Source organism: Mustela erminea, chromosome 6, assembly GCF_009829155.1.
Source record: "Mustela erminea isolate mMusErm1 chromosome 6, mMusErm1.Pri, whole genome shotgun sequence".
Lineage (NCBI taxonomy): Eukaryota > Metazoa > Chordata > Mammalia > Carnivora > Mustelidae > Mustela > Mustela erminea.
In genome coordinates this window covers 87,301,797-87,371,637 of record NC_045619.1, presented here as the reverse complement: position 1 = coordinate 87,371,637, position 69,841 = coordinate 87,301,797, and the positions used below count along the sequence as shown (strand labels likewise).

Here is a 69,841-nt window from a genome sequence, read left to right as displayed (position 1 = left end):
GGGAAGAGCAGTCACTCGTCTATGGGAGCTGGTGCAGGTCAGGCTTCTGGGTTCCAGGGCACTTTGCGGGAGGGGCAGCAGGGCGGCACCCTGCCCCGCCGGAGACGGAGACAGAGGGCAGGGCCCAGAGCTGGAGCTGCCCGCCCAGGAATGCCATCCACCAGCCACCATTCCCGGCCCACACCGGGCACCCCTAGGGCTGCGGGGGAGGGTGGGATCTGGGCTCCTCCCCACCCCCATCGACACCCAGTGGGAAATGTGTTGAGCTCGTCAACATCTCTCTGGCCACAGGCTGAGGGCTCCCGTGACTCCTAAATGATGGGGCAGAAGCCAGGTCATTAGACGGCGGAGACTGTCATTAGCACGGGTGATGCCACCGCCACACAGACAATGGCAAACAGTCATTAGCGGCTGTGTCACAGGGCTAAGGCAACATTGGCAGGGCACAGGGAGCTGGGCTGGGGGAGCACACGCTTGCACACGCACATGTTCACACACAGAGGAGAAGGGAGGCACACATACTCCACTCACAAACAGAAGAATGAGGAGATGTGAGTGGACACACAGGCACACACCTGCATAGTCACACACTCAAACGTTTACACACCCACGGAGGGGCACACATAGATACACTGGCATGATCACACACTGACATGTGCTTGCACACCTATGTGTTCATATGGGGACAATTGGTGCAACTGCACACTTACATTCTCCCTTGTTTATGCGGGGGTGCAAACAAACACACACTCTTATGTGTTCACACTCACACGTGGGAACATGAGCAGACACACTTGCACACTGACATGCTCACACCAAGGTGTGAGTAGGCACTTACTTACACATGTTCACACACTCACATAGATGTGATACACTCACACGTTTTTACACTCACATGGGGGCACAAGGGACACATGTTCACACACCTACAGAGCCATACAATCATAGGTGTGAGATGAGCACACCTATAGGGACATGAGCAGGCATACTCACACACACAGGGGTATGCGTGGACACACATTCACACATTTGCACCCTCAAATATTCACACACACACAGGCTGAACAGACACACATCCCAGAGGGGCCCACAGGATCAGAGATGTTCCCCCACACACCAGATGCCCCCCTCACACAGCCCTAGATCCTCCCACCATCAGGTACTCAGACCCCCAGATATCTCCCCACTGCCTTGAGAGGGACACACAGACCATCAGGGACCCCAGAAGAGACTCTCAGACACCCCTCCAATCCCCCCACCCTCCACTTCAAAGGACCAACACCCAGGATGGAGAAACCGCTCAAAGCACACAAGCAGAGAGGCTACGCGTGCCCTAAGGGAGGGGCCAGGATTGTTTTAACACAGTAGCCCCCCCACACCTCAGCCCTAATGCCTTACTTGAACCCTCCAGGAAAGGGGCTACGTTAGGCATGTTTCTAAGAGCTCCTGAGCCCCGTGGTGGGGGAGACGCAGGAAGGGGAGCCTGGGATCCGAGGAAGAGCAGAGTGCCCCTAGGAGAACCTCCAGAGGAGACTCTTCCCTCCCACCTTCCTCATCAGTAGATTTTCGTGTGCAAGCCGTGGGCCCAGCTTCCAGCTCAGAACCTGAGGGCACGATGGGAGGGAAAGAAGACAGCCTAGAATAGGGCAGAGCTTACTCATCAGACGTGGACGGTGGAAGGGAACCGAGGGGAGGCTGAATCCTGGGTTCAAATCCTAGCTCTGCCCCCTAGCTGGGCTTGTGGGTTTCCCATCACCACCATAACTGACAGCCATGAACTTAATGGTTCCAACCAACAGAATTTCATTATCTTACCGTTCAAAGATCAGAATTCCAAAATGGGTTTCAATGGGCCTAAAATCAAGGCTGGTGCCCCTTTGGAATGTATTAAACAAAGAGTCATTTCCTCATTTTTTTCCAGTGTTTCCAGGCCACCAGCTTCCTCGGCCCTCTATTTCAAAAGCAGTAACCAGACAAGGCTGTCCAATAGTGTCGCTTTTCTGCTCCCTCCTTCACATTTAAAGGACTCTTGTGAGGACACGTGGCCCACCGAGATAATTCTGGATCATCTCCCCACCTCAAGATCCTTAACTTAATCACATCAGCCAAGTCCTTACAAGCTTAGGGATTAGGACAATGACCTTTGGGAGTGTGCACTATGCTGCCTACTACACTGGTGGGTCTTGGACAAGCCATTTAACCTCCCAGAGCCCCAGCATCTTCAACAGCAATCTGGAAATTACTCCTACTACATGGGTGGTTGTGGGGACTTAGAAGGTCACACAACCAGGAAACACTGTGCCTCACTGGGGACAGAGAGGGCAAGGTTGACAATACCACCTTCTCCCTTTCTGGCTTTTTGGCTTCCTGAGGACAAAGGAGAAAGGTGGCCAAGGGGCCGCAGAGGCCAGTGAGTGGGGGTGTCTGTGGGCTTGGGCTTGGGCAGGGGCTAAAAACTGGAGCGAGGACCGGGAGGGGCTGCAGGGGTCTGTGAGGGTCCCCGGATCTGGGAGGCCGTGGGGCCCCACCATGAGGGGAGCTACCCCATGAGGCTGGGGGCACACGCGCCAGCAGTGACCTGAACTAGGGAAACAGGGCGGGGCTGGGCCTGCTGCACCTGCTTGTTCCTGCCTTCCTGTCCCTCATCTGCTGCCATCTGTTCGCAGGGCCCCCAGGCCAGCGGGTGGGCAGGAGCCCCAGCCCAGGCTGCTATTACCCTGTTAAGTGCAGACAACAGAACGATGACCCAGGAAGATACACCCCACATAGAGGAATTGCCCACTGGAAAACACTCATTAGTCCCCAGATTTGCCCAGTGCTGTTGGCCCGCTTGGGAGGGAGGCAACAATGGCATCTCAGATAGGAGCTGAGGTCCTCAGATTCCCACTGGCCACCGCGCTCCAACCAGAGGCCCAGGCTGGGGGTCCTGTCCAGGATTACCCCACCTCCACCTAACCCTACCCCACTCCCCCAGCACCACGGGCACCTCGCCGGCTCAGCCCTGCACACTGCTCCCTTGGCTCATCCACCCACCCTCCCCTCCCCTCTCGAACCACACAGGACCCCAGCTCTTCTCCTACCCTCCCAGCCCCCGGCCCCTCTCAGCTCCCCGCCACAACCTCTGGGTTTCACCCAAAGACTCCCATCGGTGGGAGGAAGCCTGGGCTGGGGGCTGCGTTCAGAGGCAGAAGATCTGCAGGCATATCCCACAGCCCAGCACACCGGCAGTTTAGGGACCGCCAGCCCGCTGAGTAGCATCAGGGGGACAAAATCGAGTCACCTGTGTGAGTGCGTTCCGTAAGCCAGCATACTGTTGGAGTTACGGGGACATCTCAAAGGATTTTGTCCTCGTTTTCTCCCTGAGACACAGCAGCCAGGGCTGGCCCCGGATCAGCTTTTCACGGACGGTTGCTTTGGAGACTCCCCACATCTACCTGCATCAGACGATCCCCAAGTAGTGCCAGAGACAGATGCAGAAGGACGGGGAGGGAGAGCACATAGCTGCGGGCTCATGGTAGGTCCTGATAAATGGGTGCTGAGTACATAAAGGGCACCCGTGAAGCTCCCACTGGATGCCAGGCACCGTGCTCAGTGCAGGCAATACAAGGATGGATGGCAGAACCACTGAAGCAGCTCAAGCTTCAGTTCTCAAGAACCATCCCGAGAGCCCCGTGGCCCTGAGGACCCCTGGATGACAGGACATCCCTGTTGCAGGGCGGCGTGCAGGCAGGTGGCTAGCCGCCCGGCCACAGCTGCCCAAGGCTGGCAGGCCTCAGGCAGCTGGCGCAGTGCCCAGCGCCACCGCGGGCCACAACCGTCCTGGCAGGCTCACAGAGGCCGGGCACTGACAGCTCGACAGAGAGCAGAATATGGTTTCGGTCTATTATCAGAGCAGATAAAGGCAGCCGCTGACGCTTGGGGAGCAGTCTGGGCTTACAAAGGAGCGTCTACAGATGTCCTACCACTCCCCCATCCTGCCTTTGTCAGCCGCCCCAGCCTTCCCATCCCTCTTTGCTCCTCTCTGAAAGCAGCCCCAGGGAGGGGGACATCCCTTAAATAGCTGTATGCGGGGTGCCAGGAATGGCAGGCCGAGGAGGCTGGAACCAGCTGGGCGGCAGGCCTGGAGGCAGGGGCTAAACGGGAAGATTCCAGAGTTCACCAAGCACTGGCCCGGGATGGGGAGCAGCAGCCCTGATCAGGGGAGAACAGCCAAGTCACCACCTTGCTTCATTCGTCTTTGTATTGGCCCCACGGCTCAGCACAGGGACAGGTGACAGGCAGGAGAGACACAGAATGAGAAAGTGAAGGCCAGTGAGTGGCAGGGGCAGATGGGGTCACCAGGACTGGGGTGGCAGTGGGGGTGGGAGGCACTCAAAGGAGAGGAACTAGGGCCCCAGACCCTGTCTAGTGGGGGAGGGAAGAAACCTTTGCTGAAGTGAGCCAGAGAAACAAGGAAATAATAGAGGGTCCTGTGCGTTTAAGAGCTATTTCCTGCACACCTACTATGTGCCACGGATGCCAGAGCAGCAAACAGAACAAAGCCTGCTTTTGAGAGGTCTCCGGCTCAGAGGGCAAGTGAGGGGGCTATTTGGGAAGACTTCCCATGGGGAGGGAGCAGACAGAGGGCTGTTGGAAGGAACTGTCCTCAGGGGTGGAAGGGTCCAGGCACACCGGGTGGCATGAGGAGTGAGGGGAGGCCGCCACAACCCCTGTTGCTGGGGACAGCGGACAGCAGACAGCAGGTAACAGGGTGTGGTTCCTCCCAGGGAACGGAGGGGCCCCTTGGCCCTCCCTGGAAGGCAGGGAGCCACGGAAGCAGCAGGGCCCTCCCACCAGCTTCCCTTTGTGCAAGTCTCCTTCCTGCTCCTCTCCACCCAGAAGCAGGCCTGGCAACCATGCAGAAATGCCACTGGCATGAACCCAGCACCCACACAGGCAGACATGGGCTGGGGTTCCCCAGGCAGGCTGGGCCTCCTCTACCTCAGGAATGGCGGAACCTCCCACCAAGCGTCCCACCCTCAGGTCCGACAGCGAGGGAAGGACTGGGGAGCTTATGGTTTGGTCCCTGCTCTGCCCCAAGCACATGCCTGACCCAACCCGAGACATAACAGGGCTTCTGCCAGTTTCGGCAGCCTTCTTTCTGCCTCTTTCTTTTGCAGGGAGGGCTGTCGATCTTCTTGCCTCCCTAAGGCATTTGGCCAGAGCAGGAGGGCATCAGAATTCCTACCCCATGCTGAGTGGAAGCCAGGCCTCTGGGAGTCAACCTACAGTAAGATGTGGGACACCCCGGTCAGAGAACCCAACATGAACCCATGAATCCGTGGGCCCATCCCAGTCAACCCAGCTCAGCCTGGCAAGGAGGCACCCAGGTCCTGAAAGGCAGGGTCTCCAGAGCCAGCTTCCAGAAATGGGGCTGTTTCCCCATCTTGACTGTCCTCCACAACCCATCTGGCGTCTGTCACTGTACACCAGCTAAAGCTCTTTCTGCTGTCTCCTGTGTGGCCACACAGGATAACAAGTGCCCTGTACAGAAGGGTGGCCTTTTACTCATTCTGGAAATGGTCACTGAGCACCTACTCTGTGCCGGGCACCGAGGGGACAAAACCACCACACACTTCCTGTGCTCACAGAACTTGGCAGGGGAGGCAGGCACAAATAAACAACCAACAACAAATAATTACAAATTGGGTTAAGTGCTGTGAAGACAGGAAAGTGTAATTAGCCTATGCTCACCTCTCCCTGGCCCCCGAGGCCTGCCCTCATTATAGGATACCCACAACTCCGCCTGCCCTCCCCAACATACTTCCAGGCCAAGAACCTCAGTTCACTGGGCAAAGCAAAGGAGTCCACAACAGTCTGAGGAACATGTTGAACCAAACGGGAGGGGAAAAAAACTTTTAATTAAAAAAAAACAGCAATCATTCCCGTAGCTTATACAACTGAATTTGAGAGCCACAGAGGCCCAAACATGTGACTCCAAACCACACAGCTGGTGAGTGGCGGAGCCCAGACCAGAAACCAGGTCTCCCATGCCCAGGTCCAGGGCTCTGCCACCAGCATGCAGCCCTGCCAGCGTCCCTTGAACCCCTTCACAGCCTGAAGGCATCTCTAGATTCCTGGCCCGTTCGGGTGCCTGCTCCACAGGGCAGCGCCGTCCAGTGGAATCCTGTGTGAGAATGCAAACATTCCACACCTGCGCTCTCCAGCAGACTCATGACATCACTCCAAAGGTTTCGGGGATATGGGGCCAGTGCGGTGGGGTGGAGCTTGGCAGGGGCCGTGGGGAGAAGGAAGGTAGCAAGATGAGACACAAAGAAGGGCAGTAGGGGTAAAGGATCCTGTCGGACGTCCCAAAGAATCTTCTAGACTTTCATCCCATCATCCACTGATAGACTTCATGCAAAGTAATGAAATGCCTTAAAGGCAGCCTCCCTGGGCCCCCAAGGGGCCCTCTGAGCTTCGTGGCACCTCCGGAATTCTGAATAGTGGCTATTTGTCGTGGCCACCACCCCTCACCCCCACAGCCCTTGCTGCTGTCTCAGCCTGGAGCAGCCTTCTCCTCTCCTGGACAGCTCTTCCCCCTCCCTTCAAGCTTTCACTGCCCCCCCCCCCAAGGTATCCCAGATACCCTCACGACCTCTCCCAGGTCTCCACATGGACTGCCTGGCATGTGGAGGAGGCATAACAGGCATTGTTTGAATCTCCCCATCTTTGCTATTACTTCCCCTTTCTTGGCCCTTGGCCCTCCCAAATCTACTCGCAGCTCCCCATCCCCCAGCTCTGGAGCCCTCAGAAATTCTTTGTGCGTAGACAAGGTCATCCCATTCCCAAAACTTGGCCCCTGGGCCGGGCCTCCCTCCAGCAGCCTCAGAACAGACCTGCTCAAAAGGACAGTCCAGAGAAAGGAGGTCGGAGTTTTTAGCCTCGCCAGGCAAGAGGGCCCTGACTCAGTGAGCCCAAATGTGGATATGCCTTTGGGAGAGAGGAAGAAACGCCTACAGGAAACTGAGCAGGCTCATCTGGGAAGTCTTCCTGGAGGAGTAGCCTCACCTTTCCATCAGGCCCTGGAATGAGAGGAAGAGTCTTCCCTGCACAGAGTCCCTATTTCCCCAAGAGCCACGTCCCGCCCCAGAGCCCCAGCTGAGCTGAGATGTGTTCATTGGAACATTCATCCAGCAACCATGTGTTGCTGCTCTGAGTTATCCAAGGCCTGCTGGCTCCAAGGGCAGGCCTCGGGCCAAATAGGGAGCAGAGCACAGAGCAGAAACTGAAACTGTGACACCAGGATGCCATTCCCATAAGGCCACCTAGCCAGACTGTGTGGGCCAAGTCGGACACCTCTCCTCCCCAGGGCTGAGAGGAGGGGAATCCCTGCCCCTGGACCCTGAGTGGGCAGGGAGGCAAGAGAGAAGAGGCGGATGACAAAGACAGGGACAGCTCCAAAGTTGGGAGGAAGTGCCATGGAGAAATGGAAGAAAGGAAGAAGCAGAGAACATGAAGGAAAACAAAAACAAAAACAAAAAACCCTTTCCTTCTTGGAGGACCCATTCCAGGGGCCTGTGGGACAGCCTGGCCCTAGCCACCCCCACGCCCACCTGTGCCCTAACTCCCACCAGCCCTTTACCTCATAGAGGATCAGAATTACATCCTGTCCCCAGTTCCGGGAGACCAGGGGCACAGGAGGAAGGCTCAAAGCAGAGGGAGGGGGACTGAGATTTCTGTCCCTGGACCATGTAAGGACCAACCGGGACAGGCTTCCAGAACCCCAGAGGGGCCCAGGACGTCCAGATGCCGTCTCCAGCTGGGGTCACCCAAGCTTGTGCCCCACCTGAAACCCAAAACAGGTTTGCTTGTGAGTACATCTAGGAGGGGTGTGGAGACTGCCCAGGTACTTAAACATCCCCACAGAGACTGAAAATGCCGCCCACCTTCCATTTCCTCTCTCCCCATCCCTCCCTGCAGGGCTTCCTGATCCCAGGGAGGCCAGAAACCCTAGGTGGTTCAGCTCTGAACCAAGGCCAGGAGAGGGTCATGTCCGGTCCTCAGTGAGGCTGGAAAGGCAGCGGCCTGTACACTTGACCCTCTGCTGCCCCTCACCACCATGTGGGGCTAGAGTCTGGTGTGGGTGGAGCTTAGCAAGGAAGGGGGAGGGGCAGGGAAGGAGGAGGGACTGGATGCTTCAAGCAGTTTTGTTTGCAGCTTTGTCGCTGCCCTTCCTGTTTGGCAGCCAGAGCTTTGACAGCTAAAGACACCTCTAGGACTGCACCCAAGAGACACTGCGGGGCCAGAGGGAAGACAGCAGGACCCATGCCCCACCCCAGCCAGAGCCCCAGGTCAGCATGCCCTCCATGCCTCCAAGAGGCCCAGCCACCCCAAGGAAGGCCAGTCCTGCCATGCCAGCCGCCAAGCCAGGGACTTGGCCATTAACTGTGACTTGTTACAACTCAGAGGCTGACAGACGTCAGCACAAGTCAGCAAGAAGTGGCAGGCTTCAGCGACGCGGAGGCACATTCGAGAATTGGGGCATCCCGCTCACAGAAAATAAGGCGGTAGAACTAAGCCCCGGACAGTGAGAAGACAGTTCTTGTATCCTCCCTGCCCTTTCCAGGGGTCCCGAGGCTTAAAGGCTAAGATAAGGGGGGCTCATAATATGACAGTGTGCCTTCAGATCTCTGTGACCTGAGACAGGCACTTAACCCTCTCTGAGCCTCAGTTTCCTCCTTTGTAAACTGGAGCTAATGAGAACAAACTTGTCTACCTCAAGTGCCATGAGGACTAAGGGAGCTAATCCAGGTAAAGCATCTGGGACATACCTGACATGTTAGCTGTTGTTTTGGCTCCAGCACAGCCCGGAGGCCATTGCCCGCCTCCCCTGTCCCCACAGAGCACACAGGGGTGACCACGGTGGGGAGGTAAAGCCGCTGAGGTGAACCACATGCCATCCAGATACCAGGTCAGGGAGGCTGGGGTGGGCCAGGCAATGGGTGCTGAGTGGGGAATGGGGCACCATGTGTGAGAAGTGGGGATGCAGACACCATCACAGTGACCAGGTCACACATCAAAAGTACCTGATCCTGAGTACTCAGCCTCAGGACACAGTGGTGGCCTTGGGACAGCTTGCTGTACCCTAGGGAGCCAGAAGGGCCCACTATGTGGGAAAGAAGGCCAGCCTGGGAGGCGGGACGCAGAAGGCCTGGAATGGGCCATGTGATCAGGACAGTGGCTCCCGTCTCCAGCCTGTCCCTTCCAACCCTAACCACCTGAGCCTCTCCCAGACAAGCCCTCTCCCCGCTGTGGCCCCACCACTCCAGAGTGGCACACCAGACCCAGGTAGGGCACACAGGGCCAGCCAGTCAGGGCAAGAGTATTCAGGGACAACAGGCCAGGGAGGAAGGAAGAGCAGGCCCAGAGAGTCAGCGACAGCAGAAGTGAGAGAAGAGAGCGGGAAGCAGTGATGGAGGGGGCCTATGCGTTCATAGAACCTTCTGCTGCCCCACCTGAGGCTCTGTGGGAACCACATGGCATCTTTTCTGTGATACTTCATTCTTAAGATGAAACAGAGGACAGAAAAAAGGCGAGGAGGGGAAAGGTGGGGGCCAGGGACACATTCCCATAGCCCTCGATGAAGAGCTGCCCTCGAGCCCACCATCTCCCCACAGGCAGGCCCCAGGTCTTAGCCACCCTTTATTGAGGGCTTCGTGCCCTGCCCTCCACTAAGTTCTGTGCTACACTGGCTCCCCTGGCAGGGGCGGTGGGCATTTCCATCCTTGACACAGAAATCAACTAACCTGCCTGAGGTCACACCAGCAGTGAACGGCCAGGCTGAGTCTGGAGCTCAAGTCTCACCTGTCCAAAGCCAAGGGCTCTTGGACTTGGCCTTCATTTTCCTCTCCAGCTTCTAAGACAGTGGGATGTGCTAGTATGTGCTCAATAAACCCTAGGTCAAAGGAAGGAAGGATGGAGAGAGGGAGGAAGACAGGAAGAGAAGATAAGCCCGGGAGACTCTCAGGCAGCTAGAAGATAAATAAAAAGGTGTTGTTTCCTAGTGCCAGGATGGCATGCTGCCAGGGATGGCTGCCCTGCACTCCGGGAGCGCACGGCCCGCGCTTGCCTCATCTTTTCCAGAAGTATGTAAGCCCAGCTACGTCAGCCCTCAGGTATGCAGTGAGGTCTGTGGTGAGAGGTGCTCTCTGCACCTCTCTCTCCTTCGTCCTCCGGTCTGCCCTTCCTCGGCCACCACTGCACCCCCACCCAGCCCACCTGCCAGCCAGGCCTCACCCCCCCCTCCCCTGGAGCCAGACCCAGCTCCATGGGGTGGGGGGGAAGCTGTGAAGAGCCCCCTCAAGCAGGCAGATCTCAGGCTCTGGGGAGGAGATGCATGCGTGGTGCGGGGGGAGGGGCAGGAACATGGCATCATCTAACAGGTTGGTCGGGCTGGGAGGCGTCCCGCCCTCCTGGAGCTAATGAGCACTGTAGGACAGGTGTTTGCTCCTCAGTCCCCAGCCTGCCCTGCCTGAGACCAGAGCCAGCTGCCTGCCACCCCTCAAAGGCTCATTCACACACACACACACACCCGTGCTCGCCCGCGTCCCGGGCCCGGGGGCCGCGATGGCCTGCCGCTCCTGCGTCGTTGGCTTCAGCAGCCTTAGCAGCTGTGAGGTGACCCCTGCGGGCGGCCCCCGGCCTGGGACCTCGGGATGGGGCATCTGCGGGACCCCCGGGCCAGGCTTCAGCTCCCGCAGCCTCACAGGCTGTGAAGCGGCTGGCACCATTGCCAAGGTAACCGTGAACCCCAGCCTGCTAGTACCCCTGGACCTCAAAGTGGACCCAGCCATCCAGCAGCAGAAGAACCAAGAGAAGGAGGAGATGAAGGTCCTCAATGATAAGTTTGCCTCCCTGATTGGCAAGGTGAGCAGAAGTAGGGGGGTGGGTCCTGAAACCTAAGGACCTTCAGACCTGGGCAGGTGGCTGAGCTCTGTGTTTCGGGACGATTGCCCCACCCCTGATCCCAGCCAATGAGAAGCCGGCAGGCTGGCTCTGAACAGAGAGATGGCAAGGGCAGTCGCTGAGCCATCCGGGCAGACGCTGGGGAGAAAGAGGCCCCGGGATGGCCCTGAGGGATGTCTGGGTAATAACGTGCTTCGTGGCTTGGGGTCACTGTCCCTCTCAGCGGACACTAGGGAGGAGCCCCAAATGTGGCCAGGAGGATACCCTCTCATGGGAATGGCTGATGGGGACATGGTTTGCCATATGACTCCAAGGCAGGTGGACAAAGGAGATGAGCCCCCAAGAGTCCGCCCTTCTTTCCAGGCCTTGACCCTGCTCAGCTTCTGGAGGTCAAAAGGGTCAGCTGAGCCAAAGGGGTACCCAGGGCCTCCAGAAGGAGGCTTTGGATTAGCTATGCGGAGGTAGCCTGTCAGGAGATAGGAATGTGGAGAATTGAGGTTTCGAGTCAGAAGCAGACGGGCAGCCAGGCCTCCCCGGTGCCCACATGAGAGAGGGAGTGAGTCCCCAGCACCCAGACCTCCTAGACCCCACTGCCCTGGCTGGCATGCTGGTGTGAGGCACTCCTGTCCATCTGCACCCCAGGGCATGGTCTTCAAGAGCACTGAGAAAGTCCTATTCACCTCCAGAACCCCTTCCTCATTCTCCTCCTCCAGGAGACCTCTCCAGATTGACCCTCCCAGCTCTGCACCCCCTGCCCTGCCCAGAAACAAGGATCATAAATAGTAACAGCAGCATCAGCTACTAACTACATGTCAGACACCATGCTGGAAGCTTTACATGTTTCCCTCAACAACCTTATGAAAGAAGTCCTTTTGTGCCCATTTTACAGATGAGGAAAACTCAACTTCTCCCTCCTACTCAGTATGCCAGAGCCCCATCCTTCTGCCCTCGCTTCAGTCCTCTCCTGCGCATGTCTCCCTGTCTTGTGTTCCTCTGCATGTTGCTAGGGTCCCCCGTTAGGCAGGCATCCGTGGAGAAGGGCAGGGGAAAAAGGTTAACACGTATGGAGCATCTGTTTGCACCGAGCTCTCTGCAGGAACTGTGCAAACATGTGTCATTAGCCCCCTCGGCCGCACTCCGCAGTGGCCATTTCCCCTACTATAGAGATGAGGAAACAGCATCCCAGAGGTTAAGTGCCTTGCCCAAGGTCACACTACCACCAGGAGTACAGTCGGGACTTGAACTCAGGTCTGCAGGTTTGTTTTCCTCTCCCCCGACCCACACCCAGGGCGACCAGGGTGGGGGGATGAGGAGGGAAAGTGACAGCTGGAGAAGGATGACTGTCCACTGTGGAAGAGCGTTCCCTCCCCCGGCCCCAGCCGGCTGTGCAGAGCCCAGCACTGCTGGGCTGTGTGCCCTAGGAAAACAGCCCGCTCACCTGGGAGGCAGGTCCCTGCAAAGCCACCTCCTCTCGAAACCGCTTTAATCCCTTAAAAGGAATGCTTCATGAGCTATGTAATTTGGCTCGGATGGGTGGCTTTTCTCTCTGAATGCCAGCGCTGATATCACCCTATGCCTGGGCCATGGGGATAAGACACGTATATAAGCACAGGGAGGGGGCTCAAGGGGCTGGGGTCCAGTGCCCAGGGGCCAGTCCGACGCCCTCTGAGGTCTTTAGCAGAACTGGAGCCTCCCAACCCTAGAGCCTTGGCCTTGAGACAGGTGCTCTTCAGGGTAGGACGCCAGGAGCCATGGATGCCAGCCTCTTGGGGACCCTGATCGCTGGGGCCAAAGAGCCCCAGCTGGTCCACCAGCTCTACAGAGGGGGCTGTTAGCTCAGACTGTTAAGTCATGCCCCTCCCTGTCTCCCTATAAAGGCCTCAAGGGCCTGAGGTGAAACCCCATTCCTGGATTTGAATCCTGGTTCCGCCTCTGGCCAGCTGTTTAACCTCAGGCAAATTATCTAACCTCTCTGCTTCTCAGTACGCATCCGTGTCATGGGCTGGTCAAGATCAAATGGGATCATTTTTGAAAAGCATTTATGAAGCACTTACCATGTACCAAGTGGGTTCTGTTTGCTAAATAAAAAATATTGTCAATGGGCCCAGCCTGGGGAGCTCTTGAACCTAGTTGGCCCCTTCCAGGCAGGAGCCTGAGAAGAGGGAGGGAGGGTGGGAGAGCCTCGTGGGTAGGAGCGGCTCATGGGGCAAGATGCCACAACCACGCAGGCCTGGGGGCTCTAGGCAGAGAAGAAACAGACAGGGGCCCTTCAACTCCTCATCCCCTCTGGGCCCTCTGAGGCACCAAGAGAAATCAGAGAGCACCAAGAAGGAGAAGGAGGAAGAGAAGGCAGAGAAAGAGGTTTGGGGCGTTGATCCCCAGGAGTTGGCCGAGGGTCCCTGGAGCGGGGCTGGTTCTTTCCTTTGCAGGCTGTGTTTCCTTAAGCAAGCCACTTACCCTTTCTGAGCGTCACATTCCACCTTCCTGCTCTGCTCCTGCTCTGTACATGACCCCAATTTCATGCCAGGACAGGGAGGAATACAGTCCTGAGAGGAGGAAGATTGAGCAGCAGCAATAGGAGGGGAGGCTGAGGCAGGCAGGGAGAAGGCTGCTGGCTGGACCCTCTCTCCTGCATGTCCAGACCACAGACGAGATGGAGACGGGACAAGAGAAAGGACCACCAGCAGCCCACCTGAGGAGGCTATAAAAAGGGGACCTAAGAGGGGCAGTGAAAGGCCCAGAGATAGCGGGACAGGCACAATGTCTTCCCATGGGCCTGTGTGGCTTCTGGAAGTCACTGGAGCCATTGTGCAGCTGGCGTCTGCTTGCAGAAGGGCACAAACAAGCCCTTCCTGGTGGGCTGAGAGTTTGACAACTGATAACCACCCAAATGGGAAGAGAAGGACCTACACACCCTGGGGTCACCACTCAGGTCGCCACTCCGGGGACTGTGGGCCAGGGATCGGAAGCCGCCCTCCGCGGGGACCCCCCAGCCAGGAACTCCAGGCCACTGGGGCTGCTCAGTTCCCAATACAAAAAGCATATCTCCCCCAACCCTGGGGGTGGGCCTGCTTTTCAGCCTGACGGTGGCGCTGGGTCATACGGAGCTCTGTGTTTCTGGGCTTCAGTTTCTTCCCCTGTAAAATGGGAGGCAAGTAGACTTGCCTCTCTGAGGCCCCTCCTGGAATGCTGCCTATGATCTCAGGGGTGTGGGGGTCAGCCAGAACGGGAAGGAAGGGGACCAAGAGGTGAGTGATCAGCAGCCTTGACAGGTTAGAGCAATTAACTGCTTACCCAGCCCTCCCTAGGCCTTTGTTCCAGAGAGGGAGGAGCCTTGGGCTGGGAAGGTCCTGGATGGGGGTGAGTTTCCATCCCCACCCACTGAGACAAGACACTGCCCCCCCACACACACACACATACACACACACATGGCAGCAGGGGACAGGGGACAAAAGTGCCCTGTGACTGGACTGGCTGGCCAAACGCACACCTTCTCCCAGCGGCTAGTACGGAAGCATAGGAAATTGAGGTTAGACTAAGGGAAGAACTTCCTGGTGTCAAGGGTGTTTTTTTGCTTATGAGTGGAGGAAGGAGCCTCACATCTCTCCTCTCACCTCACCCTCAGTGTAAACACAGGGCTCCAGCTTGTCAAAACAAAAGGAAGGTGGAGTGAGCAAGTGTCTCCCCCTACTAGAGATCCTTCTCGAACACCCCAGGAGGACAGAAACCCTCCTGATTGCCATCCCTACGGAACCTGTTTGGCTCTGACAACAGCAGACTGCAGGCTTAGGTTGGCTGTGAGCAGAACGTCCCAGTACAGATGGGATCTAAGCAGGGGAACGACAGCCCACGAAGGCCCTAGCCCAGGATTCCAGCCAGTATTGTCTAATGCATTGTCAAAGGGGACTTCACAAGAATGCTCAGGTGTCACAGGAAAACCCCAAGAGTGTGGACAGGACAGGAAGAAAGAGAAGGGGCCCCCAGCCCCTAAATTCAAAAGAAACAGAGAGTCCCTGAAAATCCAGAGTGGGCAGCAGCTATCAGATGCTCCTGCCTGGGAAGCTTGGCCTCCAAGTCTCCGTGGGATCCTGGACAAGTCCCTTGACCACCCTGGGCCCTCACCTCCCCCTCTGTAGATGAAGAGTACAAGCCAGGTGATCTGGCTAGGATTCTGGCTCTTTGAGCTGTGATCCCGGGAGCTAGTGCCAGCAGTGGGCAAGGCACAGCCAGCGGCTTGCTTGTGGTCATAGGGAACATGACTGGGCTGGACGTCACAACACCCTAGTGCACACAGCCTGCCCAGGAGCCAGGCCCCAGCTGACTCTCCCAGCTGCCCCTGGCGTGGGCGCCAAATGGTAGGGGTCTCAAGAAGAGAGCAGGTGGGGGTGCCTGGGTGGCTCAGTGGGTTAAGCTGCTGCCTTCGGCTCAGATCATGATCTCAGGGTCCTGGGATCGAGTCCTCTTTGCTCAGCGCGGAGCCTGCTTCCCTCTCTCTTTCTCTGCCTGCCTCTCTCTCCATCTACTTGTGATCTCTCTCTGTCAAATAAATAAATAAAATTTTTTTTAAAAAATATAGTCTTTAAAGAAGAGAGCAGGCGGCTCCCAGTCTGACGGGAAGAGTGGGAGGTCCAGACAAATGAGGAGCAGATAAACTGAGAACCTCGTAAGAAAAGCCAGGGGGCTGGGGACTTCTTCTGAGCTGCAATTCTTTCCTTTTTCCTTTCCTTTTCTTTTTTAAAAAAAATTTTTTTTTATTTCAGTAATCTCTACACCCAAACCCACAACCCCAAGATCAAGAGTCGTATCCTCTTCCGACTAAGCCAGCCTGGCGCCCTTTGAGCTCTGATTCTTGGAGGCTTCCTGCAGGAGGGGAGCTGGGAGCACAAATTGGGAGGGACAGAAAGGACGGGAACGGTGGAAAAGCCAGTGAGAGGAAGGCTAGAGCCTGGAGAGGACAGGCAGCCTGGGCAGAGGCAGGGGATGCCCCCACCCCCACCCCAGGCTGCCCCAGGTTGGACTGGGTAGAAGGCAGGAAAGGATTCAAGAGTGATCCTGACGGCATGCGCTGGCTGAGCTGGGAGCCTTGGGGGTCCCTGCAGCCTTGTGAGCAGGAGAGCGGGAAGGAGGCAGTTTGAGAGAAACAGCTGTGCCCAGAGCTCTCGAAGTCATCACCCTCAAGGCAACACTGGCCTCCAACTAGAGGCAGAAGCCAGTCCAGGAAGGGCAGGTGGGTCCCAGCACCCACGGAGACTGCAGCCAGACAGGAGGCCCCAGTTCTGAGGGTTGAAAGAATCTAAACTCCCACCACCCTGGATTCCACACCTACCTCTGCCACTTGCTAATTTAGTGACACTGGGCAAGTTATTTGGCCTCTCTGTAAAATGCAGCCACAACTACCCCTAGCCCATCAGGTTGTGGGGCGCTAATGAGGCAAAGATGTCCAGCCAGCCTCTAGAACAAGGCCTGGCCCACAGTAGGGAATGCATAAATGTTTGCTGGTATTATTGTCCCAGGGCCTGTCCCCAGCTTCCTCCCGCAGGCAGCCCTGCGGTGCCTAGACAGCCATGGTGCCTGGACAGGCCATGTGGTGGCCAGGACAGGCCATGTCAGCCCCAACTTCTAGCAGGGGAAACTGAGGTTTGGAGAAGCTCCAAGTCCCGGGTTGTCAGAAGGATTAACAATGAAGGACGAACCAGGCCCTCCCCTGCCGAGCTTCCACGGCAAGATGAGACAAGGCTTGTCGGCTTGGGGTGGGAGGGGGGATGGCAGACAGGCCTCTGACACCCTGTGTTCCCTGGGGTCTCCCACCCAAGCCCCAGGCAGACGTGGAGGGCCTGTCATCTCATTGGCACATTCAGCCCCTTCCCTCCTCTCTTGGGCCCTGCTCCTCCCTGAGGAAACCTTCGCTAATTGGCTCCACCCCTTTCTGATTCCCTCCTTATCTTGCCATCTTCTGTGTGAAGCATCAGCAATTGCAGATGAGATCTGGATGCGCCGAGAGAGGTACCGGGTGGTGAGCTCAGAGCAGATGAGCTCCCCGGGCCCGGGGCAGCCCCCATGCGGGCCCGCAGGCTGGCCCAGCGCCTCGGGCGACCTGTCCACGCCAGGCACTCTCACCGCCGCTCCCCTCCTCTCCCAGGTGCAGGCCCTGGAGCAGCGCAACCAGCTGCTGGAGACCCGCTGGCACTTCCTGCAAGGCCAGGACTCTGGCACCTTCGACCTCGGGCACCTCTACGAGGGATACCAAGCACGGCTGCAGGAGGAGCTACGCAAAGTGAACCAGGAGCGGGGACAGCTGGAGGCCAGCCTGCTGCAGGTGCTCCAGAAGGTCGAGGAGTTTCGAATCAGGTGGGCTGCGCCACGAGGGGCAGTGGGCAGGAACGGAGGGTGGGAACCAACCTGGCCCCTGAGGCAAGGCCCAGGGCACCCAAGCCGGAAAACGAGAAAAGGTCCTTAAAGAACATCTATCTACTACAGATGTGCTTACTGAGCACCTACTGTGGGCCAGCCAGTATTCTAAATACCGGGAGGAGATGGCAGTGCCACCGTGAGCCACCGTCTCAAATAGTGGCCCTTGCAACCAAGTCAGTCTCGTGCTGACTGGCAACTATGCCTTGTGGTCACCGGCCTCAGACACTACCTCAGTCCCTGTCCCCTGCCCCCTGCCCTGTGCCCGTAAACACACTTGCTTTCACCCACACATTCCACTGGCAATGGGAAACTGTCACCGGCTAGAGCAACTGATGGGCTCCTGCCTCAGATACGGTTTGGAAACTTGATCTCGAGTGGGCTGGAAAGGGAAGCAGGGGCAGGCAGGGGAGAGAAACGGTGAGGTCTGTCAGAATAAAGACACAGTCCCAGTGGCTAATGCCTGCCTGAACTCCGTGGGCGCCTTGGGGTCTAGAGAGATGAGGAAGCCACAGCCCCGGCCTGTGAGGTGCTCACAGGCTGGAAGGGGTTCACTCCTGGCCTCCACCCCTCGCTAGCTCTGTGACCTTGGGCAAGTCACTCAACATCCAAACCTCAGTACCCCCCGTGTGGAGCGGGAAGGGTGACGCTGAGCCGTCCTGAAGCTGGCATGAGAGGAGGAACTGGGGAGATCAGCCTGAACCCACACCACCATAAATGGCCACTCTTCTACCCCCTAGAAGGCTGACAGTAGTCCTTGACACAGGTTTGCTGAACTGGGCCGTGTGGAGAGGCAGACCGGGTGGTTGGGTCCCTCACAGGAGAGGTGACATCTGTGACCAGACAGCGGGCAAGGCTTCAAGGACGGGGAGGTTGAGACGAAGCAGAGAGGCTGTGTCCTTGGGCTCCTTCCTTTGGTCTGGTCTCCTTTTGAGGAGGTCCTCAGCTTAGGTGAGGGAGGGTGGGATGTGCCTGGACGCACCCCACCCCTCCTCCAGCGCTTGGCCCAGCCCCAACACCAGCCAATCCAAGGTGAGGCATGCAGTCTTGGGAGCAGCCAAGGGCCTGGGGCACCCTGTCTAGAGCCCAGATCTGGGCTGTGGCTCAGCTTGTCCACCCTCTCTCCATGTGACCTCCCCTGCTCAGGCCACATTCAGAGAAGACGGTCACGTGGCAAGTTCTCCCCACTCTGGGGGCCTCAAATTCCTCATCTGTGAATCTAGTTGGAATTTTCTGGCCAATAAGTGTGATCTGCAGTCCTGGACTGGACCCCTCCTCATGGCTGGGCCCCTCCATGGCCAAGGGGCCACCTCTCCCCCAGCCCCCACAGGGAACCTCAGGAACCTCACTGCCCATTCTGAGCTGCCTAGTTTAAATATCTGATGGTGATGAGGGGAATCATATTAGCACACCAGAATCCAAGAGTCATTTCACTGATGTCTGGCAGTTCTTTGATCCTCAAAGAACCAGAGAATGGCTGGATGGGGGCCTGGGATCATCGTCATTTCATGGGGAAGGAAACACAGGCCCAGAGAGGGCAGGGAGTTGTCCTGGGTCACAGAGCCATGTGCACTAAGACCATCTGTAACCCTAGCCAGCCACGGGAGGAAGCTGCTCCCATGAGCCCAGCCAGATCATCACCATGGAGAAACTTTGTAACTGGAAGTTCTGTCCAAACACTACTTGTTGCTTTAATCTGGTTCAGCCTCCTCAGTTGGCAGGCGGCCTGGTTTCCACCTGTAGCCTGAGCTTGCTGTTTTGGCTCAGGGCCTCTCTTCCCCCTCTCTGGGTAGGAAACCCACCAGATTTGGGGGAGGTGAGTTTGGAGGGCTTCTAGATCCACCACCAGAGCTGGGGAAGCTGCAGCCTGGCTGTGTAGAGCCTGGGGGGCCCCAGGAGCCTGGAGACGCCAGGCCAAGCCCTGACAGGGAGGGGTGTGCCTTGTCTCTACAAGGCTGATGAGATCAGCTTCACTCCCAGAAATAAACAAGTGGGGGGGGGGGGGAGCCCAGGGTGGGTGTGACAAGCTGAAAAGGGCTGGGAATGGGTTTGGGAACTAGTGGCTGGCAGACTGGCAGGGGATTACGAGTAGATTAGAGGAGATAGCATTTACCTAAGTCTCTATAATGATAGAAATTTCCAAAAGGATATAGTCAGGACCCCAAGGATCATCTAGCTAACTCTTGTATTTACTAAGGATGAAGCTGAGGCCCCCCAGGGGGAAACCACTTGCCCAAGACCACAGAGCAAATGACTTGGGGGTGTCATGTACAGTTGTGCAGGAGGTTCACTGCACAAGAGTATCTGGTTGAGGGGGTGAACTAGGGCTGAAATCCAGTGGAGCTGGTGATAAAGGAGGAGGGAAGGCTATACAAAAAGACTAAAAGGACAGTGAGGGATAGAGAGGAGGTTCGACACCTCAGAGAACACCCCCTGGACAGCTCTCTCTAAGGTCCTGCCCCACAGCAGGCAGAACTGTGTTATCCAGATGGGAGGGGAGAAAGGGAGAGCCTTGACCACTGGGCTTACACAGGGAGGGCCAGCCAGTGAGGGGCTTCTCAGCTTGGGGTTCCCTAGACCCATGCCCCAGGGCACAGAACCCCTCAGAGTCCACCAAATTCCCAGTGGGAAGTCTGGGATGGGAGTGCAGAGAACCACCCACTCTCTGCATGAGGCTTCCCACGGTTCCTCTCCAGAAATGCTAGAGGCCAAGGCTGGTGTTAGCTAGAACAGAGCTCAGGTAATAATGATAGATTTAGCAGGTGTCATGCACTGTTGTAAACGCTCCGCATATTGACTTATATAACCTTCATGACATCAGTGTTGTCATGCCGAGGCACACAAGCAGCTTAGCCATGGTTCCATGGCCTATTAGCAAGGAGCCAGGATCTAAACCCAAGGAGTGAGTCTCTGGAGCTTCCTTGCAAAGAAAAGGACACAAGTTAAAGCTTCCTGGGCGTTTTGTTGGCTCTGGTAGGCCCCAGACTGCCAACCAGTTCCCCCTGTCCTCCCTCCACACTGTGCCCTCGACCGGCACCCTGAGAGCCCCTTGCAGACCCCGGGAAGCCAAGGCTGCAGCCAGGAAAATGTGTATGCTAAGCACACTGAGTGTCAGAGACCCAGTGTCTGGCGGGCTTTCATCCGCTGGGGTCTGCTCCCCTAAGTTTCTCAGGTAAAGGCTGGTAAGAAACAAGGCCCGAGTGATGGCGGGCCCAGCCAGCTGACGTGGGCGATGGGTGACGCTGCCCTTGCCCGTGAGGTCAGGGAGCGGGGCCGGCGGGCGGCTGTAATTAGAGCTGCCAATGATTCAAGCATTCCCTGGAACGGAGGGAAGAAAACAGGAAGCCACAGAAGCCCCACATCCATGAAGGCAGGCAGGGCCAAGGGGGAGAAGTCTGTGGTGGCAGACACCCAGCCCGGAGAGGGCCACGAGGTTTGATTAGAGCCAGGGGTTAAGGTTAGAGACCCAGACCCAGACCCTCCTTGCAAACACAAGGAGGCGTAGAGCAAGGAGGAGGCAAAGGTAAGAGAGGGAACCCACCCTCGTGGAGGGTCTACTACGCACATCTGTCACGGTGTCAGGGTTGGGCTTGGTCTGACCCCCGCACGTGCGCGTGCACACGTGCGCGCGCGCACGCACACACACACACGAAGCCGACGAAGGAGGGTGCAGTTACATGCCCAAGAATACATGGTGGGTCTGTCTGCAACATCCACACTCTCCCCTCGGGAGGGAACGTGTTGGAATGGTGTCCTACCAGCTAGCAATGCAGAGGGGAGGGTGGGAGGAGGGAGAGGGTGATCTGTGAGCAGACAGCTCAGAGCAGACTCTGCCAAAGGCACAGCTTATAGGAAATGGAGATTCTTGGGAGAGGAGAGAGGGAAAAGGTAAGAGAACAAAGTTAGGCTGACAGGGCTGTGCAATCAGGAGAGGCTTCCTGGAGGAGGTGGCTATGACGACGAGCCGGGAAGGGGACAGATGCCTCTAGGGAGAGGTCTAGCTGATCATCCAGAAGGAGTGAGAGAATGGTGTCATGGGCTTAGAAGAGATGTGTCATAGACGAGGGGCTATATCTACCCAAGGCAAAGGCCAGTTTTGGTGCACAAGGCACCAAATGGGGCAGCAGAGGCCCTGAGCCCCAGTCCAGAAGGGATAATCATACCCCAAGCTCCTGCCATCTGTAGCTGAGTGGCCTCTCTCTCTCTTTCTCTCTCTCTCCCGCTGCCTCGTTCCCTCTCCCCTCCCAGGTATGAGGAGGAGATCTCCAAGCGCACAGACATGGAGTTCACCTTCGTCCAGCTGAAGAAGGTAGCCAGCCCAGCCTGCCCCAGGGGCTCCTTCCTCATGGACCCTCTGCCCTCATTCCCTCAGGCTCCCCAAGCAAAGCCCTCCAAGGCTTGAGTCCCAGGACCACAGACAGATATGGGTACCTGTCCTCACCCTGAGGCTTCTCCCAGGCACTGAGCCGGGGCTTCCTTGGGAATGACCCCCATCTCCCTCAGGAAGATGGGCACCCCACTCCCACCCTGGGACACCTCCCCAGCACTCACCACTGCTCCCACCCCCAGGACCTGGATGCAGAGTGTCTCCGTCGGACCGAACTGGAAACCAAGTTAAAAGGCTTGCAGAGCTTCGTGGAGCTGATGAAAAACATCTATGAGCAGGTGAGAAAATGAGACCAGCGTCCCATTGAGCCAAGAGTTGACTTGTCCCCAGGTAAGGGGTGCAGGGGAGGGAAGGGTGTCTAGCGGGGCATGGAACCTGCAGCAGTCATCACAGACATAACACAGACCTAACGCTCTCCCATTCCCTTCCCGCACTGCTGTCAATAACCCAATACGTCCCCTCACCCCTCCTTTCATGGAGCACAGGCAAATTCCCAAGAGGCCTCATGCTCAAGAAGGACCTATTTCTTGGAATGTGCTGGAGTGCAGAGGGCATGTTGGGGACCCATGCATCCAGGCAAGGGTTGGAAAGTGGCTTGAGAGACAGGGAACCAGCCTAAGAGCAGCTGTTCTTTTTTATTTTTTTTCTTAGATTTTATTTATTTATTTGACAGAGAGAAATCACAAGTAGGCAGAGAGGCAGGCAGAGAGAGAGAAGAGGAAGCAGGCTCCCTGCCAAGCAGAGAGCCCAATGCAGGACTCCATCCCGGGACCCTGAGACCATGACCTGAGCCAAAGGCAGAGGCTTAACCCACTGAGCCACCCAGGTGCCCAAGAATAGCTGTTCTTACTAGACTCATCTCTCCCCACCCCTGCAGCGTAAATGGCAGGTACCCACAGGCCTAGGCCGGACAGTCATGCCCTTGGCCTTCCCCAGTTCGGGGCTTAGGCAGGGAGGACCTGCAGTCAGATTCTTGGGTTCCCAGACAATGCTAGCTTCTGCCAGAACAAAAAAGACCTTGTAAATGCAGACAGGGGAGCCTCCAGATATCTTCTGATTGTGTCTCTAAGTCCTCTGCTGAGCCTGGGGGTACAACGACCCCACAAGGCCAGTCAGTGCAGTCCACAGATGGGCCCCCGCTGCTGTCTGCATACACTCCCCTCCACTCCACTCTGCCTCTGGGCACCACATCCCCTGTGTCCGGAGATAGGAGGGTCATGCTGCAGTTCAGCTAGGAGCAGGCGGAGGGGATGACAGGACTTGGCAGCCGGTGTGCTGTAAACCGCTGGTGCCTAACTATGGCAGCGCAGCCAAGTCTCAGAGCAGGGATCAAGGTCACCACTGCCATCAGAGTGTTCTGCTAAAATGGGGGCACCTGGGTGGCTCAGTCGGTTAAGTTTAAGTGTCTGACTCTTGGTTTTGGCTCAGGTCACGATCTCAAGGTCGTGGGATCGAGCACCGTGCAGGGAGCCTTTTAAGATTCTCTCTCATTCTTCCTCTGTCCCTACCCCTGCTCGCTCACTTGCTCTCAAATAAATAAGTAAGTCTTTAAAAAAATAAGGATTAAATTAAATTTAAGGTTCTGCTAAAGTGGCCCTAGGGGCTGTTGACCACAGCTTGGCGGCCTCATCCTGTGGAGAGGGAGATGGGGACCTCGTGGCCACATACAGGCCACTCTGCTTTCCAGCAGGCTTGGCCCCCGATGGGGTCTTCAGTGGCCATGAGACCTGTTTGTGGCCATGGGAGGTGGCCTGGCGGAAAGAATAGCACAACCCTGGGGAGCTGCAGGAAGGTTGCCATTCCAGGCAGACCAGGACATCGGCTGCCCTGAGCAGCTTCCCACCCCTGGCTGAGCCCTCTGGAGGTGAGCAGGGCACGGGGCCCACTGAGTGGCTGGAGAAGTGGGCTAGGAGTTCCTCTGCCCACACTTACTGTGGAGCCAGGGAGACAGCAGTGGGCCCAGTGTTTCAGAATCTGCACTGGGCTCTGTGCACCTCGGCAAGCCCAGAGCCTGAGCTCCCAGCCAGGATCAAGGCCCAGCCGGCATAGAGACTTAATGGGAGGTAGGCCAGGCATGGCCAGTGACAGGCTTGGGCATTGCCAGAGGCACCCCTACAAATCTTCTTGGCCCCTGCTCCATCTGGATTTAGCAGCCCTTGGACCCCAATCCTGGCTTTCCTTTTCCATTTCTAGGACTTCAGACTAGTTATTTCTCCTCTCTTTGCCTGTTTCCTCATCTGTAAGATGGGGAGAGTGATGATACCAGGCTCATCAGGTTCTGCTGATGACTAAATCCGTTCTTCTGTGTAACAAGTGTTTATTGCTCACCTGCTGGCTGCCTGGTTCCAGTATCACAGCCATGAGCATGATGGGCAAAGTCCATGCTCTCGGGGGCTGCCACTGAGCTAAGAGGGGAGACAGGTAATAAGCAAGTCAGCAAATATCTGAGCAAGATCATTCAGGAGGATGAAAAGGGCCGGGCCACCTAGAACCCAGTGATGTGGTCCTGCTGGAGGTGGAGGGGAAAGTCAAGGTCAGGGGGTTGAGAGGAAGGAGCAGCTGTGGCTGGTGTCAGATCTCATTCTCATTGTGCCTGGCGGCTCCTGGGGGTACTGCGGGGGCTGGTACAGAGAGGGTAAATGTATGGCTCGTGCTGTGTGGCAGCGCTGTGGAGAAGAGGGACTGCTGGGAACATGGGCTTGCTCGGTGCGCGGACCAGTGATTATTACTCTGGGGGCAGCAAGGTGCCAAACTAGTGTCAGGTCATAAGGTTTGTGTTTCTCTCCAGGCACACCGCAGGCTGAAAGGCAGCCCTAATCCCGTGGTAAAAAGATTCCCCACACCAGTGGGTCTCTAAACTGGCACTAAGAGAAACAGTAACTGTTTTTCAGTTACACATGCAACTGTTTTTCTAGTAACTACATTTTATTTTATTTTTTTAAAGATTTTATTTATTTGACAGAGAGAGAGACAGCGAGAGAGGGAACACAAGCAGGGGGAGTGGGAGAGGGAGAAGCAGGCTTCCCACTGAGCAGGGATCCTGATGCAGGGCTCCATCCCAGGACCCTGGGATCATGACCTGAGCCAAAGGAACACGCTTACCCAACTAAGCCACCCAGGCACCCAATACAAAAAATTAATAGACTCTCTTACAATCTTTTTCCCACATCGAGTCTTCAAAATCAGATGTGCACCTTATGCCTGCAACTCATCTCAATTCGGACTAGTCGAATTTCAAGTGCCCACAACCACACAGGGCTCGTGGGACGGAGCAGGTCTCTACAGGGGAAGGTGCCCACCATGGCTGACTCGGGTGAAAGAAAAACACGGCAGGACGCGAGGAGCTCCGGGAGGGCTGCATACTCTAGTTTCGACTCTGGAGCACACAACAGACCAGAAAAGCATGGCTTTTCATGCATTTCAGAAAACAGCCCTTCCCTCTAGCCCCCATGCACACACATACGCACGAGGCCAGGATAAATTCTCAGATGTCAATGGCCATGGGCCACTCAGAGCCTCGTTGTATATACTGCAGCCTCCTGGCCAACCCCTCTGCCCCTCACCTTCAGGGACATAAGCTGGTGAGAGGACTCAAGGGCTCACATTTCCCCTCTGCTTCCAAGGTACACACCAGCTACCAAGTGTGTCTGGGGCCTGGCTGCCTCCAGCCTGAATGCTATCCACCCCATTCGTAAGCTATTGTTCTGGGGAGACGAACTGGGCAATCTACCAACAGCCCCCCACAGCCGGCGCACCTCCCAGAAGGCCCTTCTCTGCAGAAAGAGCCTGATGTGCCTAAGCTGCTTTGGTGCCTGCCTTCATGCATCCAGGGAGGCTGCTCCAGGAATAGATGCCTCGGCCTCTGGACCTCTCCACCACCACCACCACCCACCCCTCGCCTTTATCACCTGTTACAACAGTAGTATCCTTAGCTACCATTTACTCAGCACCTACTATGCCCCAGGCACAGTGGGAAATGCTTTTCAGGTGTAATCTCATTCACTCCTCACGGCGACCCTATAAAAGGAGGGATCATGGTTAGAGCAGCTTGGATTTGAATCCTGGGTCCGTCATTCTGTGAGCTCCAGCACATTCTTCTATCTCTCTAAACCTCAGTTTCCCCATCTGTAAAATGGGGGAAATGATAGAGCCCAGCTCACTGGCCTGCAGTAAGGAACTGTTTTGTTACTATATCCTAAAGCAGTGAGAACAGAATCTGGAACATGATAAGTATTAACAGATGCTAGGTGGTTTCAATTCTATAATCATACCCATTCTAAAGATGAGAAAACAGAGGCTCCAAGAGGTTTAAAAACCTGGCCAGGGTTACACAGCTGCTAAGAAGGGGTTAGTATTCAGAGCCTGGTGCCATTAATTAAGCATGACATTTCATGGAGCAACACTAAATCTCCTCTGAGCGTCACCGCCTCCCCTGACCCGGGGACCACAAACAAGATGGTCCCACACAAGGCTGTCTGCTCAGTCCCCAGCTCTGAAGACAAGCTTTAAACTTCACTTTGGCTCTGTTCTTGCCAGCCTGGAGGGCCCGTGCCATGGTGACAGCATGCAAGCCAGCATTGTTATGCCCTCTGCGGCCCAGCGGGGGCCAGCGTGCCTCAACAGGCCTACAGATGCTCTAAACCCTCCGCTTCCTACTCCTGCTCACCAAGCTCATGCCTACCCCACCTCTTTCCAGAAAGGATCTGAGGCTGCTTCGTCTGCTCAGTTTTGCCAGTCCCTTCTCCCTGCTAGGAGAAGCCCTGCTCCAGTGCATTCTGACAGGGCCCTGGCCCATAACAAATGCCAACATAACAGTGGCCCTTTTCCTGGCCCATAACAAATGCCAGCTCAGGCCTGGGCTAAAGGGCTTTCTCTGGAACTCTCTATGCCCATGGATCGTCCCCATCGCTCGTTGACCAAGGAAGCCTCAAAGCTGCATTCCTGAAAGTGTCCATGGCCAAGGCCTGCCCGGGACTCGGTTCCATGTGGGCAATGTCAATCCCTGAGGGTGACCCGAGCAGCAAAGGTGGGACATGAGTCTGTAGGTACCATCCACCTCATTCTGCCAAGGGGCCACGCGTTCCTCCTGCTTTTGCCCAGAGATGTTTGTTAAATTCATTTGAAGATCAACCAAAGTCCTTCATCAGGAGCCTCATGGGGCGGCCGGCCACTAGGCTCAGGGTCCTGCCAGCTCTGGGATGGAGACAGTGTGCCCCCAGCAGACCTTCGCCCCAAGCTTCCTTTCGTGGGAGCCAATCCTGGTCACCAGGGGTGTGGGTAGGCAGGGTCGGGCAGCCAGCAGCCTAGGGAAGGGCAGCCTTCCTCAGCAGGCCTCCACAGCCATCCCTGGGGCTCTAACTGACCCAGCCCACCCTGCAGGGTACGAGCTGGGGGCCAGAGCACTGGCCTTGGCAGCTGCAGACTCCAAAGGCTCAACCCCACACACAGTCTGTGGCATAAGGCCAGACTGAGGGTCAGCAGGGGGCCTGAAGTCAGCACCCAAGGTCAGAATGCTGTCATGAGATGAAAACTGAACTTGGATCTCAGCAGGCCTCAGCTCCAGCTGCCAGGTCTCAGGACATGCACAAGGCCAAAGAGCAGGTTCCACACCAGACCACCGTGCAGCCAGTAAGGTCTGGGCTGTGGGGACTGCTTCAGGCAACCCAGTGTTTTCGGTACAAAAAATAGCAAAGAAGAGAGAGGGGGAGAGAGAGAGAGATGGAGGTGTGCCTACAGAGAAAGAGAGACTTGGAGACATATGGACTGATTGTAATATAGGGATCTTCTTTGGGTCCAGATTCAAACAAACAAAAGAAAAACCATATATATCATACACACACACACACACACACACACACACACACACATACATATGAGGCAATCAGAAAAATGGTAACATTGACCAAGACTTGCTGACTGAAGTACTTAAGTAAGGGTCAGGGGGAACTGTGAATGCCTGCAGGAGTAATTGTGCGTCCCTGGCCCTCCCTCCCCCGGGTGAGCCCCACCCCCCCTCCCACAGTGCCTGGCTGCTCCCTGCCACCTGACTCACTGCGACAGGGCAATGTGCAATGCGGCTGCAAAGCTGGGGCTAGAAAGACAGACAGAGGCTCCGGCTCCTGCCTCTGCCCCTCTAGGGGAGTTAGGCGGGAGCAGCAAGGGCTCTGGGGGCCCACTCTGCCCACAGCTGTCTCCATATCCTCTCCGTGCCGCCATGTCTTTCCTCTCTGTAACCTGGGGCTGGCAGTCTTGTGGGCCTGGCGAGGACAGTGGGGAGGGCAGCAGGAAAGCCAGAGCCTGACCTGTTACAAGTACCCCAGTGGGAAATGCTAGCATTTTCTAAGCAGAGAGAAGGACAGAGAGGAGGAGGAAAGAGGATCCTGAAGGATGGGAAGAAATGAAAATATTGAGGCCCCCACGTCTGTGCCCGGCCAGGAGCTGAAGGACCTGGCAGCCCAAGTGAAGGACGTGTCAGTGACCGTGGGCATGGATAGCCGCTGCCACATCGACCTGAGCGGCATCGTGGAGGAGGTGAAGTTGCAGTATGACGCCATCGCGGCCCGCAGCCTGGAGGAAGCCGAGGCCTACTCCCGGAGACAGGTTCGGGCTGACGGAGGGGGCAGGAGGGGCTGCACTGGGGAAGGCTGAAATCACCTTCAGCTCTGAGCACTGAGATGGGAGTGGGGAGTACTGCCACGATGGAGAATGTGAGCGCCCCGCACTGCAGGGGGCCGAGGGGCCATGCCCTGGGGGAGAGGCCAGAGTCTGCTCCCATCAGAAGCTCTCAGTGCTGCCACTCAACCCAGTAACAGCAGCCACTCAGTAACAGCTGCCACTCAACCCAGTAACAGCAGCCACCCAGTAACAGCTGCCACTCAACCCAGTAACAGCAGCCAGAGCTGGGTGTTGTGAGGCTGGCCTGGGGAGTGCTGGGGGGCAGAGCAGGAGGAGGGCCTGGGAGGTGAGAGTAAAAAGGAGCCACAAGGGGCAAGGGGCAAGGGTGCTGGGTGGGACACAGTGAACTGTCCCTCACTGTCACCTCCTGCACGCCCTCCAGCTGGAGGAGCGGGCTGCCTGCTCAGCTGAGTTTGGGAACAGCCTCCAGAGTAGCCGCAGTGAGATCGCTGACCTCAACGTGCGCATCCAGAAGCTTCGATCCCAGATCCTCTCCATCAAGAGCCATGTGAGTTATCTGCAGGACCCACGTGGGGGTGAGGCAGGGAGGAGTGCGAGGGCTCTCTCTCTCTCCCACACACACACACTGAGTCCATGAAAGACCCTGGGCAGGTCACTTAGCAGCTCTGTGCCTCAGTTTCCTCTTCTGTCCTCCTAAGATGGCTGTGAGGATCCCATGAGTGTCACAGGTGAAGGTGCTCCGTAGACTGGCCAGGGCTGTGGGAGTGACACGGAACCTCACCACCACAAACACCCAGAGCCCACCTCCTCCCTCCCTGGCCTCAGTTCCAGCCAGTGCTCTGGGGAAGGTGCTTGGCCTGTCAGGACAGCTGGGACAGGTTCCTCTGGGTGCTGTGGATCCTCCCTTTTTCATGGCCTCTGGGATGTATCACCTTAGGTCTCACTGAATGCCCTCTTGCTGCAAGGCAACCCCCTGACAACCCAAGAACTCCATTGCTCAGCCCTCCCTGCCCTGTGCACCCCCACGGAGAGCAGAGATGGGCTCCCGGCCCACTCCCTCCTTCCCACCAGTGCTCACGAGCCCCTTCCCTCTGCAGTGCCTGAAGCTGGAGGAGAACATCAAGGCAGCGGAGGAGCAGGGAGAGCTGGCCTTCCAGGACGCCAAAGCCAAGCTGGCCCAGCTGGAGGACGCCCTGCAGCAGGCCAAGAAGGACATGGCCCGGCAGCTGCGCGAGTACCAGGAGCTCATGAACACCAAGCTGGCCCTGGACATCGAGATCGCCACCTACCGCAAGCTGGTGGAGGGCGAGGAGAGCCGGTGAGGGCTGCGGCCCGGGCAGGGTGCAGTGAGGGGCCATGGGAGGGCAGGACTGGAGGGCCACCCCCACACAAACCCAGACTTCCCCTCCATCAGGATACCCTGAGTCAGAAAGACCTGGGATCGTGGCCGGCCTCAGCCACTTGCACACTGGGACCTTGGCCCATTCATCAAATCATCAGTTTTCCTATCTTGTAAATGGGCTGATCATAACACAGCCTATGGTGGGGAGAATTGATACAATTGTGCAGGCAAATGTCTGTCACAATTAAGCGCTCTATAAATGTTAGCCATTTATGCAGGGGAGAGGAAACAGAGGCCCAGAGAAGACAAAATGGCTAGCCAGGGTCACACGGCAGGGCAGCCTGGGATTGAGAATAACAACCAAAAATTCCCCAGGGCCATTCCCCAGGGCCCCCAGGCCTAGGGGCGTGTTGGGGGGCTTAAACCACAGACCCCTTCTCATGCTCCTATTTCCGTCCTCCCCCAGAATGGACTTGCCTTCAGCCTCCATGGTCAGCGTGGTGCAGTCCAGATCCAGAACCGGTGAGTCTACTTCCCTAGGGACTCATGGTGGGGAAGGGAACACGGTGCTGGGAATCCTGACCCTAAAGGTGTCATTTTACGTGGTTCCCCAACCTCCAGCCCCTTCCCTGCCCCACCCCTTATGTTCCCTGTAGCCGCCTCCAAGCCCAGCCTTTCGAGAGCGCCCTCCCGGAAAAAGAAGAACAGAAAAGGCCCTGTGATCAAAATCACCGAAATGTCCGAGAAGTTCCTCTTGCAAGAGTCAGAGGTGTCAGAGTAAGGCAGCTGGAGCCCAGGAGCCTAGGTCACTCCCCTGCAGCTGGAGGGACTTCAGCTGGACTCAAGCAAGCAGCTTGGAGCCTCTGGGTTGGGCGGGGAGGCAAACCTGATCCTGAACTGAAAGGGGGAGCGTTCAAAACCGGGACTGCTTTTCTGTGGGTGGCCGAGGGTGGTACAGGACTGTCACCAGCTATTAAGAATCACGCCGCTCCATCTCAATATTTCAGTCCTACCCTCCCAGCCTTCTGGCCAGAGGTCTTCTGACTGGAGAAACTGGAACTGGGGATCAGTTTTTTCTCCACCTCCTTTCTCTTCCGAGGCTCCTCCCCTAACAGAGGGCTCTGACCAAGGAACCTTTGATACTTTTCGCCCAACCCTTGCCCTAAACTCCGATATCAAGCCTTACCTTGCCTCTGCCTCAGGACCGAGGCTGGTGCCCTCGCTCACCCAGCCCCAGCCAGCCATGGATCAGGCGCCGAGGAGGACGACCTGGGCACCCTCTCCCCATCTGCAGCTCCTGGGGAGGCTGGGTGCAGAGCACCCCTGGGTTTCCTGCACCAGGGATCTAGGCACCCCCAGAGACCTGACAGTATTAGGGAGTGAAGGGAGGAAGCTCCCCGGGTCTGTGGGACCTGAGCATGGGCCTCTGAGGTCAGCCCAGATGCCTGTGCCCCTTCCCTCCTGGCTCCTTCTCCAGATGCTAATCTTGCCATGATAAACCCCCTGTGAGGAGGAGGCCAGATGGCAACCTGAGACCAGGCAAGGGAATTTGGCCCTTCCTTCTGCTCTCTGCCACCCCAAGGTTCACCACCCTGCCCAGGATCCAAGCTCGCTGCACTCCCCCAAACCCCACACCCTTCCCCCCTTCCCATGCTTAGGTGTTTCCCAAGCCTGAAATCTGGCTTTGGTAGACCAAGTCTGGAGAACCCCCCAGCCCCAACACCACCATGAAACCATGGGCCATTTCCCCTGAATCCCCCTCTCAGGGTCCCTGCTCTCTCCATGAGGCTGAACAGCCCGACCCTCCCTTCTATCCCTCCTTGCATTTGCTGGGGAGCCCAGGAACACCCCATACCTGTGGGGTTAGAACTTCTTTTTTTCTTCCCCCCTGCCCCCTCTTCCCACTACACCCACTACCCCCTCCTCACCTCCCCAGTGGGGGGCCATGAAGAAGGCACAGTCCAGGCAGGTCTGGGAGTTTCTGAGCCCTTCTGGTCCAGGCGGGGAGCTCCAGTGACAACCAAAAAGGAATTCTGCATCCAAAGAGAAGATTTGGCACTCGGAGGAGCATTCCTCTTTCCTTGTCTTGCTCTCACCTTTGGGGCTTACAGGGCCATCCTGGTGGCTCCAGCTTCCCACTCCAGCACCCACTCTCTCTCCTTCGCTCCCTGCTTCCTCCCTCTCCCTGACTCACTCCTCTGCTAGCCCCAGTCTTTGATTCCTTCATCTCACTTTCCAGGACATGATCCCTCAAGGTCTTGGCCTCAGCAAGGCCCAAGGTCCTCCATGCCTGTAGGGGGCGCTGAAGGGCTACTGACGCTCAGGCTGGAGGGAAATCGGACTTAGACTCATCCCTGAAGTCCCAAACAGGGTGCTGATTGCTGCTCTTTCTCTGCCTATTTATTGGTTTCCAAGGGAGCAAATCCTCAGTGGGGATACAAGATACATAAAGTATATATATGTTATTTTTCATAACTTATGTGGCTTTTAACTTATTGCTTCCCTTCCTGTTTCTGCATAATCAGTGCTGTATTTACTATCTGGGTAGACAATACATATCCCAGCCACCCCATCTGGCTGGCTGACCATCTTGGGGCAATGCCCCCTTCTCCCTGCCAAGGGATGAATAAAGTGCTGAGATTTGTCCATGGATAAAGCTGTGTGTCTGTTTTTACCTCTCCTGTCGGGACTGGTCAGACCCTGCTCAAACAGACTGACCACAGAACTTTGGGATTCTCCAATTATGGGGGAAGGGGTCCAGGGACTTAATTATACCTTCAGACCCATGCAGCTTGGACACAAAAAGTTCTCTGACCTACCCTGCAATCCTATAAGGAGATTTTCCCAGTGTTGACCTATGTTCCCAGCCCTTTCTGACGTGTCCAGGCACCGCGTGGCCGCCTCAGCAAGCACAGACATGGGGGATCCCCCAGCTGATGGCGGGTTCCTTCTTGAGCACTCTGCCCGACCGTGGGGGTTGGCACAGCCCAGAATCTATTCTGATGGGTACAGGCCTAATCCTGCCAAACCAAATTCTAGATCAACGAACAAGGATCAAGGATCGCGGATCTTCTCCAAACCCAGCCCTGCACTAAGACACCTAGAACGGTCCCCACCCCTCCACCACAGGAAGCTCACACTCCAGTGGAGAGATACGCTATCTACCTAAGATAGCCATCGCAAACTTCCGAACCAAGGGAGAAGTTCAGGAAGAACAGAACTTGTTCAGGAAACCGGATAATCAACACAGGCCTCCTGGAGGAAGTGGGGCTTAAAGTGAGCCCCAAGAAGAAAGAGCAGGTGTCTCCAAGACAGGAATCTTAGGAGCAAAGAAGGGACTTTGAAGCATTGGTGTCCCGACTCACCGACTCACTGAGACCTCAGACAAATGGAGTCTCACTTTACTCATCCGCCAAGTGCAGAGACCTTCTCTACTTATCTGATAGGGTGTTTGAGGACCTGATGAGAGCGCAGTGTTCATACCTATCAGGAACAGCATGTTTTTCTTTTCCAGCACTCTGAACTGTAACAAGTGTAAAAGATTACTGGTGATGTTGCTATGGTTATTATAAGCCCAAGTTTTAGATTAAAAACAACCCACTAGGGGCGCCTGGGTGGCTCAGTGGGTTAAGCCTCTGCCTTCGGCTCAGGAGGAGCCTGCTTCCTCCTCTCTCTCTACCTGCCTCTCTGCCTACTTGTGATCGCTCTCCCTCTGTCAAATAAATAAATAAAATCTTAAAAAAAAAAAAAAAACCACTAGTTTGGATACCAATAAGGGCCAGTAGGCCTCTGGCTGGCCCTCTCAGGGCACACACAGCACATCCACAGGACTTCTGCTCAGAGTTTGTCCATTCTTCTAAGGCTCCTGCAGGATGGGCCCCACTCTCAGAAACGCAGGAGAAACTGATGGAAAAATCCATATTCCCCTCTAGGAGAGGCCTAGAACTGAGACTGATTCCCTACTTGCTTTTTTCTGTGAATTCCTTACTTATGGATTTCTTGAATACTAATCTGAATTTCTGAATCTGAATATGAATTTTGTAGCCAAGAAATATATATTTGTCATTTCCTTTCTTCCATTTTCTTTGAATTTTTTAAAGATTTTATTTATTTATTTGAGAGAGCAAGAGCACACAAGCAGGAGGAGGGGCAGAGGGAGAGGCAGAAGCAGAACCCCCACTGAGCAAGAAGCCCAGTGTGGGGCTCAATCCCGGGACCCCAGGAAACCGGGATCATGACCTGAACAGAAGACAGATACGTAACTGACTGAGCCACCCAGGTGCCCCTGAATTTATTATTTTCATTATTTTCCAACTTCTTGTGTTGAATGCTTTAATTTTCCATCTTTCTACTTTTTCTATAGAAGATTCTCAGAAGACCATAAATTTTCTTTTAAGAAGCATTTTGGCTGCTTCCTTGTGTAAGCTTCCTTTCTCCCCTTTCCCACTCCTGCCCTCCAGAGTGATTCTTGAACACCCGGCCAAGGACACCACTCCTACTCTGAGTATAACAAAACGAGGACCTTACCCAGGTTTGGCTCTTTCTTCTCCTTGGTCTCTGGTCCTCCTAACTACCTGTGAGACCAACAGGACAGGTATCATTAGCTGAGGCCCAGAGAGGCCAATCACTGTCACTTTGGTCACCCAGCAGGTGAAAGGAAGGATTTGGGTTCCGAAGAACCATTTGTTACCTGCAGACTGCCCACCATAGGACAGACGGTGCAAAGGACCCAACCACAGAGTTGAAGAGGTGGAGACCGCAGGCCCCATCCTCAGATTTGAAGGGAGCGGGCCGTGGAGGGGTGGTCGTTGAGCACTCACCCAACAGCCAGTGCCCAGCCACAGCCCCTGGGGCCCAGCGTGGGTGGTCAGAGCTCAGGCCCTTGGCCTGGACTAGTAAGTCAGCACCCTGGGGGGTCCAGAAGTCTTCCCCAAAGGGGATGCTGGAGCCAGAGTCCAGGACCAGCCCTGGGTCCTGGTGTGGACTGCATGACCTCCCCTTCCTGTCCCCTCTCCTGGACTATTTAGGCCTGAGGAAAAACAACTAGAGGAGAGGTGGTCCCAATATCTGGGAAGTTCCAGAGGCTGATGGGGGTGGGGGAGGGCACCCACACAGAAACAGAGAGACAGAAACAGAGATACCTGGGCAGAGCCAAGACCTCTGCCCTGGGGTCTGCTGAGCAGGGAAGGGGGAAGGGACGGTAGGGCTTGGTGAGGGGAAGGAAGCAGCTTGAAAGGAAGGGATGTTATGGCTAGCAAGGAATAAGGAGGGAAAATGGCCTGGGGAGAGAAGTGGAACAGATTTGCTCAGCCTCCAGCCAAGGCAGAGACCAAACTACAGTTTACCAGACGATGGAAGCACGGGTCATAATGTGGGGTAACCCCAGAAGTCCCCCCGAAAGATAAGCCAACTGTGTCATTCAGCTGTGTGTCCCCCTGTCTCGCAGGGTGCCAAGCACACCATCAGGGCTTACGAAGTGCTGAACGAATGAATGAAGGCATGAATGGCAGGTGATCGCCGCTACGTCAGGATGACAGACACACCCACCACAGAGGACTTCTTGAGCACCTACTGCGTGCTGCACCCTGCGCTAGGCCCAGCAGGGAAGGAGAAGAGAATAAAGGGTCTAGAAGGAGTCCTTGCCCTCAAGGGGCTTCTGGCTTCTGGCCAGGATCTGGCTCCTACTCTCCTCTGTTGTTGTACCCAAGTCCCCTCTGTTGTGGTTAGCCATGTGCTCTCTGCCAGACCTTGGGCAGGTCACAGTCCCCTCTCTGGAACTGTTTCTCCATCTGTAAAATAAAGGAGTTGGCTAGGTGCCCAAGGAGGTCCCTCGGATGTCCATACCTTCACGCCTGCCCATCCCTTCCGTACTCGCTTTGATACTGTGGGCATTTTACCACCCTACAGAGACAGCAGTCAGAGTAACTGACACACAACCTGGAGAGCAAGCTCTGCTCCTAGCTGCGTGTGTGGTCTTGGGCAACTCTGGGAGATGGACCTCCTGTCTGTTGCACAGCTTTCAAGAGATGATGCAGGATGCGAGAATTTAGGACAGAGCCTGGCACATGCTCCGTGCTTTACAACAGCAGTAATAGCAAACATGCTAATTATGAAACTCTTCCCCCATATCGCTAGAGGAGTCGGCCTCCACCCGCTACCTGGCCCAGGTGGTGGCAGGGAGCAGCTAGGGGAGGGTCCACACCACCTGCCCAGCCTCACCCGCACCTTCCCCCCTCCAGGAGAGACCTCCAGGCTCAAAGCTCTGTTGCGGCGGGGGTGGGGGGCTAAGGATTAGAGAGGGGAGGGAGGGAACCCTTCCTTCCAGTTCCCTGCATGCGCTGACAGCCCACATTCACCGCCCCACGCCCAACCCCCGCCCGCCGGCGCGCCCAGCGGCAACCACTGCCCTCTTCCGGCCGCGGCGAGACCAGCACTTCTCCGGCCCCGAGCCCGCCGGGGCTTCCTCTGGCTTAGGGAGGAGGAGGCAGGGAAGAAGGGAGATGGGGCTGCTCTTCCCGGCCTTCAAACTGGAGCTCAGATCCCCACCCACTTAGCTCCAATCTCGGGCCTAAGAGCTCAGAGGCTCCCGGGGCTGAGCCCCTCGAAGCCATCTCTCCGCCCAGCCGGCAGGGGCAGGGGCAGCACCCTGTACTGGGTGGGCTGCCCCAGCCCACCAGCCCCAGAGAGCCGGTGCCCACCAGAAACTTCACTCCCTCGGCTCTGGCTCCTCTCAGGTGTCAGCTCAGAGTTCACCAGACCCACCCACCAAAAATAGCCCCCTACCACCTCTACTCTACTTTTTATTTCTTGCTTTACTATTACCCCATCTTGTGTTCTTCGAGGCACCGGGCACAATCTGCTTTTCTAGAGTTTTCCTTCTCTGGTGTATCAGTAGGTATCCAGTCATTTCACACAGAGGGGATTTGATGCAAGTAGCTGATAGAGTGGGTACAGGAAACTTAAAGAAGAAGGAGGCGGGTGGCAGGGGTTGGGGGGCAGGTTGCTGAGGAAACACAGGAGGCAGCACTTCCTCCAGAGCCAAAGAAGATGGGCTTAACTACACCCAGGAGCTCAGATGAGGGCCCCAAGGAGCCAGTTCTTGGACACCGGGGCAGGGGGTTTGGACAGAGTGTCTTCCTTCTACTGGAACAGTTGGGACTTAAATCCTGGCTAACTGCTTTTACAAGATGGCTACAGCCCCCTGGGCTTCCAGAAGGCAGCCAGCACCTATGCCCCAGATGGAGAATGTGTAACACGTGTAAATCCTCTGCTAGAACTCCTCTGTCCAGAAATGACAAACATCCCCCCAAAATAAACAAGTGGGACCACATCAAACTAAAAAGATTCTGCACAACACAGGAGACCGTCCACAAAATGAAAAGGCAACCCATGGGATGAGAGAAAAAATTTGCAAAGTATGTATCTGATAAGGGGCTAATCCAAAATACATAAAGAATTCATACAACTCCGTCGCAAAAAAAAAACCAAACAAGCCAATTTTTTAAATGGGCAGAGGTGGTCAACAGATACATGAAAAGTGTCCAACATCACTCAGCATCAGGGAAGTTCAAATCAAAACCACAATGAGATGCCTTTGCACACCTGTCAGAACGGCTAGGTACAAAACTACAGGAAATCACAAGTGTTAGCAAGGACAGAAGGAAAGGGAACCCTCGTGAACTGCTGGTGGGAATATGAATTGGTGCAGTCCCTATGGAAAGTACGGAGGTTCCTCCAAAAACCAAGAATAGAGCTTCCATACGATCCAACAATTCCACTTCTGGGAATAGATCCAAAGGAAACAAAACCACACCCTCGAAGAGATCTCTGGACCCTCGTCTTCATGGCAGCATTATGCACAACAGCCAAAATACAGAAATATCCCAAGTGTCCATCTATGGATGGATGCATAAGGAAAGTGTGATGTACCGTACATGTATGATGGAATATTATTCAGCCACAAGAAGAAGGAAATCCTGCCATTTGTGAACACAGATGGACCTTGAGAGCATTATGCTAAGTGAAATGTCAGACAGAAAGACAAATACTGTATAATCTCACTTATGTGGGGAATCCAAGCAAACAAACTCATAAAAGCAGGAGAACAGACCAGTGGTCGTCAGAGATGGGAGGTCGAAGGAGGGAATGGGTTCAAAAGAGAGAGAGAGGCAGGAAGGGAAAGAAAGAAAGAAAGAAAGAGTGAGAGAGAGAGAGAGAGAGAGAGAAAGAAAGAAAGAAAGAAAGAGGAAGAGAAGGGAGGAAGAAAAAGAGAGAGAGAGAAAGGAAGGAAGGGAAAGAGGGGGGAGAGAGGGGAAGAAAAAGAGAGGGGGAGGAAGGGCGGGAGGGAAAGGGGAATGATCACCGATCACCTCCTCCTCTGACTGCTAGATTTTTTTTACATTTTTCATGTTTTTCAAATGGAGAAAGCTGCCTCTTGATTACGTCCCAACTAAGACATGAGAGTTTGGTGGAGTTTACCATAGCCATTCAGCTTCTCTGCCATAAGGAGCTAGAAAGAACCAGAATACTCCTGCCTTCTCCCCATCCCCCAGTCCTCCAGCCCCTAACAGGGTTGTGCCTGCTGTGGCCCAGCTGCAGCTGCGAAGTTGGGCACCCCCCTCTCCAGGGAATGCATGCTTCAGTCACCAAGGAATGCATACCGCCCTGGAGCCAGTGCTCACATTCCCATGACGAGTATTTGTTGATGCCTGCAATGTGCCGGGCATATTTTAGGCTTTGAAGTTACAGCAGGAACAAATCTGCCCAAACCCTGCTCACATGGAGTTTACATTCTCACAGGAGAAGAAAGATGAGAAAGAAACATATTGTAAAAGAGACAGTTGGCCTGCTGGCAATAATGAATTCTCCCGGGAAAACATAAAGGAGGCAGGTGCACAGGGAGTGCAGGGGGTGGGGATGCTTAATCAGGAGGGCAGGGAAAGCCTCACCAAGAAGACATTTCATCAAATCCCAGGAGGAAGTGAAGAAGCAAGCCACGTGGATGCCCAGGGAGAGCATTCCAGCAGAGAGAACAGCAAGGGCAAAGGCCCTGAGGCACGTTTGAGGACCTGCAAGGAGGCCAGCTTGGGGGCAGTGGAGGGAGAGGAAAGAGCGGGAGGAGACTGGCCAGACCTGGGACCAGACTGTGCCAGGCCCTGTGGGCCATCTTTGGACTCCAGCTGGGACTAAGTGAGGACAGGGTCTGGAGTGGACGGTGGCTGGATCTGACTCTGTGCTAAGAGGTCGAGGGTTGAAGCCGAACAGTAAGATCTGGGATTTTCCCAGCCCTGCATGTGACAAGAAATAAAAGAGGGAAAGACCCATCTCTGCCAATCTTTAATTCGTAATTCATGATTTCCATTTTAAAGCATCGAGACGGCAGGTGCAGGGGTGTTGACTAGTTTTCATTTCAACAAGCCTTAGGACACCTCCCTGCCATCAGAACGTTAGCTCCTTGAGACAGGGGCTAGCCTTTGTAACTTGCTCATCGCTGTACCCCCAGCGCTTCACAAAAGGCCTGGCACTTAGCAGATGTTCATTAAATATTTGCTGAGGAGGGTGAGAACATCCCTGTGAGAGCCTGCTCAGGCAACTTGTCATAACCTCCACGGCCACGTCGTCTAGCACACATCGCCCCCATTTCAGGAAAGGTTGAGTGACTTGCCTCAAGTCACCCGGGGGGGTGGGGGGGGTGGGCAGAGCTGGCACCTGACCCAGGCCTGTCTGACTCCAGGGCCGGGCTGTGAAGGCTCCAGCGGGGGAGGGGGCTGTCCCCGTGTCTGTCCCTCAAAGGGCCTGTGAATCTGTTGCTGGAAGCATTGAGTCTGTCCCTCTAGGGAGGGGATGTAGATCTGTCCCTCTGGGAATCTGCCCCAAGTGGTGCTAAGTCCATCCTCCCACCCCTATCCTCACCCCACCTGCGGGTGAGTCTGTACCTGTGCCCCACAGCTACCCGCGATCCACAGGCCTCGAGCGCCCCCTGCTGACCGCCGCTCTGCCTGCACCTCTATGCCCACAGGCAGAGAGAGCTGGTGCCAAGGGGCCACGCACTGGGCTAGAATTTAGCTTCAGCCCTTCTCCCCCACACCCCTGAACCCAGAGAAGTCCCTTCTTGGGTCCCCTCACCTCTCCATTCCCTTGGAGGTTGAGGGGGGATTACCTGGCACACACAGATAGAAGGACAGGACACAGCCAAGCCCTCCAAGCCCTGGGACAACCCTGAGGTCTCCCTGGAGCATTTCCCTAGGCAATGGGGAGCTGAGCCTTGAGAAAAGTAGGTAGAGGAAGGGGACACGATCAGGGCGCCCTGTGCCACTCCCCTGCTTAGGGGCTAAAGAAAACCCAGACCAGCCCCAGCCTTAATCCCTCTCATTCTAGGCATCTTCCTCTTATTCAACCCTGTTCCTACCAACCCTATCTCCCCAAAATCCCCTTCCTTCAAATCCTCGGAAGTCCCAGTGCCACCCACAAGGTGGTCACATCCTGCTGGGGCCTTGTGCCAAGGCAGGAGCCCAAGAAGGGGACAGAAGGTGGGTGGGCTGCAAGTGAGGGCAGCCTGCAGAGAAGACCACATAGGCATGGCACAGGGCTGTGTGCAGACGTGCACAAGTGGGCACACAGAGATGCACATGCGCTCGGCACATGCCTGTGCTTGTGCATGCGAGCGCACATCCGCAGCTAATGTATGTCTCGCGCTCACCCGTGGGCATGATGTGCACGCGCCAGGTGTGGACACAGGTGTACACACATAAGCCAGCGTCCTCGGGCACAGACCAGCGCAGGCCCACCACCAAAGCACCCATCCCAGGCACGCCTCCCACAGATGTTCCCAGGCACACACAGCCACATGCTCACACTGAGGTCTGTCTGACTCCAGAGTGTAGAGAGTCTTGCAAGACTACACTCTGGAGTCAGACAGACCTCAGTGTGAGCCCTGGCTTGGCTGAACCACTCTGTGCCCTGGGGAGTGAGCCTCCGTTTCCCTCTCTATAAAAGTGGGTAAGAGGGGTGTTTGTTGGGGTGTGGGGATGAAAGGAGCTAATGAATGGATCCAACCTGTACATAGTGAGCGCCCGGCAGGTGTCGGCAGGCCCAACACCCACCTCGGGCCTGTGCATGGCAGCAAGGGCTCCCATCTGCAGTGTGTGGCGATGGGTCCCCTGAGCCCAGAGGCCCCCCAGCACGGGCACACACACAGAGGCTGTCTGTGTGTCTCTGCTGTTTGCACAGGCTGCTTAGCAACGAGGTGGATTGAAGAGCCCTCCCACCCCAGCCTGTTGGGACATGGCCTGGACAGGATTCCTGCATTCCTGCTGCCTTCCCTCTTGCTCTCAGCCACAGACACCGGTACAAAATGGAGGACTCAGGGACCCACTCACCCTCCAAGCCATCAGAGGCTTTGCCCCACCCACCGCAAGTTGGGGCTGCTTCAGGGGGCCTTCCCTGGGACTGGGAAAACCTGAGGGTCCTCTTGGGGGTTCTCCAGCCTGTCTGACAGCCCTCTCCCCAGTTCCATCGCTCCACAAGCATGAGGCTGCTGAGACCATGCCTCACACAGGTGAAAGGTAGGAGACCCTCAGGTCCACCGTGCCCTGTCCCACACGTGTTATCCCCATGGCCTCCTGAAAAAAGGATGCCAGCCAATATCTTCACGACCACCTCTCCCTAGGACCCAAGTCTCCTCAAAAAACTGCCAGGCCAGGCCAACCCACCGCCCATGGCCACCCCAGTGCCTGGCCCCCGAAGGAGAGGAACTCCTTGTCTTGTGTCCCAGGCAGAGAATAACCTGGGCTGACAAGCTAATTCTGAAGAACGTCTGAAGGGATCAGGGACAGCCACAAGGCAGGCCAGCCCTTAAAAGTATGCCATTCAGTCACCAAATCACCCAACCCATCAGGCCCCAAAGGATTGATCTAAGACCCTTGCCCTTGCCCATTCTCACCCCCGGGCAGATGGGGAGCACCTAGCAGGAACTCCTGCCATGTTCAGCAGACAATGAAAGCCACTTTCTTTTGTCCTCTGGAAACTACACTGTCCCAAAAGTAGGCTGTCCGACCCACGTAGGCCCTTCCCCTCCAGGTCCCTCCCTCCAAAACAGTTCTGGGGCACCCTGGATGTGGGAGTGTAGAGGGTAGCACAGACAACCCAGGGGTGATATCCCAGCACCATAAACATACCCTACTGCATTATTTTACAGATGGAGAAACTGTGGCCCAGAGAGAGGAGGGTCCTTGCTAGAACCACACAGTGGAGGTGAGCTTTAGGCCAGGAGCTGGGCCTTCTGACCCCTTCCCACCCCTTTGGAGACAGCCAGGGTTCCAGCAAATCTCTCTTCAGTTTTGCTCCATATGCTGGGCCTGTCCAGCTGGTGGGGTAGAAATGTAAAGAGGGGACACACACCCCAAAATCAGTGGGTATTCTGTTGGGAGGAGGAGCTGACTGCAAGGAGAAACTTCTTTCTTCCCTGGGCCTAGCCTTAGAGCTGACAGGGTTCACACTTCCCAGACAGAGTCCCTTCTGGAACGTCCAGGGCCTGGAATATGGCCACAATGAGCAGGTCACTGGTGGGACCACAGACATACCTGAGTTTGGGAAGAAGGAACCTGAACATATTCTAAGATCCATGCCCTCCCCACCACTATGGTTTTGCAGTTTTAAAACAATCCCAAAAAGTAAGAAGGAGAGAGAATGAGAAAAGAGCCTCTGTATACCCATCTGTCAAGTGGAAATGGGGTCTGTATTCTCTGTGTAGCCCACCCCACTGCACCCCATGCTGACAGAGCCTGCCCCTCTGGTCTGAGGCCCTCCTTCCAAGACCCTCTGGTCTGAGCTTCCCACTCCTCTGTCTTAGCCCTGAAGGCCAAGGCCAGGGTCATCAGGAGTTGAGGTGCTGAGCCACCGTCCAGCGAGTCCTGCTTCCATTCAGAAAAGACCAGGTCCAGCCTATAACAAGAACAGGCCAAAGCTCGCACTTCTCTCCTCTGCTACCCTGCACATCCACTCCCAACATGAGGGCCACAGCCAGCTACGGGATAGGGTGGGGGGAAAGTGAGGACCTATCCAGGGGAGTTGGCCAGTCAAGCTGCCAGTGTGTTGGGGGAGCCGGATAGGGACCCCCATCCTTTGGCACTGTCCATAAACGTCTATGGGTCATTGCCCACAACAGTCCTGCAAGATAGGGTCCTTGCCCTCTTTTAGCAGGGAAGATGAGACCAGAGCACGGACTTCCACTCAGCTCCAGCTCCCTCCAACAGGACAGGTGGGAGGCCACTGAAGGCGTGCTGGGGACCTGGCCCCGGAGCCACCCACCAACAGACCAGCTGTGTGTGTCGGGCAGCCGCCCGGGAGGGTCCCCCGGACCCTGAAACTCTGGAACTCAGTGCCTGTGGGTCCCCGCAGCCAGGCCAGCGCCAGGGCCCACCCCCACGGCGCCCGGACGGGGGGCGGGGCCAGGTGTGGCGCCACGTCCCGGGGCGGGGCTCGGAAGCCTCTGTTCCCGCAGCGCCGACACCTGGTGTCCACCCGCCCGCGGGCCGGCGTGCCGGGGCAGGGAGGCCGCTCAGGGCCGCCCGGACCGGACGGGACGGGACGCGGGCGGCGCCGCCACATCTGAGCCGCGCCGCATTCCGGGGCGCCCCGCCGCGGGCAGGGGGAGGAGGAGCGTTCCAAAGCCTGTCGGGCACCGCCTCCTGCCGGCCGCCGCGGGCTACTGCAGGTCCCCGAAAAGGTGGCCTTGACCGGTGGGTAGTGGTGCCTTCCATGATCCCACCATCGCCAGCACTTCCTGCTTGTGCCTGGGGCGGAGAGTTCTTTAGAAGGACAAAGCCAGAGCCTTGCAGAGGCTTGCTAAGGCTCTGAACCAGCCCCCCACACGCACACCCAACACCCCGAAGACCACACTAGCCAAAGCCTCTGCGCACAGCGAGGCGGCAGAAGTGTCTCCAGTTTCTGGACTCCCTTGTCTCTGAAGGGGGCAGACCTGGAGCCTCCTCTCCCCAACTCTGAACTGCGCAGGCACCTTCCAGAGCCCCCCTGCCATGCTACCCTTGACAACCTATACTCCTGCCCCCAACTCCTCCCACAACCCTGCTGGGCTTCCCCCACCGCAATATCCCCCAGTCCTTGTCTGACCACACTAAGACCCCTCAGTGCACCCACAGCAAAATGCGGAAATAGCAAACACTGTTCCTCCTGTTTTATAAATACGCACATGTTTAGCAAGTCTGCTCAGAACCAAGCCTACATGGCCCCTGCTGCTCTCTCTTACACACACACACACACACACACACACACACACTATACGTGCCTGTTGCAAGTCCACGGTCCTGGGTGAGCTGCTGTGGATTTCCTGTCCTGCTTCCCCCCAACACACCAGGGGCCCCTCTTCATCAGAACACTGTCTTTCCTCAGCCAGCGCCCCCTTCCCCCCAATGTCCCCACTACTCAGGCAGCACTGGGCAACAGGTGCTGGGGAAGGAACAAGGACTCTCGTTCCAGCTGCTGTGGGTGCTGGGTAGCCCAGGGCCACGCGTGACTCTCTCTAAGCCCCAGGTTCCTGAGTCGCTTGGAAGAGGCCATTTCTACAGCCTTGCCTATCTGGGGGGTCAGGGTGGCCCTAGGCTTGATGACTTCCCAACGTGCTCCATTCCTGCAGTCATGTGCTTTGTATACAGTAAATGCTCACTAAATCCATGAACTTACAGTTGTTCTGTGACTCACAGCAGCCTGTGACCCCGTTCTCAGCCCCACACTGAGCCCAGGGAATTGGGAGGAACTGTGCCTTCTGCCTTCTAGGCCCTGGCCTTCCTGGCTTCTAGAACTTCCTGATGGATCTAGATCTAGGCCCAGAGAAGTCAGCAGGGGAGGGAGTGATGATCTGTGAACAGGCCTGGCAGTTTCCTCCTCCATCTAACCCCCGAAAAGGGCCTAACACCAGCCTCCAGGCCAGGAGAGAGAGCTAGCCCAAGGTCACTCGTGTTCAGATGCCCTCATTAGAGCACTATGAACCAAAGGTACCTGCGGAAAGAACCTAGGGGGTCTACCCTAGAGCCTCCCATTTGGAAAGTCTGGGAGAGTCCATGGATCGTGGTTTTCAGCATGTGCTGGAAAAGCTGCCCTTCATAAGCCCGTTACACTTATTAAGCACCAACTGGCATCAGGAACTGCCCAAGGCACTGGGAACACAGGCTAGTTCAGGACACAGAGAAGATGCTGGAAGCCAGCTCAATACAGAGTCAAGGAAAAATCTGGGGCATAGCCAGCACTTCCTGGAAAGGGGGGTGTACGCAAGGGGTGAAAGTCCAGAATGGGGCCAGCAGGCTGGGGAAGGGGTGTGGAGAAGGGCATTCCCCGTGGGAATTCAGGATGGAGCCTCAGGTTTCCCCTAACCCTGCAGGTGGAAAAGAAAATGGGGATACTTGCAATCCTGACCTCCAGATTGCTGTGGCCTGAGTGCTGGGCAGGCAATCTGCCACCTCCAATGGACATGGCAAGAAGAGAAGGGGTTCGACACACAGCAGGAGAGACTAGAGCCAGACAACAGGCAGAACTTCCCACTAGAACTTCTGAATTCCCCAGAGCCTTCGAGAACAGATGCCATCCTGGGGGCTTCAGGAGGGGTCCTTTCTGCACTATGGCCGGGGGCCGGGGGCAGGACTCCAAGGGCTGCATCGCGCAGGGGAGGCTGGAAACGGGAGAGGACGCCTCAGCCATTCTCACGTGTTTGGCCTGGTTTTTTCACAAAGAAGTTGCTTCGTCAGCTCCCTGGAAACCCTCAGCGCAATCACTGTGCTGGGAGGCTCCTACACCAGGACAGACAGAGGAGAGACCAGGGGAAAGGCTGGGTTCCTGGCCCCCACCCTGTCCTCTCCCAGTGGGGCCATGTAGGTGCACCCACCAGGTGGAACCCTGTGCCCCTCAGGTCCAAGCCCAGCTAAACAAGGAGAGAGCAGGGAGAGAGCACACAGCCTCCCCCTGGGAAACAGGTGGGACTGGTGGTCAGGAGCCCTCAGCTCTAGTCCCAGCTCCGGGCCTCAGTTGCCCAAGGCCCACAGTGAGAGGCTGAATTAGATATTAGCCAAGGATATTCCCAGCTCCGAGATTTCTAGGACCAACAGGAAGACACCCTTCCTTCCTTCACTGTGCCCACAAGGGGTCCGGTCCAAAGCATGGGCTGCCTCCAGGCCCAGATCTGCCCCGGCCATGCTGTTAAACCTCTCTGTTAAACTCAGCGCTGCTTAGAGCCAAATCCAAATCATGCTTGTAACGCCTTCTAGAAATTTCGAGTCAGGGCTTTTCTCTCCAGGGTAAAATTCCAAGATGGCACATCTGGCGCTCACAGGACGCCCATCACAGGTCCGCCAACCCAGGACAATGCAAAACCCAGTGCACCCAAGGGCTGGGGAGGGCACGGCTGGGGGTGAGTGGGGGTTTCGGTGGGGAGGCTCTAGTGGAGAGCTGGAGAGCTGGAGACAGGTATTCCAGGAGGGGAGGCAGGTCTGTGGAGAGAGCGCCTGCATCCTCAGGCTCTCTCTGCCAGGCCTCACTGTTGGCAGGTCGGCAAGCTGAGGGAGGCCAACCCACCTGGAGAACTGACCAGAACTATCCTGGAGCATCAGCTTTCTTGGAACAGTGATGGTCGGCCCTTGCCTAGGGAGCCAAACAGTGGCAGGGAAGGAAGGTCCTGGGCTTGGGGAAGGTGGCAGAGACTGTGGCCCAGAGTGGCCGGTATGACCCAGTCTTCTTAAGTGCCTGTAAGTGAAGGGACACTCCACAGGGCTTAGGATCCCCAGAAGATGATTCATAGCCCTTAGCGCCCCCCCACCCCCGACCCCCGCCCATGCATAGAAGAGGAAACAGGCTCAGAAAGGAGCAGTTACTAGCGAAGGTCACACAGCAGCCTCTCTGAAGCTGGGCTGCCCCTTCTGCCTCCCCGCCCCCAGACAGGGAGAGCCAGGCCTCCCCCATGCCAGGTGACCCCCTCCCTTGCCCCCAGAGTCCGGGCTGGTAGCAGGGGCTCCCTGAGCTGGGGGGGGTGGGGCAGGAGGACTGCGTCAGGCTCCAGGCCAGACCTGAGATACCCACCCCAAGCCTAAGCAGCCCGTCTGCAGGGGTGGGGCAGGGAGGCCTGGAGGCAGGGAGGCGCCTGTCCTCTCCACCTGGCAGACGATGTTTGTTACCTTATAAGGCGCTTTCTCCTGTCCCTCAAAGAGCTCCTGACAGAGAACCGGGTGGGGCTGTGGGTGGAGGGGGTGGGTCCTGCTCTTAGAACTGCACGCTATTGACATCCCAACCCCCCAATCCCCCACCTCCAGAGTAACCATCTGGGGGCTGCAGCCCCCAAGGCAGCCCCTGGTCTCTGTTGGAGAATATCCACTCCCCTACAGGTGGTCTCTGAGGACCCAGCCCGCCCACGACCCTAGGGTTCTCTGCTTCACCCCTGGGGGCAGGGGCTGTCCCTCATCCTGCACTGCTTGCCCCTCACACCTGATTTACAGCCAGCTGGCTGTCCTCCCCGCCCCATCCACACAGGACAGGCGTGTCCATACCTGTGGACAAGGGCCAGCGGTCACATAGAAACCACACTTCCTGTCCTTCCCTGGGAATGGGGAATGCTGGCTCCCCAAAGGGGCAGCTGGGCCCCAAGGCCCTCTGCCCCTTGCCCAGAGAATGCAGATGGGCACTGCCCAGGGGTCCAGCAGGGCATGTCTGTCTCCACTCTCAAAGCTATGGAAGGGCCTAGAACCTAGTCCCGGTGGCTGGGAGGGGCTACTTGCTCGCCCGGACCCTGTTGGAGCTCTGCCTGAGGCTGATGGAGAGGTGGTATTGAAGGGGTACTCATGATGAGCTGCCCTGAAGCAGGGGGGAGGGAGGCCATCATCACAGATGCACCCACACCTGGCACAGGGCAGGCCACTGTGTACACCTGGTGAGGAGGCTTGGGACAGGCTGGCCACTGACTAGCATCCTTAGCCTCCCACAGCCCCAGCTCCTTCATCTGTAGTGGGAATAATCATTTCCTCCACCCCGAGTTGTTTTCCAGGTCCCCTGGGTTGACAGTCTGTATAGTAGCATATAGTGGCCCACAAATGTTCTTGATCGAGAAGCTGGGGAAGGGGCAGTGTGCCCCTAGGGGTCTTGGGCTGTGGCTATTGGGGTCAGATCCCATACCAGCTCCTCCAGAGGCACAGGGCCCTTGGTCAGCATGGAGCCCCTTAGGAAGTGCCCATAGCACCACTGAGGGAAAGGCCCCAGGGACAGGGCCCCTGCACTGGCTGTTCGTGTGTGCGTGTGTGTGTGTGTGTGTGTGTGTGTGTCTCTCTCTCTCTCTCTCTCTCTCTCTCTGGGGAGCCTCCAAGCCGGCCGGGCCACACCCCAGTGACTCACAGCTGCCTTGTGCACACCCTCCCAGGCCAGGGGGAGAACAAAGCCACCAACTCAAGTCCCCGGCATCCAGCCTGAGTCACACACAGACACACCCAACCACCCAGCCACCCAGCCAGGTGCCACCACACCTCCTCAACCAGACCCACCCCCAGGGACCCACGGTGGTGAGGCACAAGCCTCACCCCGACCACCAGGTCCATGGCCCTGGTCCAGGCGATTGATTCTCACGAGCCAAGCCTAGGGAAGGCCGGGGATCTCTGGCCCAGACTGGGACCACCAGCCCACCTCTAGGCTCCCAGCCTCCCACTCAGTCCAGGTGGCAGAGTACAGCCCCCAAGGCGCCACAGGCCTAAGGCTCAGGAGGCTGGCTAGGCTCAGGGAGGGCCACAGTGGTCAGGGGAGAGGCCACGGGACCTGGGCAGTCTGGGTTGGGGGCATACTGTGGACATAGCCCTAACCCTGGGCTCCCAAGTCTGGCGTGGACATGTGTGGGAACCATGACAAGGTGAGACAGCCCGGCCCCCGGATAGCACTGTGGTTAAGGCCAAGCGAGGAGCAGGGAGAGCTCTCACCCCAACCCCGGACCTGGAGGGGAGGGTGGTCAGGAGAGGAGCTAGCACTGTGAAGACCTGCAGCCAACCAGGACCCAAAGATGCCAAGGTCCCCTGACGAACATCCTGTGAGAAAGAGGAGGCAGGAAGGCAGGCAGCCAGCAGAACAGGCTGGCAGCACGTCGCCCCAAATCCAGGCCTGCTTCAGTGTGAAATGGGGCCCCTGCTACAGCAGCTGCCAGGCTTTAGAGAGTTCGGGGCTCAGTGGCAGAATGCTGTTCCCCCAGGCCCTGGCCTGGCCCAGAGGCTGCAGGGGGACCTGCCACTATGGGGGCCAGAGGACCTGGTCATGGCTGAGAGTGGCCCACCGAGAAGGGAGAAGACAGACCCAGCAGGGACACCACAGGACAGACAACCAGCTCCCCAAGACCCTCAAGAGATTCTAGCCAAGCCTAACCCTAAGTGGCAGCCCGACGCTAACCCCCTTTTGGCCTAACCCCGAACTGTGCCTCATGTGACTGTGTGCCTGCCCAGCCTCACCCCTGAACCCATCTCCAGACCTGACATTTCACTAACCCAAACCAAACTCCCAGATCCAAACCATACCCCAACTCTACCCTAAATCCCAATCTGGGTGCTTTCCCACGGCCAATGCCTCTCCATCCCAAACCACCAACGTGACCTGCACCCACCTTTCAGACCAGACTTTTCTGCCCACAGCTGGGCCTCAGCCCTGCCCCAGCCCTAAACCCATAACATTCCTCCAAACCCTGCTTTCACAGGCCCTCCCTCATCCGAACCCCCAGTCCACATCCCAGTAGCACCCTACATGTGCCTCTCTCCTCCCCCTAAGCCTCCGCTAAGCTCACCACCAACCCGCTTCTACCCGAGCTGTCCACAGTGCCACCAGCCCATGTCCCCCACCCAATGACCAGGGACTTCTGTGGGATCAGGCCTGCTTGCCAGAGCAGTGGCTCAAATCCCACCCGGCCAGACGGCCAGCTGAGGTGGAAGGGCAGGGGCTGGAGTCAGGACACCCCCCACCATCACCAGGATCGAGCATCAGGTCCTCTGCCAGCACCACCAGCCCCTGCAGCTGGCCACCCCCTGCAAAGACTGGTGTGGGGATCATTCAGGCCCTGGGCCTGCCCCGACCTGTCTCTCCTCCTGGCGGTGGAGGGTTGGGGGGCAACTCAGAGCAGTCCAGCGCCTACCCAGGTCAGGAAGGCACTGCAGCACAACCCCTGGCCCCCTGGAGTAGGGTACCAGCACCTCCGGGGTTGGGGAGTCAAACCCAGGCCCTTGGAACTTGTGCCCACATCTCACAGTAGGGGGACCCGGCCCTTCTCCCAGCACCCCCATTCTCCACCCCTGGTCTGGAGGCCCAGCAGGCTTCCTTCAAGGCCCTCTCTGTGCCATCTGGGGAAGGGGGAGCAGGGCTGGGTGGTGTCAGCACCCCCCACACCCCGGCCCAGGCTACATTCCTGGCAAGCCAAAACCCGCCACTCAGGATAAACAAGCAAGCTTGGTGCCCTCCTCCGCCTTCCTCCCAGCCTCCACTGGGCCGCTCCAGCCTGCTGAGACCTCTCCCTCAGCTCCCGTTGCTGCTGCAGGCAGGACTCCCTGTGACCCCCGTCGGCCAGGCGCAAGCACCCCCCAGACCATCAGGCCTGCCTCCTCTCACCCCTGCCCCCAGCCCTGGACCCAGAGCAGTAGGGTGAATGGAGTAGGTCCTTTTCTTAGCCTGCCAGCTGCCCCCCAGAAAGGCCGGCTCATGGAGTGCAAGCGAGAGTCAGGAGCTGCAGCACCACGTGCCCCCACATGGTATAAGGGTGACCCAGAGAGGTCACAACCAATCCCTTATAACCGGGTAGAGTTGGGGCCTAAACTCCCTTGCCCCACCTCAGGCCTCAGCCAGTCCAGGGCCCATGCCAAAAGCCTGGATAAGCCAGTGGGGCATCTGGAGGCAGTGGGAGCTAGGGAGAGGCTGGGGACTCAGGATGGGTCTCCATCCTGGCTGGGCCCAGACTGGGGGCCAGGAAGTCCTTCCAGTCATCTAACCCAATTCCTCGCAGTCCAGAGGGAGAAGGAATTCTCCTTCCTCTCCACCCATCAACACTCCAGCTGAATCCAGGCCCCGGAGCCCCTGGCCTGGTGACCCCTCTGCCCCACCCCCAGCTAGGGTCCCTGGCTCTGACCCTGCTCCTCCCCACTCCAGCCCCGGAGTTGAGCAGGGGAATCTAGCCCTCCCTGCTTCCCGGGGGCCAAGGCTGCCCGATCTTCCCGAAGCTCAGTGCTGTCATGGTGCCACGGCCCCCCACCCCAAACACATCTTGCGATCCACCACCTATGGAATTCACAGCAGGACTCATCACTAGCAGCCAAGGACCCCAGTGACATGCCAACCCCCTCCCCCAGCAACCTGACCCCCCCCACTGCTCTCCAACCACACCCTGCCCCAGCCACACGGGGGCCCCCTGAGGCTCTCCAGGGGGCCCTGCTGATTCAGCCTCTGGGCCCAGACTCAATTAGACCTCAAAGCCCACCCTCTAAAGAACTGAGGTCCTGCCCCAAACAGACGTGGAGATGGCATCCCTTGTGAAAGGGACAGGAGGGGTGACAGAACCAAGGCCACGCTTTTACCTGAGTCCTTATAACCCTACCATGGGGTCCCCAGGCCCCCCAAGTACAGCCAGGACCCCAAGGCTCCTCCACTGCAACCGACTAGGCAACTGATGCCCTGTTCCAAGCTCCCCCAACACACACACACACACACACACACACACACAAATTCCCAGCTGCATGCACAAACCCAGCACTCACACCACTCACACTCCCACACCCCCTCACCCCTGCCCCCACTCCTGGCCTCCACTGCTGTCAACACCCAGACTAGCCAGACCAGCTGGGCTGGCTCAGACAGAGAGAGAGAGACTCCAGACACTCCCCGCACCCACTTGGCGCTGGGATGCAGGGATTCCATGGGGCAGGAGCGCCCCCAGCCGACCAGTGTGGGACATGCAGGAGACGGGGACCATATCCAGGCCCAGGGCTGGAAAGGAGTCCCTTGTGCGGACCCCTGCCCAAACGCCATTTCTTGACCTTCTAGGGCACCCAAGGCCAAATCAAAAGTGACCACTTCCCCGTCACTGCCCAAATCAGAGGGTTCCTGGGCCCCACCTGGTCCAGGAGCAGAGGAAGGTAAAGAGTTGGCCTGGGAACCACATAAACACAGATATTCAGGAGAGGAACAGCAGGCCAGAGGCCGATGGGGGGGTCTAGAGCATGATTTTCAGCCTTGGACTTGGTGATGGATTAGGCCAGGCTGGAGAAGGAAGAGTCAGGACTCATCCGGGGACTGGGTGGATAGTGAGACCCAGACTGGAGCCACAGGTGGGAACAGGTGGGAGCAGGGACAGCTGAAGGGCTTGTCTTGAACCCGTTGGCCTTGAGGGAGCAGGGCAACATCCAGAAGAAACCAGCCAGAGGTGGACGGAAGCTCTGGAGTGTCTGTGGACATGGCAGGGAAGGAGGGATTCCGTTCCAGCGCTGTTTCCCTCTCTGGCTTCTGACCCAAGCCTTGGGCAAGTCTGTTCTCAAAATGGGCTTGGTGTGGAGAAGCAGCCTCTAAGGGCCCTTCCTACCCTGTACTTGCCATTCCCCAGGCCTCAGTCCCCTGCACAGCCCTCCTGAGAACACACTGGGGACACAGATAATGCTGTCTCCCATTTACTGAGCACATACTAAGGCTCTGTACTGAGGTGGCCTCCCCAGCCTGTGCGGAAAAGTGACCACTTCCACGTCACTGCCCAAATCAGAGGGTTCCTGGGCCCCACCTGTGTGTTGCAGGGCCTCATGCTGTCCCTTGAAAGTCTCCCCAGTCACTTCCAGTCCCAGCCAGGGTCAAGAGTTCACCACACACAACCCCACACGCACTCAAGCTCAGCCATTCCTGGGTATTGACAGGGAGGATAAAGGCCTGGAGCTGCCTCTCCCCTTCTTTCCCCCTCTTCCTACGCCCCTCCACCCGTGATGAGGGAACCTGACCCTCCTATTCCCCTCTGGCCTTCCCAGCCCCTCCTGCGTCATTCACTGTCTCAAGAGGGTGCTGGCCCAGCAATAGTTAATCAACATCCCACTTAGAAATACCACCAACAGCAGTGCCTGGGGGGCTCAGTTGGTGGAGCATCTGACTCTGGGTTTCTGCTCAGGTCATGATCTCAGGGTCATGAGATCAAGCCCCGAACTGGGCTCCACACTCATCAGGGAATCTACTTGAGATTCTTTCTGAGCTTCTCCCTCTGCTCCTACGCAGCAGCCCCCTCCCTGCCACCAGCTCATGTGCTCACTGGCTCTCAAATGAGTAAATAAGATCTTAAAAAAGAAAAGACAAGACAAGAAAAGAAAAGAAATACAGCCACCAGACAAGGCTGCCCAGAGCAGGTGCCCTCCGCCTGCACACCTCCAGTGCCCGGGAGCTCACTCTCTTTCCAGGAAGCCCATACCACGTGTGGACAGCTCAGACGGTCCACCAGCCCCTCACCTGCCTCTCTGTATGTCCCCACCTGGAATTCTGCTCTGAAGCCACATGGAACACAGAAGCTTGCTCCTCCGTGAGATGGGAGCAGCTGGGGAGAGAAACACCTGCGACTTGCCAGGCATCTGGGGTGCTGACGAGAGCAGCCAGCTGTGGCCCCTGCCCTCAGAGGGTGTGACAGGTGTCCCTGCACTATACACAGAAAAGGAAAAGAACAGAGCAAATTTTATTTGAGCACGTGCTATTTACCAGACCCTGTTCCAAGCACTTTATGTGAAGTCATTTAATTATCCTAAAAGCCCTCTTATTATCTTCACCTATGCAATTGGCTCCAAGTCCTGCAGACACGATGCTGGGCCAGGAATTGAGTCAAAGGAGCAGGCAGCTGGAATTAGCAACTACCTCTGTAATAAGTGTTGGCCAGAGTTCCACTTCTCGCTTTAAAAGGTTCTCTTCATCAGTTCTGAAGGACAGAATTTGCCTGTACTCCCCAGAAAGGCCTGTGTGGTGAGAAGGGGCACAGCCCAGTGGGCCCATCTAGAGGCAGAAATGAGCATTGCAGCAATGTGAGGGCAGTAGAGAGGGGGCCCAGCGCTCAGAGACCCATGAAGACAATTGCAGACAAAGGTCTTGTAACGCCAGGGGCCGACTCCTTCCCCCACCATGTGTGTGCCATTCAGAGCTGTGATTACTGCACACCTGATCTGCTTCATACAGCTCCCAATCAGGAGACCGCTCCCTGTAGAACTGTCACTAAAACGTCATGGTTTCCTCAGGGGTCCCAAGTTCTTTTGAGTATGAACACAGGTGACTTTAAGAGCTCTGAAAGCTGGGCTTCTGGGTGGCTCAGTCAGTTAAGCATCCGCCTCCCACTCAGGTCGGTGTCCAACTCCCTGCTCCGCAGAGGTCTGCTTCTTCCTCTCCCTCTCTCTCTCTCTCTGTCTCTCACAAATAAAGAAAGAAAGAAAATTAAAACTGAAACAAGTATTTTAAGAGGGGGGGCACCTGGGTGGCTCAGTTGTTAAGCGGCTGCCTTGGGCTCAGGTCATGATCCCAGAGTCCTGGGATCAAGGCACGCATTGGGCTCCCTGCTTAGCAGGGAGCCGTCTTCTCCCACTGCCTCTGCTGCTCCCCCTGCTTGTGCCCTCTTCCTCTCTCTCTCCCAAATAAATACATAAAATCTTAAAAAGAAAAAAAAAATGTTGAAAGCTGAGTATCTGACAGAGGGCTCCATACAGTCCCAGAACACTGTTCAACTGTCCCTGTTTCTGGAGTCCAGTAGACTTGAGACCATGCCTTTACTGGGGGCTGTAAGGGAAGGGGCATCACCCACAACATGCGCAACGTTCTCTTCCTCAGGCTGGGTGGTGGGTATATGGATGTGCATTTTATGATCTGCTAAGTTTTTCATTTATTTTTGTAGATATGAAATATTTTACTTAAAATGTATTAAGTCGTTAATAAAGACAAACTTCCCAACATTTGAGGCCAACTCTGTGTAACTCAGTTGCTGGTGATGAACCACATACGGCCCTGGGGGAGAGGCCCACCCTCTCAGGGAAATGTCAGCCACCCAGAGAAGAAAGGAAGCTCCAAGGTCAGGACCCTGCATGCAGCTCTGCCCTGAGAACGCTGCCCCTTGAGTCCTGGAAGTTTAATGGGCATGAACTACAATGGGTATTTTACTCATTTGAAAAAGAGTAAGCACTCGCTTCATGCTCAGCACCGTGTGGGGGCTGGGAATCCAAAAGTGAGCTGAATGGGCCTCCATCCAACAGGCAGCTCTGTATTAGAAGTGGGTCCTGACCAGAAACAACAACGGGACAAGATATAGGGTGGGAGGTGTCCTAAGAGGGATACCGGGGACTAAATGTGCACTTTCACCTGGAATTAGCTCCTTGGAGGAAGAGGCCTATAGAGTTGAGCCTTTCGAGGATTTGCTGGAGGGAAGATATTTGTTCCAGAAGGAGAGGGCGGAGCCAGGAAATTCCAGAGATAAGGAGTCAGGGGTCGGTTTGGGGAACAGCAAGCAGATGATAGATCTCAGAAAAGGAATCCTGGATTCTCAGGCCAGAGAAGGAGCCTGGGCCCCCAGGCAGCAGGCCCGGAAGGAGTTTAGATTTGACTCCCCTCAGGCGTGGGGAGCCATGGGAGGTGTTTGAGCAGGAGAGTGCCCATCGGCATCGCAGTAGTGTCCTGGCGGTCAGAGCAGGGAGCATCTCGAGGCAGGGAGGTCACTAGAGCTGACCAGCGAGCCAGTAGTGTGGGCCTGTGCTGGGAGGGGAGAGTCCCACCCTAGGTCTGGCTCAGTCAGTGAGTCCGTCTGGGGTGAAGGGTCAGTTGGCTGACTCTCCCACCACCAGAGGAGGTAGAAGTTAACCAGCCCAAAGTTAAGCACACCTATTCCTCTCCCGCCTTCTCCATCCACACCCCCTTCTCAGTTCTGCTCTCTCAACACCTTGCTCCCTCAGCCTCATGCCACTTCCGGTCCTCCGAGCATCTCAGACATTTTCTGGGCAAGCCAGAGGGGGCGCTGTGGGACAGCTGGCATCTATAAGGTGGAGATTTTAGAGTACCCTCTCCTCCAAAAAAAAAAAATCCTCCCACTTATCTGCCCACTAAGGACTGGTCTCACCACAAGAGATGCTTTGCTTAGATCCTCATAGTGGGTTGAATGGTGGCCCCCAAAAGAGAAGCCCACATCCCAGAATCTGTGAATGTGACCTTGTTTGGCAAATTGTCTTTGCAGATATAATTAAGGTCACCATGTCGGAGTGAGATCATCCAGAATTATCTGGAGGGACCTGAATCCAGTGACAAGTGTCCTTGTAAGATACGGGAGAGGAGACACGGACACATAGAAGAGAAAGCGATGCGAAGACCCAAGCAGAGCCTGGAGTGATGCAGCCCCAGGCCAGTCATTATCATTAGTATCCTGATGCACAGAGAGGGTAAGCGGCTCACCCAGGGTCACACAGCTTGTGAGCAGTGGAGCTGGGGTACGTGCCGTGCTGGAACTCCTGCCCTCCTCTGGAAACATTGCAGGGGCCCTTCCCAGCGGCAAGCTAAGGGCTTGGGCTTTGCTTCTCTTGCAACATTGCTCTGCTTCCTTCTTTCTGAGAACAGCCTTGTAACCACCCTTTCTGCCCCAGCTCCTGGCAAACTCCAGTCCATGCCGATACTCGAGGACAGCAATGGTTCTACCCCTCCCGGTCCCTGGTTTTATTTTCTTCCCAAGGAAGGAGCCCTAGTTTGCTATGTTATCATTAATGATCGCCTGCTTCTTTCTAGACACGATGTAGGCGGCAACATGTGTCAAAGACATAACAGTAAGACCAACACCTAGAACGGGCATGCAGGGCCCACAGAAAACAGAGATGATCAAGGTTGTCTGGGGGCACAGCAGACGCCACGATTAAGCCTCAAGGCAGCCAGGGCCGAAGAAGTCTGATCTGTTTCCATCTGCAGGAAGTAGACTCTTCTCCATGGTAACAAAGTCTTCCCCTTATAAGAAATTCTGAGGCGCCCGGGTGCTCAGTCATTAAGCATCTGCTTTCTGCCAGGTCATGATCCCAGGATCCTGGGATAGAGCCACGCATCGGGCTCCCTGCTCAGCGGGAAGCCTGCTTCTCCCTTTCCTACTCCGCCTGCTTGTGTTCCCTCTCTCACTGTGTGTTTCTATCAAATAAATAAATAAAATATTTTTTAAAAAAGGAAAAAAGAAATTCTGATGGAGATTGCTTATGTGGGCCTTATAGAGGAGATGCTCTGTGAGGCAGTGGGCAGCCTGTGTCCCAGAAAACCATTTCTGCTGCAAAAGGAAAGTGTTATTTCCTGGGACCACTGACCAACATGGAGGGCATTGCACCCAGTGACCCTCGGGGAGGGGCAGCCCTCCAGGAGAGAGACCCACATGGTCCAAGGACAGACGCTCCCAGGGCGGGACAGTCGGGTCAGGACCGGAACTCGGAGCCCCGGCCTGGCTAGACAACACAGCCCTTCACGGCCCACGCACCCCCACCGGCTGTGGTTTGTCAGGAACTGCTTGTTCCCTGAGGGCAGGGGTCTGTCCTTCCCGTGACACCCTTCTGGCTCAGGGCCCTCAACAGCCCAGCTGGTTGGAAAGGCAGGCAGATGGCAGGCTGAGGCTCCTGTCTCGCCTAGTGTGTCAGCCGCTTCCCTGGCCCCATGTCTCTATAGTCCCTTCTGTAGAAGTTGAGAAGCTTTTAGTGGATACTTGGGAATTGGGCACCCCCAGGCATCTGGGTGTAGCCCTGTGACCATCTAGAGCCAACAGCCTGTGAGGGGAGGTCGTGAGGCCAACCCCGCGTTGGGGGGGGGGCACGCCGTCTCCCCGCCCCATCCACTCCCTACCCCAGAGGTGCTGGTGACCATCTGCTTAGATCAAACCTGCCTGTCAGCCTGGGAAGCAACAAGACAGAGGAGCTGCTGCCCCAGTCCTGGAAGGTTCCCACCAGGACCGGTAATGGAGGGAAAACCAAGCTTCTGTCTTATTGAAACCACTGCTACTTTGAGTATCTGATGCCCTCCTCCTAGTATTACCGGGAACTGGGGAAACTACCATGAAAAGCCACTGCCTTTCTTTTGTCCCTGGGCACTCTGGGGGTCAACCGTATGGTGTCCCCGCTCTACTATTCCACCCTCAACCATTCCAGGTAGAAGGCTGGCCGGTCCCCCAGGGCCATCACTGCACCCAGGGCTTTTCACAGCAACCCTGCAAGAGACTTCCTGTTCCTGTTTTGCAGATGGGGAAACTGAGGCTCAGAGATACGACCAAAACTCTGAGAGTTTGGAGACAATAATCATTGGTGGAGCCAGCCTCAAATCCAAGTGCGCCTGCTTCTGAGTCTTTGCTCTCCCTGACAGACTTGACAATTGTTCACCCGCTCAGCCGAAAGCAGCGTGGTTGTTTTCGTAGTCAAGAGAGGGTGTCTGTGGGGGAGGCCTTGGTAAGCCTTCGTGGAGGTTAAGATCAGACCCCAACGGGCAGAGGCACGCTCCCCTTCACCAGACAGAAAACCCGGGACCCAGGAGGGAGGGGAAGACAAGTTTGGGGTGGGGGGCTGGGTGGACCACCAAGACCCATGACAGGGTGCTGCCTACCACCCACTACATTTCAGCAGGGTCCTCCATAAGCCACAAAACACTGGAAGGAGCCGGCTTGCTTGTGGAAATGGGGGGAGGCACTGGCCCTGTGCCAGGGTTGAGGACCCAGCTGCCATGGGGGGGGCTGTGGAGGGGACACCTGGGTTCTGCTCCTGCCACAACCTTGCCAGTTGGCCAGTCGGTAGACCTCCCAGAGTGCACCTGGGCTTTGCGACCCTGAGGAGATGTTCCCACAACTGGCCACTGAGCATGGCACCGGGCAGGGACTGACCATCTGGGCAGGCCCTGCCCGAGCAGTAGGGGCTGCAGTTAGCGACTACAAGGTATCAGACCCTCTCCAACCTAGTGGCATGAGCAGCGCTCGTTTTATTATGCTCACAGAGCCCGTGGGTCAGGGCTTTGGGACAGGGTGTGTGTTGGGGACCAAGCCCAGAGCCTCAACAGGGAGGGCTCCACTGGGTAAAAGTGACGCAGACAATTGGGGCTAGAACCTTCCTTCGCTCCTGCTCCTTCATGTACATCTCTTTGTAGAGAGCAGCTGTGGCTAACACCGGAGGAGGAGCTCGTGGGCCAGTCTGCTTTCCCAAGCATCCCTCGTGACTAGGTGCCCAGGAAGAGAAAGGGGAAGAAAGAAGAGGGGAAGTCTCAGGTCCTGAAGGTGACCGTGGCCAATGTTGCCGTTCCGCCAGTCTGGTCCTCCCACGAGCCTCTTCTTCATCCCCACCTACACTTTTCCTGCTCCCAACCCGCTGGTCTCCGAATCAGGACTCCCACCCAGCCCTGTACCTCTGAGGGGTCCCTCCACCTCCCTCAATCCAGTGGGCCTCAATCCGGTGGGGCTGTCTCTCTTTTAGAGCCAAGTCCCCGAAGACGTGTTTTAAGAGCAGATTCAACATTCTATTTTCATCCATTCAAACCAACCTCATCTGCACGCCTACTGCACCAGCAGTGCAGGAAACAAACCATTCTAGGTAAAAAGAAAAAAAGGTGGGGGGCAATTCAATTCAAGGGAGTTAGATGCTGGTGAAGTCACGTGTGGAGGCAGCAGAGGGCAGCTGGACAGGCAGGTGTCAGGAAACTTCCAACGCAGTTGCTGAGTTCAATGGCACACCGACACACTGACATACCACCATGTTGCCACCCACAGACCAAGAAACACCGTGGTTGATACTGCCACCTACCATAGGATGCCCAAGGCAATCGTGACCAGACACTGGGACACAGAGACCAGATGCCACAGCAGCCATGGCACAACCTTGCTCTTTGGCAGAAGATGCCCCTCCCCGCCACCGCACCTCCAACTTACCAACCCTGCCCAAGTGCGTCTATTTGGAGGTATGGCATGCCCTCTCACGGCAAGGGAACCTGAGGAGTGTGGGGTCTGGGTCTGACTTCCTGGCCCCCGCAATACAGAAGGCACACGGAAGCATGAGGGAATGGATGCTGAGCCCAGACAAGAAGGCAGGAGTGCCCTGGACCGTTCTCCCAGAGGTGGGGGCAGCAGAACTCTGTGTTCTCTGGGGAGGGGACCATCGCAAAGTTGGGTCTCATCTGCCCGGTACACGTCTTCTGGTTTATTCATGCTGCCATTGCTTAGCCACCTCTAGAGCCACCAATCACCCATGGACCTCTTGGCCTCAAGAGACTGACATCCTCCCTGCTGGAAAGTGGAAGGAGACAGGTGAAAGGGCGGGCTCCTGTGCCAACAGGCCCCTTGAATCTCCTGCAAAGGCACATTTACTCCATATGCAAATTTCTTTACTGACGTACTTGCTGAAAAGGGAATTACCTCTTCTGAGAGAAACCGTTAAAGCCCCAAGTGACCTGGATTTTCCCTTGTGTTTCACTAAGGAATGTAGTGAAAAACAAGGACCTTTCTAAGGAAGGGACTCGCTGCACAGAGTTCCCCACTCCTGGCAGCTCTCCTGCCTCAGCCCCCTCTTCCTTCTAGGTCGGGCATCTGCCCCTTTCCTCAGGATCAGCTCCTCCCCTGCCTTCAGGACAGGCCTCAGGTCTAGCTCCTGACGCCCTAAATGGGTCCTAAGGCTGAGGATCAGCTTGGAGGAGGTGGGGTGCAGTCCCCAGGGGACAAGGACGGGAACCCTCTTGTGAGTTTCCTTCTCAGGGTTCCCACTAAGGGAACCAGAGACACCCCAGTTCCTTCTCAGGTGGCTCCAGGCTAGATGAGCATTGGAGCAACTCCCAGGGACAAGAAGTGCAGACAAATGTGACTGCAGGAAGAGCATTTCCACATTTGCAAGGCACCTGTTCTGCTCCAGAAGTCACTGGGGCCCCATTATTCTGCCCTGGATCCTTCAGTGCTTTCTGGTGCCCCCAGGGCCAACTGGCATCAGGAAAAGACTTGGCCTGGGTGACTTTTTTAACCCAGAATTTCCCTATGAAGAAATGAAGGGTCTTTCCAGCCCCCTCGCACACTTTCCGGGTGCCTTGGGAGCTTATACAAGGGAGTTGAAGCTGAGACAGCAGCCCTCCCCTCCCTCACTCCCACCCACTGCATAAGTAAGGGGGTGGGGAGGTGGGGTTTGGTAAGGAGAGTGTTCTTGGCAGAAGTACAGCCTCTGAGAAGGCCTAGAGGCTGGTAAGGGCTGGTGGCTCAGAGGAAGTAAGAGATGGTGGCCGGTGTGGCTGGCGCTGGGATGGTGGGTAGGGAGCCTCTAAAACAGGCTCCCAAGACGCGACCTCTCCAGAATTCTCCATTAAGTAGCTGTGGACTGAGGCTGGGGGAGGGAAAGAATGGGGTGCCTACCCAATTTTCACCCACTCCTGCCTGGGAAGCTGCTGCCACCCTTTGGCTAACCAACAAGGGGAGAGTCTGGTGGGCTACAGTGGCCCTCAGATGCCTCTCCAGAAACCATTCCCCTTTTTTTTGGAAATGTCCCTAGTTTTATTTCATCTGTACGCACTTCCCAAGCAACCCATGGTGCTTTGCGGGGAATTAACACCCCATGGGTTCCAAGGTGGGCACCCAAGACCCAAGACTCAGAGGAGCTGCCGTACCCCTTTCGGCCACACGGGGGCACCAACCCCAGGCGGCTGCCGTGCCGCACCTGCCTGTAGAGAGGCTGGGCCCATCTGAGCCACAAGAGGACAACACAGGTCTTTTTTTTTTTTTTTTTTTTTAAGATTTTATTATTCACTTGACAGACAGATCACAAGTAGGCAGAGAGGCAGGCAGAGAGAGAGGAGGAAGCAGGCTCCCCACTGAGCAGAAAGCCTGATGTGGGGCTCTATCCCAGGACCCTGGGATCATGACCTGAGCCGAAGGCAGAGGCTTAACCCACTGAGCCACCCAGGCGCCCTGACAACACAGGTCTTGATTGGCCGGCCCCTCCTGAGTCAAACCAGCCCTGAGATCCATCTTACTCTGCACTAGCCAGCTGGTTGAGGTCCTAAACCTTTTTTACTGCTCAGCGCGGCGTGAAGGAGGTGGGTCCTTGTAAATGAAAGCTTCCTGCTAACTCTTCGTTTACTTCTCAAGATTGTGTTCCCCAGTCTCTCCTACCCACCCACTCCCCTACCCCACTTGACCCCCCACTCCCTAACCTACTCCCCCTCCCCCAGAACCTACTGCATTAGGCCTAGGGAGTGCAGATAGGAAGGAAAAACAGCTGGACCTCACAGAGAGAGAGAGGTAGCCAAATTATCAACCGAGAACTGAGCGCTATACTAAAGCTGGTCCCAGCAGGGGTGTTGTGTGTGACACAGTCTTGCACATGTGTAGGCCTGGGGTGGGGCACTTCCAGAATCCAAGCAAGAGTAGTGTTTGAAGTGAGCCTGGGGTTTTCCAGGTGAACAGGGGGCTCCAGTCATTAAGGAGCATGAGTGCCCAGGCATGAAGGCAGGAGAGAGTCAACATAGGCAGGGAGCTGCAGGGAGGGGTAGGGGGGGGTTCCATATGGGAACAAGATGGGAGGTGCGGCTGGGTGGGTGCTCCTGGGCAAGGAGGAGGTGTAAACTAGTGAAAGAGACAGAGGGACATGGATGACCGGGAAGGTTTGAGGCAGTAATGTGATCACAGAGCAACACTGTCCCATCAAATTTTCTGCTGGGATGGAAATGTTCTGAATCCGCCCTGTCCACCACGAAAGCCAGTAGCCATATGTGGCTGTCAAGTATTTGAGATGTGGCTACTAAAACTGAGGGACTGAATTTTACATTTAATTTAATTTAATTTTGTGAACTATTTCAGGGGAGAGGAGTGGAGGGGAAGGGTGGGTAGGGGTAAAGACTCTCAAGTAGATTTCGAGCTGAGCTTGGAGCCTGAGGCGGGGCTCCATCTGGTGACCCTGAGATCATCACCTCAGCCTGAGCCAAAAACAGGGAGTTGGATGCTTAACTGACTGAGTCACCCAGGCACCCCCATTTTATTTAATTTTAAGTGATTTATACATAAATAGCCACAGATGGCTAGTGGCTACAAGACTGGACAGCACCACTCTAGAGGAAGGACTGGAAGGGAGCAGATTTGGAGGGAGGACCACCTGTGGAAGTGGCCCGGGTACGAGGATAAGGGTGGGAAGACAGCGGCAAGGAAATGGGGAGGACAGTGTGCATGCTAGAGATTCATAACTAGAACCAGGAAGAAAGCCACCCAGTGAGCTAAGTGTGGGGAGGGGGGAGGGAGAGCCTCGGGGGCTCCCAGGGTGACCTGGGTGGCCAGATGCTTGCTGCGTCATCACTAAGAACAGGAACCTGGCACAAACAGGCATGGAGATGATGAGCTCCATTTCAGACATGGGGAAATTGACATGCTTTGGGACATGCAGGCGGAGGCGTCTGGTGGAGTGCTGTACGCGGCTCTGGGGCTCAGGAGAGGGTCAAAGCTGGAGATAGATTTGTTGATCACTAGGGTTCACAAACTCACTTTGTTTTTCTAATGGAAACTACATTTTAAAATCAGTAAAATTTATATAACAATCTATTCTTGAAACACCAGAAGTGGGACGCCCAGGTGGCTCAGTCGTTAAGTGTCTGCCTTCGGCTCAGGTCGTGATCCTGGGGTCCTCAGATCGAGACCCACATCGGGCTCCCTGCTCAGTGGGGAGCCTGCTTCTCCCTCTCCCACTCCTCCTGCTTGTGTTCCCTCTCTCTCTCTCTCTCTCTGTCAAATAAATAAAGTCTTAAAAAAGAAAAGAAAAGAAAAACCAGAAGATCTGATACCATCCGGCCTGAATTCCCTCCTGAAACCATCATCTCCAGCTGCCTATCGGCCCCTCCCTCAGAGAGACACCCTACCTTTCCCACCTAGCCCCCTGGGCACACAATATTTGACAACCCCTGATAGAATAATTGGCAATTATGGTAGATTGTTTCAAAAGAGACTCATGACAACACTTCACCCTCTAGCTACAGCCCCTTTACAATGCAATTTGCCCCACTTGGGTCATCAAAAAGTGCCATCTATGTCCTCCCCTGGAATCTGGGCTGACTTGGTGACTTGCTTTGATGAAATGCAGCAGACATGACACCAAGTAACTTCCTGGGACCCAGCACCGCGTCAAGAAGCTAGGGCCAGATGACAGAAGGACAGATCAAGAGGAGAGAAAAGTGTTCTCCTATTCCAGCCCCCTCCCCCACAACTGGGGCACCAGTCATGGGAGGGAAAGCAGTGCAGCTGCCCACCACCCCCTTCAGAGCCCTGAAGAAAACTGTAGAATTGTAAGCAGATAACAAACCAATGGTCGTCGTCGTTTCAGGCCACTACGGTTGGGGATAGTGTGTGGCGCAGCCATAGAAAGCTGAAACCGTAGTTACAAACCGGGGTTGGACAAGACAAGGCAGGGAAAGGAGAGTGGGGACACGGCAGGGTATGATCAGTAAGTACTGAGGGAGGGCAAGGCATAAGTTACCAGGTTGTGCCGGCCCAGAGGACACTCTCTGAGTGAAACTAAACTCCACAGAGTAAATGTTTCGTGAGAAATTTTCAACCTGAATTCTTCCCCCAAATTACTTACTTTTTTTTTTTAAGATTTTATTTATTTATTTGACAGACAGAAATCACAAGTAGGCAGAGAGGCAGGCAGAGAGAGATGGGGGGGGGGGGGGAAGCAGACTCCCTGCTGAGCAGAGAGCTCGGCAAATTACTTACTTTTTAATAACAAAAGGGTTCCATAAAGAACCTGTTAACTTCCATTTTTTTTGGCACAGCAACAGAACCAACAGGACAACCTCCAGCCATGACCTCCTCAGCCAGAGTTAGGACTCAGAAATTAAAGTTCAGAATGGATAGTATGGTAAGACACAGCAAGGTAAGCTTAGATTCGTCTAGAAAAACATTCCCGACCTCTCAGCCAATGCAGCCAACTTCTCCACGCAGCGTATGTCAGACCTTCGGGCTTCCCAGAGCTCCCCGCCAACCCTGGGTCCCCACACCTCAGCCAACAGTCCAGGTCACTGACCCCAGTGTCCGGATCAGGCCACTTTAGACAACGTGGTGGCTAGAGTTTGGTCAAAGAAGCAAACAAAATAGCTCTTCGAGGAACGGACTTTCTTGGAGACAAGCACACTGAAGGAAAACCAGCCAAGATCTATTGCGTTGCCGGAACCACAAGGTACAGTCAATTTTGGGTAAAAGAGTTGAGGCGAAATTGAAGTTCTGGGATTACATTTACATCCTGTATAAAATTCTTGAACATATTTGGCCATTGCTCCCTGTAGAGGTTTGTTTCACATAAGGAGTAGTTCCGAAATGTGTTTTTTAAAACACTCTTTGGGGAAAAAGTGAATTTAAATTTAGTAATGTGGCATTACAGTCCTTGGAAGGAAAATTAATTTTATACTGTTGTTCTGACAAAGTAAAGGAAATGCACTATCTGAAGTAGCGTGATCTAATTTTTTCCAGAATTTTTCTTCTTTTCTAAAAGGAAGATTTTAAATGACGTTTCCCAAACTATATTGTTGGAATGGTGGTGTCCCATGAGATACTCCTTTAAAAAGAAAAGGAAAGGAAAAAAAAGAGGAAGACAAAGGGGGAACAAAGAATTATTTGGTCCCATCTACTTGGAAATCCTCCGAGCCTCTCTCAGACCCACCATCACATTGGCATAGTAAAAGAAGCGCAATAAAGAACCCTATTTAACTTTGCTTAACACAATAATCCCCAAATTGAGGAGACCACGGAACCCTTTTTTTCAAGTGCCACCCATTCAAGGTCCTAGAGGCTGGAATAGGCACGGAACCCACTTTAAGAAACACTGCCTTTGGGGCGCCTGGGTGGCTCAGTTGGTTAAGTAACTGCCTTCACCTGGGAGTCTGCTTCTCCCTCTGACCCTCCCCCTTCTCATGCTCTCTCTCTCTCTCTCAAATAAATAAATAAAATCTTAAAAAAAAAAAAAGAAAGAAAAACTGCCTTAACCATGGCAGGATGGGGGCGGCATATCATCCCCGCATTCTGCCAAATGGTTTTGAAATATTCATCAATTAATTCATTTCGCCTACAATTCCTGTAACATTTGGTATCTGATAAAGAAATTTTAAACTAGAAGATACATTCAAAATTGGGAACCAACAGGCAGCAAACGGTCCCATTCAGCAGCAGCCTATGCGTCTGAAGCAACTGGTTCTGCTCCCACTGTTTCCGTAACTTCTGGAATGCCCCCCCCCTTGCCTGCCCCCCATACACACCCCCACCCCCTACCAAAGCATGCTGCTCCAGTCTTCATCCAGTCACCCAGCTCTGCCCCTCTCCACCCTGTTTGCACACTGGGGAAAAGGTGCTGATCTTTTTTGCAAACCCATGATGAGTATTGCAGCTGACGGTGTTGAAAGCATTTTGGAGTTAGTTTTCCTCCTAAAACGTCATTGTTCAGGGCGTCTGGGTGGCTCAGTCCGTTAGGCATTTGCCTTCGACTTGAGTCCTGGGCTGGAGACCACTGTTGGGCCCCCAGCTTAGCGGGGAGTCTGCCTCTCCCTCTCCTTCTGGTCCTCCCCACAACTCATGGCATGTTCTCTCTCTCTCTCTCTTAAATGAATAAATAAAATCTTTTAAAAAGATTATTATTGTTCACTGATTTACTATGGCTAAATCCAAAAGGTGAACATGACGATATCTGGAAATCTACCAACTGTGCCCCGTGAATTTTGCTGTCCTTTCTCCAAAACTTCCATTCATACCAGCGGCCTATCATATGATCACTTCTGGGGCCCCTCACTTAGGTTCTAGCATATTTCCGGGACTTAACACGTTTTTTGCTTGAGAAAACTAAGGGGCTTTGCTGTATTTAAGGTTTCTCCCTCCTCCCCACCCTGTGATTAAAGAAGGAATTTAAGAGAGGATGCCACTTATTCAAAAGTAAGTTTCCTAATGGCCCTCTACGTGTAGTGAATAAGATAGCAAAAATCCCTCTCCTGACAGAGCTGACATTTGAGCAGATGCCTGGGGCAGAGAAGTTTCCGGCTAATATGGTGGCTCTTAGCATGAAAAGCTGTCCGAGAAGGAGGCAAATCTTTGCCTTTAGCCAGGTTGTTGTTTTGCAAGGAAGGGGTTGAGGTTGTGAAAGTAGGAAGGTTGGAAGGTTCACAGAGACTCTCCACGGCCTGTGAAGGGCAGCTCTCACCAGAGCGGAGGAGTCCAGGTTGCCCAGGAGGAGAAAGAGCCCATCTGAGAAACAGAGCTGGGGTTGCAGGCTCCCCCGTGGAAACAGCAGAGGCCCAGGCTGAGGACACCCGCAGGGACACCCCCACCCCCACCCCGAGAGTGCAGTGAGTGAGGGAGTTACCTCGAGTCCCTGGCACAGTTTTGGAATCCCCACCTGATTCTTTACAAAAATCCATCTGGGGCCTTTAGACAAATTCAGTGTGTTCTGGGTCAGGGGAGAGTGGCAGCCAGCGACAGGGACAGGATTCAGGAGGACGCTGTCCCACTCGCTGGCCACTGGCTGAGGAGAGCACAGGTTCCTGGGCCTGAGAGCTCGGGAGATGGCGCCCAGGCTTCCCAGTCTCCCAGAGTGCGGCATGGCCAGGGGCCAACAGTCCCAGCTTAATCTTTAGTTTGGGTACGGCACATTCTTCAGTGCTTCCTAAGAAAACATACAAGCGAGGTGCATTTTTCTGGCTCTCTGTGGAAGAGAGCCACACTGGCTCTCACTCCTCCTCCCTGTGCAGGGTAGGGAGGTGGGGGGCCTCCACAGTCTTCATGCACCTCAGCTCCCCTGGGCCTCTGTGCCCTGTGTTAACTACACAGGTGTGCTCCTTTCCGGGGGTGGGGAGGGCAGCACTACCTCTACCGATTCTCTCCCTCAGGTCTTTGGTCAAAAGTCGCCTTCTAAGGGGGCGCCTGGGTGGCTCAGTAGGTTAAGCCGCTGCCTTCGGCTCAGGTCATGATCTCAGGGTCCTGGGATGGAGTCCCGCATCGGGCTTTCTGCTCGGTGGGGAGCCTGCTTCCTCCTCTCTCTCTCTCTGCCTGCCTCTCTGCCTACTTGTGATCTCTGTCAAATAAATAAATAAAATCTTAAAAAAAAAAAAAAGTCACCTTCTAGGTGATACGTCCCCTGATGACCACAGCTTAAAATTTCAACCTTCCCCCCATGCTGTGCCTGTACTCCCCCTATTTTTTTTTCTCTCCGTAGCACTCAGTACCAGCAGGTATGGGTTGAATTGGGTTCCCCTATCAAAAAAGATAGGTTGAGGCACCTGGGTGGCTCTACTGGTTGAGCGTCTGAGTCTAGACTTCAGCTCAGATCGTATCTCAAGGTCGCAGCCCAGTACAAGATTCTCCTCGAACCTTGTACTGGGCTGCAAGCTCAGCATGGAGTCTGCTTCTCCCTCCCCCTCCCCCCTCCCCCTGCTCCTCCCCCTGCTAGGGCTCTCTCTCCAAGAAATAAATAAAATCTTTAAAATATATACATAGACATTTGAAAAAATGTTGCAGTCCTAACCCCCCAGTGCCAGAATGTGAATTTATTAGGAAACAGGGTCATTGCAGATGTAGTTCGTTAAATTAAAATGAGGTCATACTGGAATAGGGTGGACCCCTGATCCAACATGACTGGCGTCTTTATAAGAAGAAAGACATTTGGAACCAGGGACACGCAGGAGAACGCCACGCCCTATGGCAACGAAGCCAGCTGACATTTCAGAGTCATGGCAAAGAGGTGGCAATTTAAGCTCCAGAAGGTGGGGGGAGCACCCCTGGCAAGAGGGCAGGGTAAGAGGAAGGCCAAGGACAGAGTCCTGAGGAACCCAGCGGGCATGGCTGGGAGGGGAAAGAGAAGGGGATGGCACAGGACTCTTGGAGAGTGGTGAGCTAGGACAGGAGCAAAGCAGCACTCTCCCAGGGGCAGGCAGCTGGGAGCTGGGGGGCCTGGACTCAATCCAGGCCAGTGCTCCCACATGCTGGGCCACATACTCTCAGAGCTTCCCCAAGTGGGTATTAGCATTATCCAATTTTACTCATGAGACAGAGGATTTCCATTACCGAGTAAGTGGCGGACCCAGGGGGAGCTCACAGTTACAGCCTCCCGTCTCCAATGCTTCTCACTGAAACTAGGATGGGAGGTGGGGGCGGGGGGGGGGGGGTGGCAGCCAGTGGGGAGGGGGTCGCAGCCTCAGGAGTGGCCAGGAGGGCATTGAGATAAGAACTCAGGGGTTGGTAATCTCCGGGGCCACCAGCTTGGACCGAGCCCAGGCTGGAGAAGAGTGGGGGGGCGCACAGGAGGCCAGGACATGGGTGCAAGTGTGGGCAACCTTTTTGGAGAAGTTTGGCTACAAAGACGAAGTGAGACGCGGGGTAGTAACTGAAGGAGCAGTGGGTGCGGAGGAGGGCTATTTTAAGCTGGAAGAAACCTGAGTGTGTCTCAGAGCCAGAGCCAGCACAGAAGGGGCCATGGAAGGGGCATTAAAGAAAGCAGCCGAGGAGGACCATCGGCAGCACCTGGTGGCGGGATGGGAGGGGCGCAGGGGCACCCTCAGCACGGACTCGGGCCCCACAAAGCCCCTGGCAGGTGTGCTGCAGATCCGGGGACAGAAGCAGAGGCCGTGTCTGCTGGCACCTCTGTTCTGTGAGAAGCAGGAGGCAAGGACATCCGAGCAGAGTGCGGGGGAGGAGAGAGGGCAGGGGCTGAGAGAGGGGAAGTTTTGCCATAACTCAGCTGGGAGACAGAGCCGGCTGGAGCAAGGACCAGGCATGGCAAGGGTCCACTGCATGGCCATTCTTGGCGCCATCAGTCTGCCCGGGGCTGTGTCATTCCTTGGAGGCACTCTGCAGTCAGGTGTGAGCTCAGAGAACAGAGAGCGGCATCACTCCAGGGCTGCGGTTCTACCAGGAAGGCCCCATGCGCAGAATGAAGTCAGGAAATGGGCAAGAGTGGGATTGAGATGATGCTCAAGGACTGGACACTGGAGGGACAGGCAGTGGGGGGCAGGTGGGACTGAAGAAGAAGGAGAAAGTCGAGAGGGCAAGGTCAGGGACCATCTTGAAGACATCTGAATGTGCAGGTTGAAGACACAAAGCACAAGAGCACCTGAAGTTCGGGTCTCAGAGACAGAGGTTCTGAGCCATGTCC

The 69,841-nt window shown here is 55.8% G+C and overlaps 1 protein-coding gene and 1 long non-coding RNA gene across 3 annotated transcripts; both read left to right on the top strand.

Annotated features, from left to right (window-relative positions):
- Positions 1-10,453: 10,453 nt before the first annotated feature.
- Positions 10,454-32,372, top strand: KRT80 (keratin 80). 2 transcript variants are annotated; one of them, XM_032348272.1, is made up of 9 exons: positions 10,454-10,908; positions 17,087-17,295; positions 21,604-21,664; positions 21,925-22,020; positions 28,178-28,342; positions 28,800-28,925; positions 29,476-29,696; positions 30,187-30,242; positions 30,342-30,470. In XM_032348272.1, the coding sequence occupies exons 1-9, from the start codon at positions 10,609-10,611 to the stop codon at positions 30,374-30,376; spliced, it is 1,269 nt and encodes a 422-aa protein (XP_032204163.1). In that variant the 5' UTR covers positions 10,454-10,608; the 3' UTR covers positions 30,377-30,470. The 2 variants fall into 2 exon arrangements, with proteins under 2 accessions (XP_032204163.1, XP_032204162.1); XM_032348271.1 differs by having other exon boundaries at positions 10,538-10,908; positions 30,377-32,372.
- Positions 32,373-40,960: 8,588 nt separating this feature from the next.
- LOC116593796 lies at positions 40,961-44,461 on the top strand. The gene is made up of 3 exons (XR_004286959.1): positions 40,961-41,284; positions 41,917-41,972; positions 42,918-44,461. It is a non-coding gene; the product is annotated as an uncharacterized LOC116593796 (long non-coding RNA).
- Positions 44,462-69,841: the final 25,380 nt, after the last annotated feature.

Coding starts and splice junctions, on each gene's coding strand:
- KRT80 (XM_032348271.1), top strand. CDS start 10,609: ATGGCCTGCCGCTCCTGCGTCGTTGGCTTCAGCAGCCTTAGCAGCTGT. Junction 10,909..17,086: donor TTGCCTCCCTGATTGGCAAG/GTGAGCAGAAGT, acceptor CTCCTCTCCCAG/GTGCAGGCCCTGGAGCAGCG. Junction 28,926..29,475: donor TCCTCTCCATCAAGAGCCAT/GTGAGTTATCTG, acceptor TTCCCTCTGCAG/TGCCTGAAGCTGGAGGAGAA.